We start from the raw sequence: 72,089 nt of genomic DNA on the forward strand, positions 1-72,089 counted from the left end.
TCAAGAGGCAGGTCAGGTGGTCTGGTATTCCCAACTCTTTCAGAATTTTCGACAGTTTATTGTGATCCACACAGTCAACGGCTTTGGAATAGTCAATAAAGCAGAAAGAGATTTTTTTTTTTTTTTTTCTGGAACTCTCTTGCAGTTTTGATGATCTAGTGGGTGTTTGCAATTTGGTCTCTTGTTCCTCTGCCTTTTCTAACACCAACTTGAACATCTGTAAGTTCATAGTTCATGTATTGCTGAAGCCTGGCTTGGAGAATTTTGAGCATTACTTTACAAGCATGTGAGATGAGTGCAATTGTGCGGTAGTTCTTTGGCATTGCCTTTCTTAGGGATGGGAGTGAAAACTGACCTTTTCCAGTCCTTTGGCCACTGCTGAGTTTCCCAAATTGCTGGCATATTTAGTGCAGCAATTCCACAACAGCATCATTCAGGATTTGAAATAGCTCAACTGGAATTCGATCACCTCCACTAGTTTTGTTTTTAGTGATGCTTCCTAAGGCCTGCTTGACTTCCCATTCCAGGATGTCTGGTTCTAGTTGGGTGATCACAGCATTATGATTATCTGGGTCGTGAAGATATTTTTTTGTATAGTTCTGTGTATCTTGCCACCTCTTCTATTTAGGTATTTTCAATACCAGCCACTTGGTTATTTGGCTCCTTAGCAGTCTTCCTGCTCATATGTAGTGGTAGAAAGATCAGAGGTAGCCTCTATTTCAGGTGTATAATAAGTGCAAAGACCAATTGTAAAAGAGAGATGAATTGTGGCAAGCTGGGAAGACTACCAGACTATCCCTCTTTTAGAGTGCACCACCCCGATGCCTTTCATTAGGCACTCTACTTCTAATAGTCTTAGCCGTTAATCTGTTTAAAATGCTGCCTACTCTGAAAATAATCCCCTTTGGTCCATGAAAGCCCCCTCATGTAAGAGGTGAAAAATCCCATTTCCATCAGTAAAATTTTGACAGTGAGTGACTTGGAAGCAAATGACTTAATTCAAAGTGAGATAAACTTTGAAAAGTTTATCTTCAAAGTGGTACAATTTGCTCTCCACTTGAGATTAGATTTTGTCTTTCCTCTGATATATCTTGCTTCCCTTATTCCATTCCTCCTTGAAATCCTCACCAGTAAGTCACTTGAAGAGCAATCATGGACCCTGATTTAAGGGATCCTTATGAAAACATTCCCATTACAGGATAGCAACTACCATTTACCAAGAAAATTAAAGTGAAACATATTTTTATTCTAGCCACAATTTCTCTAAAGGAGAAATGCCTCTGTCTGCTGCTATTTACTATTCCTGATGCAGACTTCTTGTTTTATTTTATTTTATTTGCTTTTTTATGTTCTTAGCCTTAATAGTCATTGAAAAATATGCTTTTTAAAGAAGGCTATTATACATTTATCTGTTCTTGGGATGGCCATACAAAGTTGGTGGTTTTAAGTTGCAAATAATATACTTTTTTGGGTTTTTTTGGAGGGAATTGTCTTTTCAAGTCTATAATTTATTAAGGTGTAAATGTGGTTTTTTTCTTATTTTTTTCATTTTTTAAGGTTGTAATTTTCAAAAACATATCTCTAATCCTGAAGCAGGGTTGAGTAAAATAACAAGCAAAATAGACATGCGATATGATAGTTTATTCCAAGTGGTGAACATATTTTATCAAAGAACATCAAGTAGGTCAATCTAGAATAATAATCACATGACAATGAATAAATCAAAGAAAAAAGACTTACTTAGAAATTTAAAATAAGATCTCATATTACTTAACAGCAAATAAAAATCAAGGGAATCAGAAGAATGGCATGTGCACACACAATGAGACTGAGATGAACAGCAGTGTGTTCATCTTCAGTGTGACTGAAGAAAGGAGAGTTAAAAGAACAATTTAAAGGAAGATTGTAAATAAAGTGGAATTGAGAGTCCTCATAATCTATTCTCAAGATCTTGCTTTTTATCACACAACTTAGGTGTGAGTGACAATTTTATCTGGCTGTAGGAAGGCAGAAACTGAGGAAAATATATGCTCAGATGCTGGTGAATTGTTAGGAGATCACTGAGTCATATGGATTTGAAAAGTCACAAACATTGGGCCAGGTTGGTGGCAATAAAGACAGCAAAATGTGGCTGAATCCCAATATCATAAGGAGTAGAAGTAACATAATTTAGAATCTAGATACAGTGAGATGAGATAGAAAATGAACATGTACACTGATGGAGTATTCAGGTCAATGTATGACAAAATCAATACAATATTGTAAAGTAAAATAAATAAATAAATAAGAAAATGAAGTAGTCAAATATAACTACTCCTGTAAATAACAGAAGGACAGCATTTGTTGTTATCCAGTCAGTAAGTCAGCTCTGGCTCTTTGCCACCCCATGGACTTTAGCCTGCCAGGATTCCTTTCACTATCTCCCAGAATTTGCTCAGATTCCCGTTCATAGAATTGGTAATGTTATCTAACCATCCCATCATCTGCTTCCCACTTCTCCTTATACCTTCAATCTTTCCCAGCATCAGGAAAGGACATTTTCTAATGAGTCAGTTCTTTGCATCATGTCGCCAAAAGAGGAAAATATCAAACAAACAGAAAGATACCTAAGTCTTCCAAAGAGTGGTGTTTAGGATAGAGATGCAGTAAAAGCTTTTGACAAAATTTAACACCCACTTGTGATCAAACATGTAGAAAAAGTGGGAACAGAGGGAATCTTTTAACTAAACATGGTTCTCAATGATAAAAATCTGAAACCATGGCCCCTAATTCATGAATAAGAGAAAGATGTCCCCTTCTCACCACTGTTACTAAACATATTCTTGGGACAGCTAGCTACTGAAATCAGAGAAGAAGAAGAAGAAGAAATAGTTGCAAATGAAAGGGAAAATAAGACGTAAAAATGTCACTTTGGCAGATGACATGATACTATGCACAGAGAATCCTAAGATGCAGCTAGAAAATTACTAGAGCTACTCAGTGACTTCAGGGAAGTGTCCAGCTATAAAATTAACACACAGAAATCTCTCACATTATACACTGACAACAACAACAGCAAAGAAATTAAGAAAGCAATCCCATTCACCAAGAAGAATAAAAGAAGAATACAATTCCTGGGAATAAATCTGTGAAAAGACTTGTGTGCTGAATTGAATAAGACATGAAGGAAATAAATCAAAGATGACAAAATAACTAGAGAGAGATATAGCATTCTCTTTGACTTGGAGAATCAATACTGTGAAAATGGCTACGCTACAGTTTAAATTTAAAAGTTTAAAGCAATTGCTTTGAAATTGCCAGTGACATTTTTTACAGAACTAGACAATTTTTTTTTTTTTTTTTTACAAATTTTTGGGAAACATGAAAGACTTTGCATATCTATGCTATCTTGAGAAAGAAAAGACAGACCTGGAGGAATCAGGTTTCCTGATTTCAGTCTGTAATACAAAGCTGTAGTAATCCACACAGCATGAAACTGGCAAAAAATGGGAATACAGGCCAGTGGAACAGATAGAAAACCCTGAAATAACCTCTTGTCCAAATGGCTACCTAACCTATGACAAAGGAGGCAACAATATACATTGGAGAGAAGATATCTTTTGTAGGCGCTGCTGGAAAATCTTGAGAACTAAAGATAAAAGAATGAAATTAGGACACTCCCTTTTATTGTTTAGTGGCCAAGTCATACCTGACTCCTCGTGATGTCATGGACTGCAGCAGGCAAGCTTTCCTATGCAGCACCACCTCCTGGAGTTTACCCAAGCTCATATTCATTGCATTGGCAGTGATGCCATCTAACACACTCATCCTTGTCACACCCGTCTCTTCTACCTTCAGTATTTCCCATCATCAGGGTCTTTTTCCAATGAGTTGGCTCTTTGCATCAGATGGACTGAGTATTAGAGCTTCAGCTCCCAGTAGCAGTTCTTCCAATGAGTATTTTGGGCTGATTTGCTTGAAGATTGACTGGTTTGATCTCCTTGCTGTCCAAGGAACTCTCAAGAGTCTTCTCAAGCACTACAATTGAAAAGCATCAATTCTTCAGCATTCCGCCACCTTTATGGTCCTGCTAAAACAACTGTATGTGAATACTGAAAATACCATAGCTTTGACTATATGGACATTTGTTGGTGAAGTGGCGTCCTTGCTTTTTCACACATGTTTAGATTTTCAGCTTTTCTGCAAGAAATATTTGTTTTCTAACTTAATGGTTGAAGTCACCATCTAGAGTGATTCTAGAGCCAACAAGAGAAAATGTGTCATTGCTTTCCATTTTCCCCCTTCTATTTGTCATGGAGAGATGGGTCAAGATGTTGCTATCTGAGTTTTCATAATATTGAGTTTTCCGCCTCCATTTGCACTCTTCTCTTTCACCCTCATCAAGAGGCTCTTTAGTTCCTCTTCCTTTTCTATCAGTTAGAACGATATGCACACACATATCTTAGGTTGTTGACATTTCTGCCAGTAATCTTGATTCCAGCATATAACTTATCCAGCCTGGCATATATCATGATGTGCAATGCATAGAAATTAAACAAACAAGGTGTCAATAAACAGCCTCACCATACTCCTTTCTCTATCCTGAAAGAGTCAGTTGTTCTATGCATGGTTGTAACTGTTGCTTCTTGACATGCAAACAGGTTTCTCAGGAGATGGGTAAGATGGTCCTGCATTCCCATCTCTTTAAGAGTCTTCCACAATTTGTTAGAATCCACAGAATAAATGAATTGAAAATGGTCAACAAAATTTGCTATTTCTATGACTTATAAGATCCAAGAAACAGTGACAATTTCAACTCTGGTTCCTCCTATGTATCTGAACCCAGCTTGAACATCTGGAGGTCCTCAGTTCACGTAATGATGAAGAGAGGCTTAAAGGATTTTGAGAATAATTTTACTCGCCGGGAAGATGAGTGAAGTGCAGTGGTTTGAACATTTTTAGTACTGCCTTTCTTGAAAACTGCAATAAGGATTGACCTTTTCCAGTCCTGTGACCACTGCTAGTTTTTCCACATTTGCTGACATACTGAGTGTAGCATTTTCATAGCATCATCTTATGGAATTTTAAGCAGCACTGATGGAATTCCATCACCTGCATTAGCTTTGTTGACAAAAGCACTTTGTAGGGCCCAGTTGACTTCACAATCCAGAATGGCTGATTCTGGGTGAATGATCACCGCGTCCTGGCTATCTGGGTCATTAAGATCTTTTTTCCTACAGTTATTTGCATTCTTTCCATCTTATCTTGATCTTTTCTGCTTCTTTTAGGTCTTTCATGTTTCTGTCATTTATTGAGCCCGTCTTTGGAAGAAATGCTGTATTGATATTACCAATTTTCTTAAAGAGATCTCTAGTCTTTCCCCTTCTCTTGTTTTCTTCTATATCTTTGCATTGTGTACTCAGCTCAGTTCAGTCGCTTAGTTGTGGCTAATTCTTTGTGACCCCATGAACCACAGCATGCCAAGTGTTCCTGTCCATCATGAACTCCCAGAGTCCACCCAAACCTATGTCCATTGAATCGGTGATGCCATCCAACCATGTCATCCTTTGTTGTTCGCTTCTCCTCCTGCCTCAATCTTTCCAAGCATCAGGGTCTTTTCAAATGAGTCAGCATTTTACATCAGGTGGCCAAAGTATTGGAGTTTCAGCCTCAAAATCAGTCCTACCAATGAACACCCAAGGAAGGATTTCCTTTAGGATGGACTGGTTGGATCTCCTCTCAATCCAATGTCTCTCTAGAGTCTTCTCCAATACCACAGTTCAAAAGCATCAAGTCTTTGGCACTCAGCTTTCCTTATAGTCCAACTCTCACATCCATACATGACTACTGCAAAAGCCATGGCCTTGACTAGACAGACAATTATTGACAAAGTAATGTATTTGCTTTTTAATATGCTGTCCAGGTTGTTCATAACTTTCCTTCCAAGGAGTAAGCATCTTTTAATTTCATCATCTGCGATTGTGATTTTAGAGCCCAGTAAAATAAAGTCAGCCACTGTTTCCACTGTTTTCCCATCTATTTGCCATGAAGTGATGGGACCAGATGCCATGATATTAGTTTTCTGAATGTTGAGCTTTAAGCCAACTTATTCACCCTCCTCTTTCATCAAGAGGCTCTTTAGTTCCTCACTTTCTGCCATGGGGTGGTGTCATCTGCATATCTGAGGTTACTGATATTGCTCCCAGCAATCTTGATTCAAGCTTGTGCTTCCTCCAGACCAGCATTTCTCATGATGTACTCTGAATGTAAATTAAATACGCAGGGTGACAATATTCAGCCTTGACGTACTCCTTTTCCTATTTGGAACCAGTCTGTTCCATGTCCAGTTATACCTGTTGCTTCCTGACCTGCATACAGTTTCTCAAGAGGCAGGTCAGGTGGTCTGGTATTTCCATTTTTTTCAGAATTTTCCACAGTTTATTGGGATCCACACAGTCAAAGGCTTTGGCATAGTCAATAAACTGGAAATAGTTGCTTTTCTGGAACCCTCTTGATTTTTCGATGACCCATCAGGTGTTTGCAATTTGACCTCTGGTTCCTCTCCCCTTTAAACTCTCCCTTTTCTCCTCCTGGGCACCTCTATCTCCCTCCTCCCTTTTCTCTGCTCTATGTAGCTCTGTGAAACTTTTTTATTCTTTCTGGATGAGGAGAGTTGTGTCACCATTAACCTAGAGGTTTTATTTTCTTCATTGTGTAGATGTGGAATTTTGATACTACTCTAACTTGGGGACAGAATCTCAGAGGCCAGGACATCAATTCCTGAAATTAGATCAACATCAAACTCCTTTCCTCAAGGAACATTAAATGATCAGCACACACCCCAGAATGTCCATGCCTACACTCCATGCTCCACACTCGAGCCAGAAGCTTAGTACAAGATTACCCACAGGTATTCTCCAGCAAAACAGAAACACAGCAGTGATATTATAAAAGGGGCCTTGCAAAGCCATACCAAACCCAGAAACACCCCAAAGTTCAATCCTGGACTGCATACCGTGCAAATTCATTGCACTCCAGAGATAAGAGGTCCAGATCTGCCTGCCAGTGCACAGAAACAAATTCCCCAAAGCATTTAACCTTGAAATGTCACTGATTCAACCCCACCTATAGGGGGCAGGTGCCACAAGAGAGTAGAGTCATAACCCTCCATTCTTCAGAAAGGGGACCCAAAGCACAGCAATCTAAACAAAGTGAAAACGGAGAGAACTATGCAGCTGGTGAAGGTACATGATAAAACCCACCATAACAAACAAAAGAAGAGGAAATAGGAAGTTTTCCTAAAAAAGGATTCAGAATAAAGATAACCAAAATCTTAAAAGCTAAGTGGAGTTTCCAGTAAATACACTGGAGGCCCAGACTGAGAAGAAATGAAGATATTTACCATGGATCTAGAAGAACTAAAGAAGAGTCAAGCAGTAGTAATCAATGCAATAACTGAGATTAACAACACCTTGGAAGGAACCAGCAGTCGAAAAACTGAGACAAAGAAAGAACTAATTAGGTGGAGGTAGAAATGAAGAAATGAATGAAACACAATGAGGTGAGCAAAATTAAAAAACAAGAAAAAAAAAAGGAAAATAGGACAAGCTCTGACTGGGGCATTGGTAAAAGTCCCATGATGAAAAACATAGGTGTCCAGATGGAGGAAGAAAAAAAAAGAAAAAAGGTGTGTGGGGGGGGTATTCTTGAGAAGGTAAAAGTTGAAACCACCATTAAATGAGTCAAGATGCAAGAATTAGGGCCACACAGGGAACAACTGACCAGCTCAAAACTGGGAAAGGAGAGTGACAAAGCTCTATGCTGTCACCCTGCCTATGTGAATCATATGCAGCGTATACTATCAAAATACCAGGTGAGTGGATCAGAAGCTGGCATCAAGATTGTTGGGAGAAACATCAACAACCTCAGACATCTAGATGGTATCACAGGAAAAAAACTGGACAATGAAGAGGAAATAAAGAGCCTCTTGATGAGGGTGTGAAAAACCTTGCTGAAAAGTCAACATTCATAAGAACTTAGATTAGGTTATCTGTTCCCATCACTACTGGGCAAATAGAAGGGGTGAACATGTGGAAACAGTGACAAGATTAATTTTCTTTGACTCCAAAATCACTAAGAATGGTGACTGCAGTCATCAAATTATATGATGTAAAAGCTATGACAAACCTAGACATTGCATTAAAAAAAGACACACCACCTTACTAAATTCTCAGTAAATAAGGAAGGTCAATTATGGTAATAGTGGAGGCTATGGGATGTTGTTGAGTAACGTACATAGCATTTGATTGTTAATTTATTTAGCATATTTTTATTGCTAACTTAGTAAATACTTAAAACACATCATTTGGCAGGCACTAAGTCTTAAGCCCAGCATTTCTCATGATGTACTCTGCATATAAGTTAAATAAGCAGGGTGACAATATTCAGTCTGGACGTACTCCTTTTCCTGTTTGGAACCAGTCTGCTGTTCCATGTCCAGTTCTAACTGTTGCTTCCTGACCTGCATACAGACTTCTCAAGAGGTAGATCAGGTGGTGTGGTATTCCCATCTCTTTCAGAATGTTCCACAGTTTATTGGGATCCCCAGAATCAAAGGCGTTGGCATAGTCAATAAAGCAGAAATAGGTGTTTTTCTGGAACTCTCTTGCTTTTTTGATGATCCAGGGGATGTTGGCAATTTGATCTCTCATTCCTCTGCCTTTTCTAAAACCAGCTTGGACATCTGGAAGTTCACGGTTCATGTATTGCTGACGCCTGTCTTGGCGAATTTTGATCATTTCTTTACTAACGTGTGAGACGAGTGCAATTGTGCGGGAGTTTGCACATTCTTTGGGATTGCCCTTCTTAGAGATTGGAATGAAAACTGACCTTTTCCTGTCCTGTGGCCAGTGTTGTGTTTTCCAAATTTGCTGGTATATTGAGTACAGCACTTTCACAGCATCATCTCTCAGGATTTGAAATAGCTCAATTGGAATTCCATCACCTCCACTAGTTTTGTTCATAGTGATGCTTTCCAAGGCTCACTTGACTTCACCTTCCAGGATGTCTGGTTCTAGGTGAGCGATCACACCATTGTGATTATCTGGGTCATGAAGATCTCTTTTGTACAGTTCTGTGTATTCTTGACACCTGTTCTTAATGTCTTCTGCTTCTGTTAGGTCCATACTATTTCTGTCCTTTATCGAAACTATCTTTGCATGAAATGTTCCCTTGGTAACTCTAATTTTCTTGAAGAGATCTCTAGTCTTCCCCAATCTGTTGTTTCCCTCTATTTCTTTGCATTGATCACTGAGGAAGACTTTCTTATCTCTCTTGGCCATTCTTTGGAATTCTGCATTCAATTGGGAGCATGTTTCCTTTTCTCCTTTGCCTTTCACTTCTCTTCTTTTCACAGCTATTTGTAAGGCCTCATATGCAGAGTAGATCATGAGAAACGCTGGGCTGAAAGAAGTACAAGCTGGCATAAGGATTGCAAGGAGAAATATCAATAACCTCAGATATGCAGATAACACCACCCTTATGGCAAAAAGTGAAGAGGAACTACAAAGCCTCTTGATGAAAGTGAAAGGGGAGAGTTGAAAAAGTTGGCTTAAACTTAACATTCAGAAAACTAAGATCATAGCATCTGATCCCATCACTTCATGGGAAATAGATGGGGAAACAATGGGAACAGTGTCAGACTTTATTTGTATGGGCTCCAAAATCACTGTAGATTGTGATTGCAGCCATGAAATTAAAAGAGGCTTACTCCTTGGAAGGAAAGTTATGACCAACCTATTAAAAAACAGAGACATTACTTTGGCAACAAAGGTCCATCTGGTCAAGGCTATGGTTTTTCCAGTGGTCATGTATGGATGTGAGTGTTGGACTGTGAAGAAAGCTGAGTGCCAAAAAAAATGATGCTTTTTAACTGTGGTGTTGGAGAAGACTCTTGAGAGTCCCTTGGACTGCAAGGAGATCCCATCAGTCCATCCTAAAGAGATCAGTCTTGGGCATTCATTGGAAGGACTGATGCTGAAGCTGAAACTCCAATACTTTGGCCATCTCATGTGAAGAGTTGACTCATTGGAAAAGACCCTCATGCTTGGAGGGGTTGGGAGCAGGAGAAGAAGGGGACAACAGAGGATGAGACGGTTGATGGCATCACCAACTCGATGGACCTGGGTTTGAGTAAACTCCGGATCTGGTGATGGACAGGGAGGCCTGGAGTGCTGTGATTCATGGGGTCACAAAGAGTCAGACACAACTGAATGACTGAACTGAGCTGAAATCTTAAGCTGATGTTCAAGATACATAAAGAAACTTGGATAGACACAAATACATAGAAGAATTTGATATATTTAGTTAACATGGTAGGAAGGCAAACAAGCTCTTTCCAATCCCAAGAAAGAGTTTAGAAAAATTGTGAAATGTGGCTTCTCATGACTGAAGATATTTTGTCTGATTGTAGCTCTAGAAATTCAGTGAAACAGATAGATAATGAAGCTACTAAGGGAAACAGATGTCTTATCTTCCAAAAACTGGTTAACCATGTTGAGATGCTGCATTCACCACAAGGATTTAAAACTGTCTTTGCAGGAACAGGAAAGCAACATCAACACATACACTAGGAAATAAAGGGTGCTTCTCGGTGGGAGGAAATAAAGGCATGGCATAAGGATAGCAGAGCAAGAATGACCCTTTATATTGCCTCTTGTAAAATACCTATTTTTGCTGACTATGGTGCAATCTTTTTTTTTTTTTTTTCCCATTTATTTTTATTAGTTGGAGGCTAATTACTTTAGAATACTGTAGTGGTTTTTGCCATACACTGACATGAATCAGCCATGGATTTACATGTATTCCCCATCCCGATCCCCCCCCCCCACCTCCCTTTCCACCCCATCCCTCTGGGTCTTCCCAGTGCACCAGCCCCAAGCATTTGTCTCATACATCCAACCTGGGCTGATGATCTGTTTCACCCTAGATAATATACATGTTTTGATGCTGTTCTCTCAAAACATCCCACACTCGCCTTCTCCCACAGAGCCTAAAACTCTGTTCTGTACATCTGTGTCTCTTTTTGTTTTGCATATAGGGTTATCATTACCATCTTTCTAAATTCCATATATGTGCATTAGTATACTGTATTGGTCTTTATCTTTCTGGCTTACTTCACTCTGTATAATGGGCTCCAGTTTCATCCATGTCATGATATCATCGGTATCCTAGTGATGGTATGATCATGATTATGATCATGATTACTGAGTAAGCTGCAGCTATATTTTCAAGTAGGAAATATTTCTTTTTTCTTTTAATGAAGCCAACCTACTGTCTAACCTCTTAGCTTTCTTTCTGGTAACTGACACAAAATAGTAAAATTGAGAAAGCACAAAATATATACTGTTCATTTGCTTTCTCTAAATTTGGTTTGTATCTATTCCTTCTCCCATACCAACCTAACTTAGACACCCAGTCAGTTCAGCCTGGATGATTTCAGAAGACACTTTATTTACATTTTGTCTTTTCACTTTGTTTGCATTTTCTATTTTTTCAAACAATTCATTAGGTGTAATTTACCTAGGATGCATAGTGAATGCTCCTTTAAACAGAAGAGTTTAGGCTAAAGGAGAGTAAAATATCCAGCAACTGAAATAAAGACTCATTTTACTTTTAATTATTTCAAAATGGAAATCGGCACAATGAAGATGAACATGTAACTTTATTCTTCAAATACGATAATTATAGGAATTTGTTGACATCTCCCAACATTAATTTTAATCTTCAGTCTCCTTCATAATCTGACACCTATTTGGTAGATCAGTTGTATTAGGGTGGTTTCCAAATTATGTAGATGGTTGACGAGTTGACCTTGAAAGAGAGGCAGATGTATCAGGGATCTTTGGCACGGGGAAGCATGAACTGTCTGCCTGAAAAGGACTGTCATGGGCTGACATATTATTGTACAAACCTGGAAAGATAGAATGCTCCACCTTCAGTCCAAAAATAACTGTTCTGTAATGGAGATATGATGTGGCACCGAGAAACAGAAATAGACATAGCTGGAAAATTTTCATTGGAGCCATTTGATTTAGTGCAGCTGCTAGGTGAAATCCCATGAAAAATGCTCAACCTTGATTGTGGGATGGGGAGGGAGATGGGAGGGTGTTCCAAAATGGAGGGAATATATGTATATCTATGGCTGATTTATTTTGAATTGTGACAGAACACAGCAAAATTGTGAAATGCAATTACCCTCTGATTTAGAAAACAGCAACAACAACAGCAGGTGTGTCCCTGTGGTCTAACTGACATTGATGATGGAGAAGGGACATAATCTCAAGGTGGGGCACGTGTATCAGCAACTCTCTGGATGGTAGAAGGCTTTTATATGAAAAGCACACTTAAACTTGTGTAAGCTGAAAATACCCTCTCTCCTCTAGTTTCAGGATGAAAGTCAGAGTGATGATCACCCACATTACCTCTTGCTTTAACATGCTTCTTCTTATAATCTCAGACTGACGAAGGCACTGTAGAGACATTTTTATTCCCAACTATTCTTTTCAGTCTTACTAAATTTGGGGATAATTTCATTCAAAAATTGGATTATGATAGAACTGCAACTAAAACTAAAGGGAAAAAAAAATTGATAACATTTTAAACCCAGGTAACTCAGAACAACAAAGAAAAATTGATTCCTTTAATCAAAGAAAGTTAGTACTATCAAATAATCCCTCTCCATAAGTAGTTTTTAAAACTGACATAGTAGTAGAAATTATGAGTAGGAATTATGCTCCTCGAGTAAAATGTGTTATGAATCTAAACTAAATACCACTTTAAATGTTCAAGTTCTTTTTTTGTTGTTGTTGTTGGTTTGCTCACTTGCTTTTTTTTTTTTTTTTTGGTCAAAATATAATTTAAGGCATATTTATTAGCTGGCCAAACAACTGGCACTCCCAAGAGAGTAAATGCACTATTTGGGCAACACAGGATTTGTTAATAACTTTCTGACTTAACAATTTAGGTTCACTTCTGAAAGGTTATGCCATAATCTGGCTCAAATTCTGCTATTCTTTCTGTGACAAGAGATGGGTTTCATATATCTGATCTTGAGCCCATACAATTGCAGTTGTCAGGTGCTTAAAGATATTCTAAGAAAGCAGCTGCTATCCTTACATTGGATAAAATTTTTAAGTGCATGTTCCAGTAACGAAGGAACATATCTGAACAATATTTCTAGTGTTCAACTTGTTGAATTGGAATAAGAGCTACCCCACTTTTCTAAAATATATTTCCCTTTAATGGGTAAAACAGATGCAAAGTGCACAGTGCATAGGTCATAATCAGGCTATTCTGGATAGCCTAATGTTGACATTAAATGTTGTATGAATCAGAATCTCTTCTCCATATCTCAGTAGGTAAAATTTCCTTTCATCACTGACTTTTTACCCCAAATATTGCAATAGAAAGTGTTGATGAACCACACTTCTATCCCTTCATGCCATGGTGGTTCAGCTGCCTGCCCTCTCTCCACATCATATCTTCTTGGTATTGTCATCCTTTGTATTTGCCTCATTTCCATATTAGGGAAAAACTATGTAGATATCTTGAACAGGCTGAAGACATTATGTTAAAGTGAAAATATTTCACAGGTTGGGGATTTTATAAACATTTCACCCAGTTGTCACAGAATCAGAGCACACAGGATTCCAGCAGGAAAATTGAAACCATCATTATTACATAAAACGAGTAGCTACAGTCTTAGAAAACACTTAGAGAAAAATTTCTTATCCTAAACACTGAGGGAAAACAAAGTTACAAGAAAACAGCAGTTGTCACTGTTTTAGCAAATGTTTCCATTTGTTACAAATGGAAATTGGTTTAGCAAATGTTTCCAAATGTTACATTTCAGTTCAGTTCAGTTCAGTCACTCAGTCTTGTCCAACTCTTTGCGACCCCATGAATCGCAGCACACCAGGCCTCCCTGTCCATCACCAACTCCCGGACTTTACTCAAACTCATGCCCATCGAGTCGGTGATGCCATCCAGTCATCTCATCCTTTGTCGTCCCCTTCTCCTGCCCCCAATCCTTCCCAGCATCAGGGTCTTTTCCAATGAGTCAACTCTTCGCAGGAGGTGGCCAAAGTACTGGAGTTTCAGCTTCAGCATCAGTCTTTCCAATGAAAACCCAGCACTGATCTCCTTTAGGATGGACTGGTTTGAACTCCTTGCAGTCCAAGGGACTCTCAAGAGTCTTCTCCAACACCACAGTTCAAAAGCATCAGTTCTTCAGTGCTCAGCTCTCTTCACAGTCCAACACTCACATCCATACATGACCACTGGAAAAACCATAACCTTGACAAGACAGAATTTTGTTGCCAAAGTAATGTCTCTGCTTTTTAATATACTATCTAGGTTGGTCATCACTTTCCTTCCAAGGAGTAAACGTCTTTTAATTTCATGTCTGCAGTCACCATCTGTAGTGATTTTGGAGCCCCCCAAAAATGAAGTCTGACACTGTTTCCACGGTTTCCCCTTCTATTTCCCATGAAGTAATGGGACCAGATGCCATGATCTTAGTTTTCTGAATGTTGAGCTTTAGGCCAACTTTTTCATTCTCCTCTTTCACTTTCATCAAGAGTCTTTTTAGTTCCTCTTCACTTTCTGCCATAAGGGTGGTGTCATCTGTATATCTGAGGTTATTAATATTTCTCCCAGGAATCTTGATCAGTTCAGTTCAATTCAGTCGCTCAATTGTGTCTGAGTCTTTGTGATCCCCTGAACCTCAGCATGTCAGGCCTCCCTGTCCATCACCAAGGATACTCAGTATTATAAAAAAATAATATCATGATATCTGTTTCCACCAGTTCAAGGCAAATAAGAGGGGAAATGAAGAAGGAGTGAAAGATTTCATTTTTTGTGGCTCTAAATTCATTGCAAATGATGACAGCAGATTTAAAATTGCAAGATGATTCCTTCTTGGCAGAAAAGCTATGACAAATTTAGAAAGTGTTTTAGAAAACTAAGGCATGATTTGGACAATAGAGGCCCGAAGAGCCACATTTATTCTTTCCAAAGACATGTACAGATATCAAAGCACCAAAGAATTGATGATTTTGAACTGCTCTGCTGGGGAGGACTTGTGAGAGTCACCTAGACTGCAGGGACATCAAACCTGTGACTCCTAAAAGAAACCAATACTGAAGACTCATTGAAAGGACTGATGCTGAAAATAAAGCACCAAACCTTTGTCCATCCGAGGCAAAGAGCTGACTCATTAGAAAAGACCCTGATCTTTAGAAAATGTTGAAAGCAGGAGGAGCAGTAGGTGAGAGAGGATGAGATGTTTGGATAGCATCAGCGATTCAAAGGACACGATCTCTGGGAGGCTATGGGAGATGGTGAGGGACAGAGAGGCCTAATGTGCTGCAGTCCAAGAGGTCACAAAGAGTTAACCGGCTTAGTGGCTGAAGAACAACAGTATCTCAGGTAATAAAATGGGTCTTGCAGGTTGGCGGTTGGTCCCAAGATATCAGAGGAATAGGAAGCAAAGACCATTCTCTCCCAAACAAATTCATCTAAGCATCGACAGCACATGGAAGAACTTCTACAAAACAAGTTGTGAACACTGTTGAATGGCCTTAGATAGCCAGAAAGTCAAACATGTCTTTTCAAAAGTAGGTAAGACAAAATAAAAGAGACATAAAGAGAGATAAATTATGTAGAGGTTGAGACCGCTCTTGGAGAGGAAGTTGCAAATGAGTAGAAGCTTGCACAATAGTAAACCCTCTCAGATCAGTGACAGTGGAGAACTCTGTGATCACATAGAGCACCATAACCAAGGAAAAGAAAAACAAAAACATGTGTCCCTAACTGCAATTAGGGACAGCAGAGAGAAGCTCAGATGTTCCTGTCCACCATCATTGAGGTGGACCTGTGAGGGATGCCTGGGCTGTATCATTTGCCCTATGGTAAGGACCTAGCTTTAACGCTCTGAGGACAACCTGACAGAGCTAAAATGATGCAGCAACTTAAGCCATGGGAACACAAGAGACAATATGCAAGAAAGGATCTTTCTTGAGAGAAGTCCCTAAGGCCACATAGTGAAAACTGACAAACTCACAGATCTGAAGATTCAGTTTATTTCAGTTGCTCAGTCGTGTCTGACTCTTTGCAACCCCATGAATTGCAGCACACCAGGCCTCCCTGTTCATCACCAACTCCCAGGGTTTACTCAAACTCATGTCCATTGAGATGGTGATGCCATCCAATCATATCATCCTCTGTCATCCCCTTCTGCGCCTGCCCTCAATCTTTCCCAAGCATCAAGGTCTTTTCCAATGAGTCAACTCTTCACATGAGGTGGGCAAAGTACTGGAGTTTCAACTTCAGCATCAGTCCTTCCAATGAACACCCAGGATTGATCTCCTTTAGGATGGACTCCTTTAGGATCTCCTTGCAGTCCAAGGGACTCTCAAGAGTCTTCTCCAACCCCCAAATTCAAAAGCATGAAATCTATAGCACTCAGCCTTCTTTATAGTCCAACTCTCAGATCCATACATAACCACTGGAAAAACCATAACCTTGACTAGATGGGACTTTGTTGACAAAATAATGTCTCTGCTTTTTAATATGCTATCTAGGTTGGTCATAACCTTCCTTCCAAGGAGTAAGCGTCTTTAATTTCATTGCTGAAATCACCATCTGCAGTGATTTGGGGCATTACAAACTATCAAAGGTGTGCAAGCAGCTGCCTTTATTAGCCATTTTCTCCACGGAAACTGAGAGGAATGTTTGCACCAGCCAGAGGCAGAAGGCAAGTGGCTGCTGTTATATCAGCCCCAGAGATGACATTTCCCACCAAGCTCTGAGCAGACTGCCAGTTTCTAACCATGTCTCCCTGGGTTCATGCACAGTTCTCATAGGCCAGGAGGGCAAAAGCCCGTGTTCAGCACCCTTCCGGAGACACACAGGGCTCTTGCAAATTGCCCTTCTGGCAAAGCCAACAATGAAGGAAAGTTACAAGGCTCGAAATATCCTGGAGTTAAAACTCCCCTCCAGGTCCTCCCCACCATTCTATGCAAAACAAAGAACTGTCTCACCTGAAGAAAAAAAAAGACATTAAAGCTGATTATGCCCAGCTCCCAGCAGGTCTAGTCTCTGGTCAATCTCCAAAATGTCTTTCCCCAGCCATTTATGAGATAATTACTCCAAAGAACAGGCCCCCTTAAGACAGTAGCTTTCCGTATATATGCCTATATACGCTTACTCTTTCATTGGCTTAATGCAGCAGCTCACTAATCTGACTGCTGCCCCTTCTCACCTCATTAAAGGTGTTCTGTTTCTGTAAAGTGCTGATCTCAAACTTTTACTGAACCTTGACTTCTCTAACTCCCTTATAAACAAACCGAGTTGTAGGGACCTAATGGGTGCATAACATGCATGGCCTACTTTGGACAGTGCCTTGCTTTCCACCCAGTTGCCTTAGCAGCTTGGACCTGGGAAGGAAACAAAGCACATAGCCGATTGTGGTCAGCACTCGAGAGCCTGATTGACTTAGACTTGGAAAGTGCATGAAACACAGGGCCCACTTTGGTCAGTGCCCTCATGGATCACTCGGGAACCTGAGCATGGTGGACAGATAAAGTACATGTCACCTATCTCAGTGGCAAGGCCACTGTGGTCCATCCACCTTAAGCACCCCCACATATCCCCCACAAATACCCCCACAGTGGTATTTGTTTTCAGGGTTCCCCTGCTCACCAATTCAGCACTGTGCAAGTGAGGTCAAAAAAGGGCCTGCTGTACCCTCATGTCATGGTGCGAACTAGTCAGGTGTAAACTAGTCACAGAAGAGAATTGCATACTGAGGAAGTAAAAATAAGCAAAGAAGGGCAAACAGCCCCAGAAGTGACAGGCACAACAAATTGAAACTCTGAAGTTAATGCAGAAACTGGAATTCAGGGACCAAAATAGCCTTTGACAACAATTAGAAGCAAGAAAAAGAGACTATCTGATATTGATCTGACACCACTAAGCTCACTCCAACTCTAGGGAAATTGTTAGATTATTCTTTATTATTTTGGGGGGTTTTCTTTTTTTTTAATTTTATTTTTAATTAATAAATTTATTTATTTAATTGATTTTTACTTTACAATATTGTATTGGTTATGCCATACATTGACATGAATACACCATTTGTATACATGTGTTCCCCATCCTGAACACCCCTCCAACCTCCCTCCCCATCCCATCCCTCTGGGTCATCCTAGTGCACCAGCTCCAAGTTCCTTGTATCTTGCATCAAACCTGTACTGACGATTCATTTCACATATGATAATTTACATGTTTCAATGCCATTCTCCCATATCATCCCCCCCCCACCCTCTCCTACAGAGTCCAAAAGACTGTTCTATACATCTGTGTCTCTTTTGCTGTCTTGCATACAGGGTATCATTACCATCTTTCTAAATTCCATATATATGCGTTAGTATACTGTAATGGTGTTTTTCTTTCTGGCTTACTTCACTCTGTACAATAGGCTCCAGTTTTATCCACCTCATTAGAACTGATTCAAATGTATTCTTTTTAATGGCTGAGTAATACTCCATTGTGTATATGTCCCACAGCTTTCTTATCCATTCATCTGCTGATGGACATCTAGGTTGTTTCCATCGCCTGCCTTTCATAAGCAGTGCTGTGATGAACATTTGGGTACATGTGTCTCTTTCAGATCTGGTTTCCTCATTGTGTATGCCCAGTAGTGGGATTGCTGGATCATATGGCCTTTCTATTTCCACTTTTTAAAGACTCTCCACACTGTTCTCCACAGTTGCTGTGCTAGTAACATTTTTGCTCCTTATCATTCCCTCTACTTTAATTTATATATACGACATTATAAGTTCAAAAATGATTTTGGTGTCTATCTTTTCCCCAGTATTTATAGTAGTTTAAATTTGCTTTTTGTAACTTTTCTGTTGTTACTGTTTATACCTTTAGGAATTCTATCTTTAGAATCTCTTTTCACTTATGGATTTAATTCCTGAGTTGATTGCACTCTCCCCTTTTTGCGCTCCTTTTTCTCCTACTAGAAACTTCTATTTCCCTCCTCACTTTGCTCTGCTCCATAACTCTGTGAACCCCTTTGAGTGTTTTTGGCTATAGAGAATTGCTTCACCATCAGTCTTGTGTTTTATTTTCTGTTCTGTGGATGCAGTATTCTTGATGCTACTGTAACTCAGGGACCAAAACCCAGAGGCCATGAGGTCAATTCCAGATCTTTAGATCATTGTGGAACTCCTGACACCAGTGAACATTAAAAGAGACGCACATCCAAAAGTCTCCATGCCTACGTTGCAAGCTGAAACCAGCAATTTCAGTGCAAGGCAACCCACACCTATTCTCCAGCAAAGCAGAAACACAAAAATGAATATTATAAAAGGTGCTGCCTGAAGTCATACCAAACCCACATACACCACAAAGCACATTACAGGACAACTCATTGCACTTCATAGAGAAATGGTCCAGCTCCACCTGACAGACCACAGGCACAAGAGCACCCAAGCAATAAACCTTGATAACTTATGGGTCCAATCCCACCCACAAAGATCAGGTTCCACAGCAAAGTTGAGCCATAACCCTCCAGCCTGCAGAAAGGGTACCCAAACCACAGCAATCTAAACAAAACAAAAAGAGAGGAAAATGTGTAGATAGTGAAGGTACATGATAAAAAGCCACCAAAACAAGCAAAAGAAGAGGAGATAGGAACCCTTCCCAAAAAGTAATTCAGGATAATGATAACCATGATGATCAAAATCTTGAAAGCTAAGTGAAGTCGCCAGTAAATAAACTGGAGACCTGGACTGAGAAGAAATAAACCTGTTTACCATGGATCTAGAAGAAATAAAGAAGAGTCAAGTAATAATAATCCATGCCTTAACTGAGATTAACAACACCTTGGAAGAAAGCAACATTAGAATAACTGAGACAGAGAAAGAACTAATTAGGTGGAGGTAGAAAGAAGGAAATAAATGAAACACTGTGGGTGTACAAAAAAATAAATAAATAAAAAGGAAAGCAGGAAAAGCTTTGAGAATTCTGGGACAATATAAAATGCCCTACCATGGAAATCATAGGTGTCCAAATGGAGAAGACCAAAAAAAAAATAAAAAAAAGGCGGCGGGGGGTGGGGGAGGGGCATGAGAAAATTCTTGAAGAGATAAATGTTGAGAACCTCTATTAAATGGGGAAGGAAATAGCTTCCTGGGCACCAACACACTAGAGAGTCCCAAACAGGATGAACCCAAAATGAAACACTGCACAACAAATATTTTAATCAAACACTGAAAATTTAAACACAAAAAGCAAATTTGAGTGCAGCAAAAGGAAAGACATAAATATCATATAGCTGGATCCCCTTAAGGATAGCAGCTGATCTTTCAGTAGAGACTCTTCAGGCCGGTAGAGGATGATAGCACAATCTCAAAATGATTAATGAGCCAAACCTAAAACCAACAAGGATCTCATTCAGATATGAAGGAGAAATCAAATTGTTTAAGCAAAATTTGCAAACATTCATTAACATGAAAATGCTAAACTGTTCATGATGCTGTTAAACTGGGGCACTGAGATCATATGTCATCAGATTTGGAAAACTCTTCAGTGGCCATGAGATGTGAAAAGGTCAGTTTTCATTCCAACACCAAAGGAGGGTAATGCCAAAGAATGTTCAAACAAGTGTGCACTTTTGCTCCTTTCACATGCTAGCTAGGTAATACTAAAAATTATTCAGCAGTACATAAACCAAGAACTTACAGATGCAGAATCTAGATTTGGAAACAATAGAGGAACTCAAGAACAGTTTGGAAACATTGATCCAATCATAGAGGAAACAAGAGAATTTCAGAAAAGCATTACTTCTGTTTCAGTGATTTCACTAAAGACATTGGCTGTGTGCATCACAGTTAACTGTGGACAGTTTGAAAGAGACAGTAGTAACAGGACTTCTTACCTGTCACCTGAGAAACATGTATGCATGTCAAGATGCAAGAATTGGAACAAGACATGGAACAATTGATCAGCTTAAAACTGGGAAAGGAGAGTGACAAGACTGCACTGTATCACTCTGCTATGTGAAATATATGCATACTATTCAAAAAGCCAGGCTGGATGAATAGTAAACTGGAATCAAGATTTCTGAGATAAACTTCAACTACCTTAGATATGCAGATGGGAACACTGTAAAAAGAGAAAGTGAAGAGAAACTTGATGAGGATGAATGAGAAGAGTGAAAAACCTTGCTGAGAATTCAACATTCCTAAAAATCAAGAACTACTGGTCCCATCACTACTTGGCAAATAGAAGGGGAAAAACTGGGATTCAGTGACAGACTTAATTTTCTTGGGCTCCAAAATCACTGTGAAACATAACTGCAGCCATCAAAATAACACACACTTGCATCTTGGAGGAAAAGCTATAACAGACCTAGACCTTGTATTAGAAAGCAGAGGCATCAGTTTATTAACAAAAGTCCCCTCAGTCACAAACATCTATGATTTATCCAGTAGTCATGTATAGATGTGAGACTTGGAATATAAACAAGGCTGAGAGCTGAAGAACTAATGCCTTCAAACTGTGATGCTGGAGAAAACTCAGGGGTCCTTTGGACTGCAAGGAGATCAAACCAATCAATATTCAAGGAAACAAATCTTGAATATACTTTTGAAGCACTAATGCTGAAGCTGAAACTCGAGGATTTTGCCAACCTCATACAAAGAGCCCACTCTGGAAACACCATGATGTTGGGAAAGATTGAGGCCAGGAGAAGAGGGTGACAGAAGATGAGATGGCTGGATGGCATCACCAATTCAATGGACATGTGTTTGAGCAAACTATGGGAGACAGTCAAAGAGAGGGAAGCCTGTTGTGTGGCAGTTCAGGGAGTCACAGAAGAGTTGGACAAGACTGAATGAGTGAATAACAGCAATCAAAATATCTAGAGCTACTTCTTAAAATCACTCTAAAATCTATTTCATAAAAAAATAGCAACAACACAAAACACATTAAGGTGGTATACTAGAAGATGGGGTAATAGATTTTTTTTTTTTAATATGGCAACTATAGACTGTCGAAGAGACAAATATTGCAGTTGAATAGATTTTCAACATTACATGGTAAGGAAAATTTTATGCAAGCAATAAGCAATGCAGGGCCATAATTACTATGCTAATAATAGACAAAACAATTTTTAAATAAAAAATGATATGAAATAAATGGCATTAAATGTATTCAGTTCAGTCACACAGTCATATCTGATTCTTTGCCACTCCATGGACTGCAGCATGACAGGCCTCCCTGTCCATCTCCAACTCCTGTAGTCTTCTCAAACTCCTGTCCGTTGAGTTGGTGATGTCATCAAACCATTCATCCTCTGTTGTCCCCTTCTCCTGTTGCCGTCAATCTTTCCCAGCAACAGAGTCTTCCCAAAGGAGTCAGTTCTTCACATCAGGTGGCCAAAGTACTGGATTTTCACCATCAGTTATTCCAATGATTATATTAGTTATATATTTTTCATATTATTTTTACATAAATGATATATGGATATCACACACACACACACACACACACATGCAAGTTCACATCATCAAAGAGTTAAAATTACCTAATATTTGAATTGTTTCTCTGCCTTTAAGCTAACATGAAGTGTAAAATCTGCAAAACAAGAGCAAGAAATATAGTCTAAGAATAAATATCCAAATAATTCAAGAGGAAGATAAGAACACTGAGGGAAGAGAAAACCTAAATGACAATAAAACCATTGGACCAAACACAGATGTGCAGAACATTCCACCCAAAAAGAACAGAATACCCATCTCTCAATTGCACTTATAGAGAATAGTCTCTAGAATATTCCTGAGAATTGGGTTTATATTAAGCTATGAAATAACCATTAATACTTTAACTCATACCAAATATGGTCCCTGGCACCCAAAGCATGTAAATTGAAATCAACAATAGGAGGAAAATTTGAAAAATGTAATATATGGAAAAACACAACGCATTCTGAAGGGCTTGATGAGGCAAAGAATAACTCACAGGACAAATGATAACATATTCTGAGGTGAATCAAAATGTAAACACAATGTAACAGGTCATGAGATACCACAGAAGAAGAACCCATATATATTTAAGCTTATATAAATAGAAAGCTCTCCAGTCCTGGGGATTGGAAACTAATGTCTTCTTCAGAAGCTGAAAAATAAATCTAAATCCACACCAAGGAGAAAGAGGAAATCAATAAATATCAGTATGGGTATAAGATAATATAAATAGTAAGAGAATAGAGAAAATTGAACAAAAAACAAAATTAGTAAAAATAATATTAGGTAAAATAAACAAACAAAAAGAGAAGATTTAGTTACTAAAATGAGAATGAATAAGATGCCATTTGCTATTAAATATACTAAATAAAGAGGAATATTTTGTATTTAGGACAGGTATTTTTGTCGATAAAAGTCTCAAGCTAAGTGAAGCCATCAAATTGCTAGGATAGCAGAGTGAATAGAACAATTTTTAAAACTAGAAAAAAATGAGTAGATTAATAACAAAAGAGGTTGAATTGGTTATCACATTGTATATAAATAAACCCATAGAACCAGATATATTTTTATGCTGTACCATACTGATTTTTTGCTGAGCATGTCATTGGCAATATATGAAAGGAACAGGTGTACTATGTATATTAGCAACCCATTAAAGTGATATTTCATGTGTTAAGTCACTACACTCTTGTCTGACACTCTGCATCACACAGACTGTCACCTACCATGTATTCTCAATCCATGGGATTCTCAAGGTGAAGAAATAGGAATGGGTTGCCATGCCTAATTCCAGGAGATCTTCCGACCCATGGATTGAACAGGCATCTCTTATGACTTCTGCATTAGAAGGCATGTTCCTTACTACTAGCGCTACCTGGGAAACTTTTAGTCACACACACACACACACACACAACATATATGTAAACACACACCTACACATATACAGTCTATGTATATGTCAAAAGTTTAGGTATATAATTTTGCTGTCTACAGGGAGCAGCATATATTTTACAGGAGGTATATGACTGCAGGTATATATTTTGCAGGTCTGATGATTTGCTAAAAGTGCTTTCACTTACATTGACCTCAGAATATTATCTAATTTCCCTTGAGACTTACACTTTGACACATTGGTTCTTTAGTAATGTCTTGTGTAATTTTCCACACATTGACAACTTTGGAAACATGTATCCCATTGAACTTTTACCTCCACTACCTGGTTTTCAGAGAACATGCTTCAGTTCAGTTCAGTCGCTCAGTCATGTCCTACACTTTGCAACCCCATGAATCACAGCACGCCAGGCCTCCCTGTCCATCACCAACTCCCAGAGTTTACTCAAACTCATGTCCATCTAGTCGGTGATGCCATCCAGTCATCTCACCTTCTGTTGTCCCCTTCTCCTCCTGCCCCTAATCCCTCCCAGTGTCAGGGATTTTTTCCAATGAGTCAGCTCTTCGCAGGAGGTGGCCAAAATATTGGAGTTTCAGCTTCAGCATCAGTCCTTCAATGAACACCCAGGACTGATCTCCTTTAGGATGGACTGTTTGGAGCTCTTTGCAGTTCAAGGGGCTCTCAAGTGTCTTCTCCAAATCCACAGTTCAAAAGCATCAATTCTTTGGCGCTCAGCTTTGTTCACAGTTCAACTCTCACATCCATACATGACCACTGGAAAAACCATAGCCTTGACTAGATGGACCTTTGTTGGCAAAGTAATGTCTCTCCTTTTTAATATGCTGTCTAGGTTGGTCATAACTTTCCTTCCAAGGAGTAAGCGTCTTTTAATGTCATGGCTGCAATCACCATCTGCAGTGATTTTGGAGCCAAAAAGTAAAAATAAATAAAGTCTGACACTGTTTCCACTGTTTCCCTTTCTATATCCCATGAAGTGATGGAACCAAATGCCATGATCTTAGTTTGCTGAATGTTGAGCTTTAAGCCAACTTTTTCACTCTCTTCTTTCACTCTCATCAAGAGGCTTTTTAGTTACTCTTCACTTTCTGCCATAAGGGTGGTATCATCTGCATATCTGAGGTTATTGATATTTCTCCCAGAAATCTTGATTCCAGCTTGTGCTTCTTCCAGTCCAGCATTTCTCATGATGTCCTCTGCATGTAAATTAAATACCCAGGGTGACAATATACAGCCTTGATGCACTTCTTTTCCTGTATGGAAACAGTCTGTTGTTCCATGTCCAGTTCTAACTGTGGCTTCATGACCTGCATATAGGTTTCTCAAGAGGCAGGTCAGGTGGTCTGGTATTCCCATCTCTTCAAGAATTTTCCAAAGTTTATTGTGATCCGCACAGTCAAAGGCTTTGGCATAGTCAATAAAGCAGGAATAGATGTGGTTTGTTTGTTTGTTTGTTTGTTTGTTTTTCTGGAACTCTCTTGCTTTTTCGATGATCCAGCAGATGTTGGCTATTTGATCTCTGGTTCCTCTGCCTTTTCTAAAACCACCTTGAACATCTGGAAGTTCACGGTTCATGTATTGCTGAAGCCTTGCTTGGAGAATTTTGAGCATTACTTTACTAGCAAGTGAGATGACTGCAATTGTGTTGTCATTTGAGCATTCTTTTGGATTGCCTTTCTTTGGGACTGTAATGAAAATTGATATTTTCCAGTCCTTGGTATGATTTAAAATGCTGACTTGTTTAATGCCTTAATGTAAAGCCTATTTTTGAAAACATTCCAGAGAATGTTCAGATACATAGGATATATATATGTATATATATATATATATATATATATATATACAGATAGGTAGATAGATAGATAGGTAGATAGATAGATAGATAGATAGATAGATAGATAGATAGATAGATAGATAGATGAGTAGAGGTAAATATATACACAGTATATGTGTATATGCTTATTTGAACATATGTAAATATAAATACATAAATGTATGTATATGTGATACAAACATATATATGACTTGAAAACTCACTACCCCTCTCATGTTTACCCTTCCTTGATCTGGAAGTGTTCTGGGATGTGTTCTTCAAATATATGTTTTTCTTTCAGTCTCCTGTCTCTTTGGTACTTGTAAACCTGTATTGGGTATTTTCACATTACTTTAGGTCCTTTTTATGTCCTGTTGATGTAGAAGCCCACAGTCTCCTTCTGTTAGAGTGAAAAAATCTCTCTACAGACAGTAACTTCTTCTGAGGTTGTAGAGAATAGAGCACTCTGTCAACCAAGAATGTAGCCAGCCATATCAGTAAACAAAGGATGTTGCAGTCATCAAGTCAAAAACCATTGCATCCATCCTTAAATGTGAAACCTGAGGGGACTCTTGATGAAATCGGATTGCCCACTATCAAGTCCTTAGTTACTGCAGCTGCCGCCAGTGTTGCCCAAAGAACTGACTTGAGACAGAAAGAATAGATACTAGCCCTAGTTAAGGTGCTTATCAAAGCAATTATTTCAAGAATCCCAGATTCTTGCATCTTCCCATAGGTAAAAAATAGCTCAATCCATTCACTTGAGGTGTCAAGTTTTTCTTCCATTAACCATAATATCCGGACATTCTCCATACCTGGTCATTGTACCTAAACTTCTGTAAAACCTGACTCCCCCTATCCGTCTTCAAAGCAGTCTTTTTGCAGTACATGGCAAGTTGCTTCTCATGCTTCTCATACTAAGAATCCATCTTAGTATGAAACTCCTGATGAAGAAACAATAATTTTCCACTTTTAGGCTATGCATTTCTCCCAGTCAGTAGCACACATTCTAGATTACAAAACAAGGGATTCTTGCGCAGCATCTCAGTTTCAACCTATGTTTACTAATTCCTACTTAGCATAGTTCTGAAAGTCAAAGGTCTGGTACTACTTATTAAAACTTGAGGGAATTCATGTTTTCATAAATTGATGACATCAATTTATGAAAGTATATAGCTATGTTTACTTTCCTTTTATAGACCCCTTCTTTATTTTCAGAAACAATGAGAAATCAGTGAAGTGAAGGGACACTTAAATGTAGAATCTGAATTAATTCTGGCTAACTTAGCTCTGCACTTTAAGATTTTTGTTTGTTTGTTTGTTTTTGCTTTTTCTATACATACAAAGCAGTCCTGGGTACACATTTTACTTGGCATGCACTGTGACACTTTACTTGTTTCTTGCACAAGTTGGCCAAAGACTGATTTTCTTTCCTCACGTGAATCAAAATGATTAAAATTTGGGGTATAATTGACTTCAATGTTGTGTTAGTTTCTGCTGCACAGCAAAATAAATGAGTTATTAGTAAATATAGCTGAGCCTCCCTTTTGAGTGGTCGTCCCAACTCCCTCTTGGGCCTACTCTCCTACCCCACAACCCACTCGACTAGAGCACTCCATAGCACTAGCTATCTACTACATACTTGGTATTTTACTTATGTCAGTACAATTTGTTCAATTCATTCCATCCTCTCCTTCCCACTCTGTGTCCGCAAGTCTGTTTTCTATGACTGCATCTCTTCCTACCCTCTAAATGGGTTCTTCAGTACCTGTTTTCCAGATTCCATGTATATGCATTAGTATGCATTGTTGGTCTTTGTTTTTGAATTACTTCACTGTATAATAGGCTCTAGATTCATCTGTAACTCTACAGATAATCCAGTTTTGTTCCTTTTTTATGGGTGAGTAATTTTTCATCCTGTATATGTACCATAGTTTCTTTATCCATTCTTCGTTTGATGAACACTGAGGTTGCTTCCCTTTATTGATTACTCTAAATGTTGCTGCAGTGGTTACTGGGGTACATATGCGTTTTTCCATTATGGTTTCATTTGGGTATATGCCAAATAGTGGGATTGTTGGGTTATATGACAGTTTTATTCCTAGTTAACTTCCATTCTGTTCTGCACCGTGGCAGTATTCATCTACATTCCCAACAATAGTGCATGAGGGCAGGCGGATTCCCTTTTCTCCACACCATCTCCTTCATATACTGTTATAAAATTATATATATGTATAATATATATGTTATATATAATATAATATACACACACACACATATATATATATATATACACACACATATATATATTTCGTTGCCACAAACCTCAGCTGCTGCATCTGGAATCTAGTTGCATGACCAGGGATCAAATCTGGGACCCCTGCATTGGAATCATGGTGTCTTAGCCACGGGACCAGCACGGAAGTCCCTGCGGTGGACATTTTTTAAAGGATGGCCATTGGAAAGGTGTGAGGTGATACTTCTATGTAGTTTTGATTTGTGTGCCTTTGTTAAGTTGAGGTATGTTTTGCTATGTTCAGTTTCTGGAGAGTTTCAATCTCAAACGCTTGTTGAATTATATCAAAGTTTTTTCAGCATCTATTGAGGTGGTAATATGGTTAAAAGCCTTCAATATACGTACAATATACATACAATATACAGCATACATTGCTATGCAGATACTAAAGAAAGTTTGCATATCTGGCATAAACCCCACTTAGTAATGGGTGATGTTCAATCCTTTAAGGTATTGGCTCGTATTTTGTTCAGGTTGTTTGCTTCTGTTCATCCATGTGATATTGGTCTCTAACTTTCCTTTTCTGTGTTATCTTGGTGTTGGTATTAGGGTGATGGTGACCTTGTAGGATGAATTTATACATTTTCCTTCCACTCTAGAATTTTGGAAGAGTTTCAGAAGTGCATGTGTTAACAGTTCTCTGAATGGTTCATAAAATTTCCCTGTGAAGTCATTTGGCTTTAATTTTGTTAACTGGGAATTTTTCATCACAGTTTCAATATTAGTGCTTGTACTTGCTGTGTTCAGATTTTCTGTTTCTTCTTGGTTGAATTTCTGAGCATTTGTTCATGGATTTCAGATTCTAAAATTTATTGGCTTATAGCTGCTTGCTGTAGTCTTTTATGATCCTTTGTTATTTCTAGGGTATCAGTTATATTGTCTTTGTCATATCAAATTTTATTGATTTAAATATTTCCCCCACCCCCCTTTTTTTTTTCCTTGATAAGTCTGGCGCATGATTTATCTCGTTTGCTTATGCTCTCCCAGAGCCCCCTTTCAGTGATATTGATTTTGGCTAATTTTTTCATCATCTCTTTCTTTAGTGTCTGCACTGACTTTATATCAGTTTTTTTTCCCTTCTATTCACTCTGGGTAATTTTGTCTGATTTTTCTTCTTTCTCTAAATGCTTCCAATTTAAGGTTAGGATGATTACCTGAGATGTGTAGTACTTATCAACTTCACTGTTTTACTGCTTTAGCATACTCCATAAATTTCAGATAATCAATATTTTAATATTATTTGACTCCAAACTTTTTTTTTTTTCTGTTATTTTCTCTCTGATTTCATCAGTGATCTCTTGGCCACGTAGAGGTGTATTTATTAGCCTACATGTATTCATGTTTTTCACAGTTCCCACCCCCAAAGTCTGGTATGTAAATCATAGCATTGTGGTTAAAAAAAAAAAAATTTCTTGATATTATATCGATCATCTTAAATTTACCAAGGCTTGATTTGAGATCCAGGCTTGATGTATCAAGGCTTGATTTGTAATTTAACCAGAAGTAGAAGCTGAAACTCCAATTCTTTGGCCACTTGATGCAAACAGCTGACTCATTTGAAAAGACCCTGATGCTGAGAAAGATTGAGGTCAGGAGAAGAAGGGGACGACAGACGATGAGATGGTTGGATGGTATCACCGACACAATGGACATGGGTTTGGGTTGACTCTGGGAGCTGGTGATGGACAGGGAGGCCTGGCATGCTGAAGTTCATGTGGTCACAAAGAGTCGGATAAGACTGAGCGACTGAACTGAACTGGAGATGTTTCATTTTCACGTTAGGAAAATGTATAGTCAGCTGTGTTTGGGTGAAATGTCCTATCCTGTTCCTCTGTTCACTCAGTCGTGTCCGACTTTTTGAGACCCTATGAATCGCAGCACGCCAGGCCTCCCTGTCCATCACCAACTCCCAGAATTTATTCAAACTCATGTCCATTGAATTGGTGATGCCATCCAGCCATTTCATCCTCTGTCGTCCCTTCTCCTCCTGCCCCCAACCCCTCACAGCATCAGGGTCTTTTCCAATGAGGCAACTCTTTGTATGAGCTGGCCAAAGTATTGAAGAAGAGGTGGCAAGAATACACAGAAGAACTGTATAAAAAAACTCTTCATGACCCAGATAATCACCATGGTGTGATCACTCATCTAGAGCCAAACATCCTCGAATGTGAAGTCCAGTGGGTCTTAGAAATGTCCTATAAGTATCAATTAAGTTTGTCAGGTCCGTTGTGCCATTGAACGCTTGTGTTTCTTTTTAAACTTCATTTTTAAATTGGAGGATACTTGCTTTCCAATGTTGTGTTGTCTTCAGCAGTACAACAATGAGTTTTAGCCTGTAGTATACCAATGACAGATTTTGTGTTGTTAATTATTTGTTGTTGCTTATTCATTTTTCCCGGCCCTTCAAAAATGTTTCTCATCTTTCCTCCATTCTATATCCAAAATGTTTGGTCATCTTTACTATCATTACTCCCAAGTCTTTTTCATTTCCTCTTTAATTAAGTTTTGAATTTTTACCATGTTCCTTTGCCCACAACATATTTCTCTCTCTTCACATTCCCCTACTTACTGTGTTAACAAACATTTCTTCCCAGGCTGCTGGGGTATAGTTACTGCCCCTATCTCTTCTCCGAGTTGATTAGGTTGGTCGAGTGGCTAGTGTGGGCTTTGGAGTGGGAGAGACTGGGGACTATGTTCTTGAGCCTGCAACTGAGTCTTCCCTCTCTTATGGTGGGACCATGTCTGTTCGTGTCATTTGCACGTGTCTATGGGATTTGTCTGATGTTAGGGAGTCTATCTGCCAATGATTTCATTTGTGTTTCTGTCTTGCATGTTTTGTCGCATGAGGCATCAGCTTTGGGTTGTGCAAGTAGTTGGATAGGGTGTATCTTAGATTAAGAAGAAGGTCTTCATGGAGACTGTCACCAGTTAATATTCACTGTACAGAGGAATTCTCTGGTGCCCCATGATCCTGGTCTCAGGGTTGACACCCTAGAAGAACAGGCCAAATTTCTGCTCAGAGAACCATGATACTACATATTGAAGAGATTTTAAAAAGTAACAAAGATAAATGGCAAGAAAACAAAATCAAACAAAACCAAAAGTAGCACAAGCAATAAACACAACAGATTCATAAAGAGAACTAATCAAATAAATCTCAAGGAAAAACAGAGCAGAGTGTCAATGGAAAAATAAAGAAAAGCAAATCTGGCAAGAAGATCAGATATATCTCCCACAGAATAATAGAAGATCACAGTTAAAACAGAAGTACTTACCTATTTAAAAAAATGAAGAGATGCAATGTCAATGAAAGGTACAGAAAATAGGAAACCAAAGTAAAAGTAGAAATCTATATATACAAAAAATAAAAATATGGTTGAAATGATCTTAAAAGACCAAATCAATGTGCCATTACCAAGAAGCCTACAACTGAGAAAAGTAGTGCATCAACAACACAACAATTCAAAACATCAGAAGAATAATACCTATTTCCTAGTGTTTCATCTGTCAGTGTCCTAGTCCCCAACATGAGTCACAGGACAACTACACCTCTTTGGGAAGCTCTCCAAAGATGAAGAGAACTGACTCTGGATCTCTCTAGGGACAGCTCAAACTCATAATTGCTATAACTCCTGGTCATTCTTACAGCTGCCTGAGCCTGGGCATTTTCTTTTGCTTGAACTCTTATTGTTTTTTGATGTATTCCACAGACACAGGTTTTGTGTCATTAATCATGTGTATTTAATTAGCAGCATGCTAAACTTGTTGGAGGATTTCCAATCCTCTTCTTTAATGGCTCTGTCCCTGGGTCTCAGATATAATTTTCATCCTTCCTCTACATGTGATCACCAAAGAAGTCTGCTCTGAAACACTTGTGGAGCACTGGGGTCTGCCTTATTGAGCACAGGAGGTAGTACAGCTGCTTGGACTGCTGGAACCCTGGTGGTGCCAGTTATGAATAGGAGCCAGCAGCCATGGACATGGGATAATGAACTCGTTCAAAATCAGAAAAGGAATATGTCAAAGCTATATACTGTTGCCCTGTTTATTTAACTTTTGTGCAGAAAACATCATGAAAAATAAAATCATATATGAAGCTCAAGCTAGAAACAAAATTTATGTGGGAGTTATTCATCTCTCCCAGGTATCCAGATGACACCATCCAAATAACAGAATGACAGTAGGAACTAAGGGGCCTCTTGGTGAATGTGAAAGAAGAGTGGAAAGACTAGATTGAAACTCAACATTCAAAAACCTAAGATCATGGCATTTGGCCCCATAATTTCAAAGCATAACAATGAAGAGAAAATGGAACCAGTGAGAAATTTTATTTTCTTGACCTATGACACCACTGTGGGCATGGACTGTAGCCATGAGACTAAAGACCCTGTCCCTTGGACAAAAAGCTTTGACTAATCTATTCAAAACATTAAAATGTGAAGACATTACTGGCAAAGATCTGAATACACACACTCTTGTTTATCCAGTAGTCATGTATAGAGGTGAGTGAGGGACCACAAAAACTCACTGTCAAAGCATCAGTGCTTTGCAACTGTGGGGCTGGAGAAGAATCTTGAGAGTCCTATAAAGAGTAGAGAGGTCAAACAAATCAACCATGAAGGTCATCAACCCTAACTAATCACAGAAAGACTGATGCTGAACCTGATGGGCCAATATTTGGTCACCCGAGACCAACTGCCGATTCACTGGAAAGAATCTGCTGCTGGGAAAGATTGAGGGCAGGAGGAGAAGGGAAACACAGAGGACAGGATGGTTGCAAGACACCAATGAATCAATGGACATGAATTTGAGCAACCTTTGGATGATTTGAAGGACAGGGAGCCCAGTGTGATACAGCAAATGGTCTCAGAGTGTCAGATACAACCAAACATCAAAAATTAGTTGTAGGCACAGCTTAGGAGGTGGTTCATAAAGCATATTAATCTCTCATTGTACATGGGGTGATAAGTGAGTTTGAGGACAACGAGAAAGCACACCACTCTTGTCAGTTTCATTCCTATCCTCCCTCAAAGTGGGCTTTACATAAAGTCTTTGGAGAGCTTTCTGGGGATGGCGAATTTCTGTAGAGTCATGTGGAATGCTGATATGGAACCCTTAGCCCACATGCTACTTTAATGTACAACCTTGGTCTTATGCAGCAGCAGGCATTGTCTCTAAATACGTCCTAGACCTCTCCATTTTTGGAGGTGTTAACATGCCTGGTATGTGACCTAAGGAAAGAGATGAGAGATAAAATGAAACTAAAGCATCTCAATCAAGCTCTGTAATCCTAGAAGCAACATCATTGACCTGTGCATCCTAGTAGCCCTTAGAAATATTTACATAGGGTTACTTTGCTGAGGATATAGGGAGGTAGGCTACCTGCTCCATTTTGACTTTCCCACTTGCCTTCTCTGTGAATAAGCCATCTCCCTCTTCTTAATGTTGCAGTTTTTGTCTACTCATGAAGGGTGGGAGAGTAAGTGAATGCATGTGGAAGCCCCATAAAATTGAAGGCTGAGAGTACAATTTTTCCACTTTGATTCTGCTCTCAAGAATTGTGGCCTTTTTTAGACATGCACTATCAATGCATATCAAAATAAATTATCTTCATAAACTTCCTTTTGGCTGGTTGCCACAGACAGTTGAAGCCAGAAGTCCTGTATGGTCGGCAGCTTAGCAGTGGGGCAAGGCTTTGAAAGATATACCGTTGTTCTAGATCTCAAGGTATTTTAGAATATTTTGTATGTAAGACTACTCTGTGATCTGGTTACATAAAATTATGCTGTTGCGAAACAGTATTGAAGTCACACTGACTTTTGTGTCCTGCATTTACCCATTTGCTTGATACACTTTAATCATCAGATTCCATCCTCTGATCTTACCCGTCATGTTATCTTTCTTTTTACCCAAACTTCTGCATTTTCCTCCCTGAAATTTTCTTTTTCACTTTTACTATTTTAGGCACCAGACATAAGAAAAAGAAAAAAGAAAAAGAAAAAAAATTTGAACTCATGTAAAATGTTTAACTAATATACTGAGTTATATTTTCTTAACCTTTTCAGAATTGTCAACACTGATACAATAAAAACATAAGGGAATAGATTAACATTGCAATGTGTCATGAAATGTGAGAATGTAACCAGGTTTCCCTAGGTAGGATAAAATGAGGAACAATTTGATAATATCTATTCAGGAGAGGATAGAACAGAGGCTTGTTAACCTGCGATATCTTGATGCCCATATCCATGTCTTTTATTAGCTATCTCAAAGGACTATGGGCATTAGTCTTGTTCTCTTTGGGAAGGAACTCCACTGAGGGCAGAATATGAAAAGAATCTGAAAGGGAGTCAGAAGGAATATTCTGTACAAGATAATGAAATAGAAGGTGCAATCGTGTTTATGTCGATACTGCTCAAACAATGTATATTTGCCTACATAGCAAGATGCCTGAAATCTAAACTGAGGCCATTGAACTTAGTGCTTGAAATTATTAATTAAAGACACCAATTTCAGTAACCTCAGATTTGCTGCAAAACGCTTACATCTCTAATGCATAGTATTCTGACCTGCATTTTAAAGAACACTTTCAGTGAAAGAAGAATGTGCTGCTGTGAACAACTCCCTCCTCTACACAAAGATTCCACAGATCTCATTGTCCATTAGCTGCAAGAATGAGAATGATGTCTTTAACTTGCTGTTACCCTATGTTAAGTACCTCACAAACACATGGACATGACTCGATGTTGCCACCACTGTCTACGGGAATGGCTGCAAGTTGAGATTGACCAAAGTTCTAAATAGAGTTCATAAGAGTCTGGATAGCAGAGGCCAGCAAGCAGATACTCTGCCTAGAGTATTTCATTGCACAATATATTAAGGAGCAGCCATTTTGCACCATGCTTTCTCCATGACTTTGTTAGGTGATTAGATTGAATGTTTACTATTGTTTTTTTTTTTTATATTTCTCTATAATTACTACTGAATTTTAGGTAAGCACAGACTGAAACAACATGCTTAGAATGGGTTCTAATATACTGTAAACTTCTTGAGAGCATACAATCATTTTATAATTTGAATTACCTCATTTGCATTTCACATAAATATAATAAATATTTGTTGACAAGGCAAAAAATTATCAATCAATAATAGAGGTCAATTACAACAACACTGGAAGATATGGGATGCTGTTGAATAGTGAATATAGCTTTTGCTTGGTTATTACATTTCTTTATTGCTAACTCAAGAAGTATTTAAAATACATCATTTGGCAGCCACTGTTTGTTTGCTGATGTGCAAGATAGATAAGGAAAAGGCCTGATATCTGTGCTTACCTTGGTAGGTAGGCTAACAGAGTTTCCTTCCAACCACAAAAAAAGGTTGAAGCAAAGTTGTGAGATGGGGCTTAGCATGACTGAAAGTAGTTTGCCTTCTGTAGCTACAGAAAGACAGTGAAAGAGGAACTTAATGAAGTTACTAAGGCAAACAGATATACTGTCTTCCAAGAATATCTTAAACAAGTTGAGGTGTTACATTCCACAGAAGGACATAAATCTGTCTTTGCAGGAACAGCCAAGCAACATCAAAATATGTATTTGGAAATATAGGGTGGAATACTGTTGGTAGGCAATAAAGATGTGCATTAAAGACAGAAGAGCAAAAGTGACCCTTTATAATACCAATCGTAAAATACCCATTTTGTGCTGTTACAATTTTTCATTCTGTCTTGTTCTCTCTGATATGCCACTGATATTATGATCCTGATCATGATTACTGAGCAGCCTGCACCATGTATGTTTTCAAGTGTTAAACATAGTTTTTAATGGAGACAACCTCCAGCTGTTTTTCTTTTAGGTCATAGAATAGGATGCAGCTGAGACAGCAGTAAGGTACATACTATGCATTTGCTTTGTATCAATAAGATTTGTTATCTGTTCTTTCTCCCATACCATCCTAATTTCGATATCCATTCAGTAGCCTGTATTTCGAAAGTCACTTTATCCATTCCATCTTTTCTCTTTGTTTTCATTTTCTTTTTTTTTTCCCAAACAATTAATTAGTTGAAATTTACATAGGATACCTATCAAAAGTTCTCTTGAACTGAAGTGTTTATATTATAGCCAGGCATTGTCCAATAGCCAGGCATTAAAGAAAAGTCCCATTTTACTCTAATCTCAAAATAAAAAATGAAACTATGAAGAAGATGAGCATATACCTTATTGTTCAAATAAGAGAAATGTAGGAATTTGATGACGTATACCAACATTGATTTTACTCTTCATTATCCTGCACAGTCTGACACCTAATTGTTAGATGGGTTGTAATTAGGGTAATTTTCATATAAGGAAGGTGGCTGATGAATTAAATTGAAAGAGAAGTAGCAGCTGTATCAGCACTAATTGGCACTGGGAACCATGAATTGGCCGCATGTTGCAGCTTAGAAAAAGGACCGTTATGGACTGACATATCACCATACCTAACTGGAAAGGTAGACGTCTCCACTGTTAGTCCAAATTATCTGCTCTGTCATGGAGATACGATGCGATAGTGTGGAGTGGAGGTAGTCATAGTAGCCAAAAAAAAAAAAAAAAAAAATTCTCCTTGTGGTCCTTTGCTTGATGTAGCTATGCAAGTGTTGATGAAAAAATGCTCAAGTGATTGAAAACCATACATTGATCTATCACAATTTGCTCTGTTGGTCTCACTAACATTTTGATGGAGAAGAGAAGTCATTTCAAGTTGGGTCACTTGTATTACCAACTATCTAGCTAGTAGAAGGTTTTAGTATGAAAGGCACACTTAAACTTATGGAGGCTGAAAATACACTCTCTAGTTTCAGAAAGAAAACCAGAGTTATGACAATCCACATTACCCATTGCTTTAACATGCTTCTTGTGGTAATCACGAATTAATGAAGATAATGGAGAGACATTTTTAATGCCAGGTTTTTCTTTTCACTCTTACAAGAAGCTGGGGATATCCTCGTTTAAAATTCAGACTATGATAGACCTGCATCTGAATGAATCCAAAAAGAAAATTAGTGACATTTTAAAACAGGATAAAACAGAAAATCATAGCTCAACTATAAAAATGATTGATTTAAGCAGTCCAAGTTATTAGCATCTAATACACCTCCATTAGTAGTTTTAAATACTTACGTATTAGAAGTTATTGTGCTCCACAAGTAAAAATATGTTGTATATCTACAGTAAATACAACTTTCAGTGGCTTAAGTATTAGTAGCTAGTTCAAAGTGACTAGTACATTTTTGAAATCTCAAATGTTTTAACATCCAGCTGTTCTTAACTTAAAAAAGAAAAAGAAAAGAAAAAAGAAGCAAAAGTCGGTAGCATGTTATCTCAGTTTTAAATTCAGTTTTAAGTACCTATGCGAACATACTCACTGAGTCACACAGATGAATCTCATATATTCCTGAACTAAGTGAAAAAAATTGGAATAACATGCTCAAAACAGAAGCTTTTTTTTTTTTTTTGCCTGAAAATCAGCTAGCTAAGTAGATCTTTGAAAAGTTTTTCACATTTTACTAAATCCATAAAGGTTAAGCTGTTGAACTAAAATTTTCATATTATCAGTTTTAGATATTTTGTAAGGGGACTTTCTTTCCAAGAATTCTTTCCAGAAGTGTTTTCATTGATCACTATAGAAAGGTCACTCCCATCCCACCAAATACATTAAAATGGATCACTTTCAACTATATTCCATTTTTGAGGAAAAGTGAGTGAAAGAAAGTCATTCAGTTCATCTGGCTCAGAGACAGAAAATGAGTAACATGGTCTTTTATCACAGATTATTCAGACAAAACCTGAAAAGGATCTTCTTCAATAGACCTCCAGACCAAGTCACCATGACTCAATGGAAGGAAAGATGCTGAAGGTGAAGTAAATGCTTTGACCACCTGAAGTGAAGAGCTGACTCATTAGAAAAGACACTGATTCTTAGGAAATGTTGACAGCAGAAGGAGCAGTGATGAGAGGAGATGAGAAGTTTGGATAGCATCTCTGATTCAAAGGATTCAATCTCAGGAAGACTCTGGGAGAAGGTGAAATACAGAGAGTCTTGGTGTGCTGCAGTCCAAGAGGTCATGAAGAGTCAGACACGGCTTAGTGACTGAACAACAACAGCATCTCAGTTCAAAAAATGGGCCTTCCAAGGGCGCTGGTTGGGTACCAATATTTCAGAGGAATAAGAGTCAGAAACCAATTTCTCCCACACAAATTCATCTAAGGATCATTGGCACAAGGAACAACTTCCATAAAACAACTTGTGTACTCTGTTGCCTGCCCCTAGATATTCAGAAAGGTAAACCAGTCTCTTCAAGAGGTGTGAGGACAAAATATAAGAGACATAAACAGAAATAAATTGTTTAGGGACGGGGTCCCGTCTTGTAGAGGGAGTCATAAAGGAGCAGAAACTTGCACAAAATAGGAAACCCTCTCACTTCCATGCCAGTGGGGAGCTTGGGATCACAGAGGGCAGCATAACTGTGGAGAACAAAATAAAAACACAGACTATACCCCTAAATGCAATTACCAACATAGAAGTGACTCAGAATCTCCTCTGCATGATAATTTAATGGGTCCTGAGAAGGAGGCCCAGGCTGTATCATCTGCCCAATGGTAAGGACCAGGTTTTAATGTCCTGGGGACAATTTGACAGAGCAAAGCTGACATAGCAACCTAAGTCGTGGAGAAACTAGAGACAAATATATATATATGTAAAGCACTTTCTTCTGTGAAGGCTATAAGGCCACATAGTAAACCCTTCCATGCTCACAGAACAAAATTTTACATACTGGAAAATACAAAGAAGACCAAATTAGCCACCTTTTGTGACCCTTTTGTCAGGGAGGCAGAGTTCAATGTGGGTGACAGCAAGAGATAGAAACCAAGGGGCTGCTGGTATCATGGCCACAGAGACAACATCACCCACAAAGCTCTGAAAAGGCTGCCAGTTGTTCACCACATCTTCCTCGGTTCATGGACTATTCACATAGTCCAGCAGGCTCGTAGCCTGAGACCAGCTCCCTTCTGGAGACACACGGCATACCCGCAACCATGCCCTTTTGACACAGCCAACAAAGAGAGAGTCTGGGGCCAAACAGGTGTGTAAGATACATGGCCCATCTGGGACAGCCCTTGCTCGCCAGCCAGTCACCTAAGCCTCGTGGACCTTGGCAGGGGCAAAGCACATAGACAAGCAAGGTCAGTTCCCTTGCAGAGAACCTGAGAATCTGAGTTGCTTAGACCTGGAAAGTGCATGAAATGCAGGGCTCACTTGGGGTAGTGGCCTTGCAGAACCACGAGGTACCTGAGCAGGGTGGACCAAGAAACCACATGTCACCTTTGGAAATGGCAAGCCCACTGTGGTCCATCCACTTCAAACATCCACAGATATCTCAGTGACATTTGTTTTCAATGTTCCCATTCTCACCACGCACCACTGAGCAAGTGAGCCCAAATAACTGGCAGCCGCCCCCTCATCTCAGGGTAGAAACTCAACACAGAAAGGACTTGCAAACAGAGAAAGTAAAATTAAGTAAAGAAGGGCAAAATGCCCAGAAGTGACAGGTGAAACAGATTAAAACTCAGCAGCTGACACAGAGATTGTTCAATTGAGGGACAATCATAGCCACTCATGACAAGCAGAAGCTGGAACAAAAGAGTATCTGACACTGAACTGACACAACAAAGCAAATAACTCAAATATCTAGACCTCTGTTTATAATTATGCCTATTATAGTTTTTAAAACATTTTGTTGATTATTATTCCCTTAACATTCATTTCTTTATTTTGGCCATGTGATGCAAAGAGCTGACTCATGTGAAAAGACCCTGATGCTGGGAAAGATTGAAGACAAGAGGACAAGGGGACGACAGATAATGAGATGGTTGGATGGCATCACCAACTCAATGGACATGAGTTTGAGTAAGTTCCAAGAGTGGGTAACGGACAGGGAGGCCTGGCTTACTGCGGTCCATAGGGTCATAATGAGTTGGACATGACTGAATGACAGAATTGAAATGAACTGAGCTATTACCTTTCTACAAAAAAATTATGCAAACTTATTATTAAACTATATATATATAGAAGGTAGAGAAAATCTGTGGTTTCCATTTTTTAAAGTGTTTAAGGGAGTCCATCCTCTGTTTTAGGTTCATAATCTTTGTTTTTAAAATTTGTTATCAATAATATAACCTTAGGAATATAACCTTTAGGGTCTGTTTTCACTTATGGCTTTTATTCCTGAGTTGATTGGTGTATCCCACATTTATTCTCCCTTTTCTCCTCTCAGACACCACTGTCTCCTCCCTTATCTCTGCTCTACTAATTTCGGTGAATACTTTTGGTTCTTTCTGGCTATGGAGATTTGTCTCACCATTAATCTTGGGTTTCATTTTGTTCTGTATGCATGCAGAATTCTTGATGATACTGTAATAGACGAACTGAAAGTCAGAGGCCAGCAAGTCAATTCCAGAATCTTGAATAATTGTCAACCTCCTGACACCAGGGAACTTTGAAGGAGAAGTGCACACCCCAAAGTATCCATGCCTACACAGAAATCAAGCTCCACACTAAAGCCAGCAAGTTCAGTGAAAGACAATCCTCACCTATTTTCCAGCAAAAGAGGAAAACAGCAACGAATACCACAAAATGAGCTGCCCAAGACCATATCAATCCCACAGACACTCAGAAATGCATTGCTAGATACATCATTGCACTCCAGAGAAAAGAGATACAGATTCACCCTCCAGAGCACAGACACAAGTTGAGCAAAGCATTAAATATTGACAAGTCATTGCTCCAACCCCATTCACAAAGGGCAGGTTCCACAGAAAAATGCAGCTATAACCCCCCAGCCTGTAGAATGGGGACCCTAAACCCAGCAATCTAAGGAAAATGAAAAAGGTAGAGACATTCACAGTAGGTGAAGTTACATGATAGAAAATCACCAGACGAAACAAATGAAGAGGTGATAGGGAGTCTTCCTGAAAAAGAATTCAGAATACGGACAGTAAGACAGTTCAGTTCAGTTCAGTCACTCAGTCTTGTCTGACTCTTTGTGACCCCATGAATCGCAGCATGCCAGCCCTTCCTGTCCATCAACAACTCCTGGAATTTACTCAAACTCATGCCCATCGAGTCGGTGATGCCATCCAGCCATCTCATCCTCTGCCACCACCTTCTCCTCCTGCCCCCAACCCCTCCCAGCATCAGGGTCTTTTCCAATGAGTCACCTTTTTGCAGGGGGTGGCCAAAGTATTGGAGTTTCAGCTTCAGCATCAGTCCTTCCAATGAACACCCAGGACTGATCTCCTTTAGGATGGACTAGTTGGATCTCCGTGCAGTGCAAGGGACTCTCAAGAGTCTTCTCCAACACAACAGTTCAAAAGCAGCAATTTTTCGGTGCCCAGCTTTCTTCACAGTCCAACTCTCACATCCATTCATGACCACTGGAAAAACCATAGCCTTGACTAGACAGAGCTTTGTGGGCCAAGTAATGTCACTGCTTTTTAATATGCTATCTAGGTTGGTCATAAATTTCCTTCCAAGGAGTAAGCATCTTTTAACTTCATGGCTGCACTCACCATCCTCAGTGATTTTGGACCCCCCCCCAAAAAAAAAATGAAGTCTGACACTGTTTCCACTGTCTCCCCATCTATTTCCCATGAGGAGATGCCATAATCTTAGTTTTCTGAATGTTGAGCTTTAAGCCAACATTTTCACTCTCCTCTTTCACTTTCATCAAGAGGCCTTTTAATTCCTCTTCACTCTCTGCCATAATGGTGGTGTCATCTGCATATCCGAGGTTATTGATATCTTTCCAAACAATCTTGATTCCAGCTTGTGCTTCTTCCAGCCAAGCGTTTCTCATGATGTATTCTGCATATAATTTAAATAAGCAAGGTGACCATATACAGACTTGACATACTCCTTTTCCTATTTGGAACTGGTCTGTTGTTGCATGTCCAGTTCTAACTGTTGCTTCCTGACCTGCATACAGGTTTCTCAAGAGACAGGTCAGGTGGTCTGGTATTCCCATCTCTTTCAGAATTTTCCATAGTTTATTGTGATCCACACAGTTGAAGGCTTTGGCGTAGTCAATAAAGCAGAAATAGATGTGTTTCTGGAACTCTCTTGCTTTTTCAATGAACTCTCTTGCTTTTTCAATGATCCAGCGGATATTGGCAATTTGATCTCTGGTTCCTTGGCCTTTTCTAAAACCAGCTTGAACATCTGGAAGTTCTCAGTCATGTACTCTGAAGCCTTGCTTGGAGAATTTTGAGCATTACTTTACTAGCGTGTGAGATGAGTGCAATTGTGTGGTAGTTTGATCATTCTTTGGCATTGCCTTTCTTAGGGATTGGAATGGAAACTGAGCTTTTCCAGTCCTTTGGCCACTGCTGCATTTTCCAAATTTGCTGGCATATTGAGTGCAGCACTTTCACAGCAGCATCTTTCAGGATTTGGAATGGCTCAACTGGAATTCGATCACATCCACAAAAGGTGACCCGTAATCTTAAAAATAAGGTGATCAGTTGAGTTCAGTCGCTCAGTCATGTCCGACTCTTTGTGACCCCATGGACCACAGCAAGCCAGGCCTCCCTGTTCATAACCAACTACCAGAGTCCACTCAAATCCATGTCCATCGAGTCAGTGAAGCCATCCATCCATCTCATCCTCTGCCGTCCCCTTCTCGTCCTGCCCTCAATCTTTCCCAGCATCAGGGTCTTTTCAAATGAGTCAGCTCTTCACATCAGGTGGCCAAAGTATTGGAGTTTCAGCTTCAACATCAGTCCTTCTAATGAACACCCAGGGCCAGTCTCCCTTAGGATGGATTGGTTGGATCTCCTTGCAGTCCAAGGGACTCAAAAGAGTCTTCTCCAACACCACAGTTCAGAAGCATCAATTCTTCAGCACTCAGCTTCCTTTATAGTCCAACTCTCACATCCATACATGATCAACGGAAAAGCTATAGCTTGACTAGACATACCTTTTTTGACAAAGTAATGCCTCTGCTTTTTTATATGTTTTCTATTTTGGCCAAGAGTGTCCTTCCAAGGAGTAAACATCTCTTAATTTCATGGCTGCAATCACCATCTGCAGTGCTTTTAGAGCCCACAAAAATAGTCAGCCACTGTTTCCACTATTTGTTTCCACCATTCCAACTTTTTACCATGAAATGATGGGACCTGAAGCCATGATATTAGTTTTCTGAATGTCAAGCTTTTTGCCAACCTTTTAACTCTCCTCGTTCACTTTCATCAAGAAACTCTTTATTTCTTCTTCACTTTCTGCCGTAAAGATGGTGTCATATGCATATCTAAGGTTATTGATATTTCTCCCAGCAATCTTGATTCCAGATTGAGCTTCATCCAGTCCAACATTTCTCATGATGTACTCTGCATATAAGTTAAATAAGCAGGGTGACAATATACAGCCTCAATGTTCTCCTTTTCTTATTTGGAACCAGCCTGTAAGTCCATGTCCGGTTCTAACTGTTGATTCCCGACCTGCATACAGTTTCTCAAGAAACAGGTCAGGTGGTCTGGTATTCCCTTCTCTTTCAGAATTTTCAACAGTTTATTGTGATCCAAACACTCAAAGGCTTTGGCATAGCTCATTATTAAAGACGCACTGATCAAAACTACAAAGAAACTTCACCTCACTTAGATCAGAATGAACCTCATCTAGAAGCATATAAACACTAAATGCTGGAAAGTGAGTGTAGAAAAGGGAACACACTTACACTGTTAGTGAGATTGCAAATTGACACAGCCCTTATGGACGATAGTAAGGAACTTTCTTTAAAACTAGGAATAAAACCACCATATGACCAGCAATCCCACTCCTGGACATATCCCTGAGGAAATCAAATTTGAAACAGACACACATTTCCCATTGTTCATTGCAGCACTGTGTACAACAGCTAGAACAGGGAAGAAGCCGAGATGTCCATCAACAAATGAATGGATAAAGAAAAGATGCTGTGATATATATACACAATGGAATATTACTAAGCTATAAAAAGGAACAGATTTGAGTCAGTTTTAATGAGGTGGGTGAACCTAGAACCTATCATACTCAGTGAGGTTTGTCAGAAAGGGAAATATAAATACCATATTCTAACACATGTATACGGCATCTAGAAAAATGGTACCAAAGTAATCATTTGCAGTGAAACAGTAGAGAAACAGAAACAATAGATTCATGGACTTGGGTAGACGGAAGGAGAAGGTGAGATGTACGGAAAGAGTAATATGGAAACTTATTATCTGACTATGTCAGATAGATAGCCAATGGGAATTTGCTTTATGCTTCATGAAACTGAAACTGGTATGCTGTATGAACCAAGAGGGGTGGGATGGGGAGGGAGATGAGGGGCATTTCAAAAGGGATGTCCTATCACTTCATGATAAATAGATGGAGAAAGAGTGGAAACAGTGTCTGACTTTTTTTTTGGGGGGGGGCGCTCAAAAATCACTGCAGATAGTGATTGCAGCAATGAAATTAAAAGACACTTACTGTTTGGAAGGAAAGTTATGACCAACCTAGACAGTATATTAAAAAGCAGAGAAATTACTTTGTCAACAAAAGCCCATCTAGTCAAGGCAATGGTTTTTCCAGTAGTCATGTATGGATGTGAGAGCCGGGCTATAAAGAAACCTGAGTGCTGAAGAATTGATGTTTTTGAACTGTGGCATTGAAGAAGACTCTTGAGAGTCCCCTGGACTGCAAGAAACCCAACCAGTCCATCCTAAGGGAAATCAGTCCCAGATGTTCACTGGAAGGACTGATGTTGAAGCTGAAACTCCAATACTTTGCCCTCTGATGCGACGAGCTTACTCATTTGGACATGAGTTTGGACAAGTTCAATGGACATGAGTTTGGGTAAGCTCTGGGAGTTGGTGATGGACAGGGAGGCCTGGTGTGGTGCATTTCTTGGGGTCGCAAAGAGTTGGACAAGATTGAGAGACTGAACTGAACTGGTATATACCTATGACTGACTCATGTTGAGGTTCCACAGAAAACAGCAAAATTCTATCAAGCAAGTTTCCTTCAATATAAACAAATACATTTAAAAACACGTATCTGGGAGTATGTGTTTATTTGTGGACTTTCTTTTTTTTTTTTTTTTTTACTAATTCAACCATTTTATGACTTTGGTTCTATGTTTTTATTCATGGACAACATGATTACTAACTCAACCTCTTAGGTATGAGTGTACTCAGATTTTCCAGTTTTTAAAATATTTTAGTCCCTCCGTTATTCTAACAATTTGAATGTTTCACATAGTTTAAGACTTATGTAGGCATAAATACCTGTAGAAAGTGGTTAACAATCCTCTTTGCTTACTGGAATTTCAGGGGCAAAAACAAAGGCATCTTACATTTTCACTTCAGTAACTAAATATACCTTATTTTGCTTGTTCTGATTACCTCATATTTTCAATTTTTATTAATTTATTAATGAATTTATTAAATTTTATTAATATAATTCACTTATCATTTTATTAAATAATTGTTATAATTAATTAACACTAAATTAAGTGTTCTATTAATTTATAAATTAATTATAATTTAATTGATTTATTAAATAGAAATTAATTAATTTCTATTTGCTGATGTTTATCTATCGTGTTAATATTTATATTAATTTGTTTCCATATTAAGCTTATTGTTTTCCTCTTTCTCCTTGCTATGAGGTTAGATTTTTTTCCCCAGTTTTTATAGATGTCGTTAGCTTATTCTCATTATGGAAAGCTTAGTTTTATGAATGCTTAAATATATATGGGTTCTGCATTTGCTGTATTTGATGACCTGGGTGCACTACATTTTCATCTTCATTCACCACAGAGTATATTTTAAATTCCCCTGAGACTTTTTTTTTGAATTATTGGTCCTTTAGGAATGTATTGTTTAATTTTCTACACATTACAACTTCCAAATTCTCCTACCATTATTGATTTTGCATTACATATCTTGGATGTCACAAAACATATTTTACATGATTTAAAGTAATTAGACTTCCTTTATGCTTTAACATAAACCCTATCCTTGAGAATGTTCTAGAGACACTACCAAGTGAACTTGGGAGGGATGTGCAATCTTTGGTTCTTTTCAGGTGGAATTTTCTGTCTATGTGTGTTAAATCCACTTGGTTTATATTGTAATTTATGTTTTTGCTTCACTCAGTGGTCTTCTTATGTTCTTATAGCAATACTTGGATATTTAATGTTGGGCCATACTTCTTGCAAGAGTTTTGTAGTTTTTATACTTCATGTTTGTCAAAAGGCTGAGAAACAATTTGATCTTATTGGACTTGGAACTCTTCACTGAGTTTATCATTTATTAAAAAAATCATATGACAAAATATGTAACTAACATCACTTTGAACAAAGCTAGTAGAGGTGATGAAATTGCAGTTGAGCTATTTCAAATCCTAAAGGATGATGCTGTGGAAGTGCTGCATTCAATATGTCAGCAAATTTGTAATATTCAGCAGTGGCCACAGGACTGGAACATGTCAGTTTTCATTCCAATCCCAAAGAAAGGCAATGCGAAAGGATGTTCAAACTACCACACAATTGCCCTCACTCACATGCAAGTAAAATAATGCTCAAAATTCTCCAAGCCAGGCTTCAGCAACATGCAAAGTGTGAACTTCCAGATGTTCAAGCTGGTTTTAGAAAAGTCCAAGGAACCAGAGACCCAATTGACAACATTTGCTGGATCATTGAAAAAGCAAGAGAGTTGAGAAAAACATATTTTTCTGCTTTATTGATTATGTCAAAGCCTTTGAGAGTGTAGATCACAATTAACTTCAGAAAATTCTGAAAGAGATGGGAACGCCAGCCCACCTGACCTGCTTCTTAAGAAACCTGCATGCAAGTCAGGAAGCAACAGTTAGAAGTGGACATGGATCAACAGACTGGTTCCAGATAGGAAAAGGTGTATGTCAAGGCTGTATGCTCCAGTACTCTTGCCTGGAAAATCCCTAGTTGAAGGAGCCTGGTAGGCTGTAGTCCACGGGTTCATGAAGAGCTGGGCAGGACTATGCACTTTAACTTTCAGGTTTCACTTTCACGAACTGGAGAAGGAAATGGCAACCCACTCCAGTGTTCTTGCCTGGAGAATCCTAGGGATGGGGAGCCTGGTGGGCTGCTGTCTATGGGGTCTCACAGAGTTGGACAGGACCAAAGCGAATTACAACAGCAGCAGCAAGGTTTCATATTTTCACCCTGCCTATTTAAATTATATGCAGAGTATACGATGAGAAATACTGGACTGGAAGAAGCACAACTGGAATTAAGATTGACTGGAGAAGTATCAATAACCTCAGATATGCAGATGACACCACTCTTATGGAAAAATGAAGAAGAACTAAAGAGGCTCTTGATAAAAGTGAAAGAGAAGAGTGAAAAAGTTGGCTTAAAGCTTGACATTCGGAAAACTAAGATCACGGCATCTGTTCCCATCACTTCATGGCAGATAGATGAGGAAACGGTGGGAACAGTGGCTGCCTTTATATTTTTGGGCTCCAAAATCACTGCAGATGGTGATTGCAGCCATGAAATTAAAAGACAATTACTTCTTGGGAGGAAAGTTATGACCAAGCTAGACAGCATATTAAAAAGCAGGGACATTACTTTCTTGGCGACGGTCTTCGAGTCAAGGCTATGGTTTTTCCGGTGGCCATGTATGGATGTGAGAGTTGGACTGTGAAGAAAGCTGAGTGCCAACAAATTGATGCTTTTGAACTGTGGTGTTGGAGAAGACTCTTGAGAGTTCCTTGAACTGCAAGGAGATCCAACCAGTCCATCCTAAAGAAGAGTCCTGAGTGTTCATTGGAAGGATTGATGCTGAAGCTGAAACTCCAATACTTTGGCCACCTGATGCGAAGAGCTGACTCGTTTGAAAAGACCCTGACACTGGGAAAGATTGAGGGCAGGAGGAGAACGGGACGACAGAGGATGAGATGATTTGATGGCTTCACCGACTCAATGGACATGAGTTTGGGTAAACTCTGGGAGTTCGTGATGGACAGGGAGGCTTGGCGTTCTGCGGTTCATGGGGTCGCAAATAGTCGGACACGACTGAGCGGCTGAACTGAACGGAACTGAATTGGGAGATGGTGCAATGGATTTTTTAAATAGCGCAAGTGTTGACTTTCCAGGGGAGAAAAAAATCTTCGAATTGTATGAACTTGAATCAGGTTGTAAGGAAAATTGTATGCAAGCAATAAACAATAACAAGCCATAGTGACTATACTAATGGTAGACAAAAACTTTATGTAAAAATAACATGAAACAAATGAAATCAAATATCATTATATGTAGTAATTATATATTTCATCATAGTTTCATATTAATGATATATTTCATCATAGTTTCATATTAACGATAAAAGGACATATTCAGTTTTATAAGAATTATAGAGATATGCTCACCTCACTAAAGAGTTCCAGGTACCTGAATCAAATACTAAAAATGTTTGAATTTTTTCTCAGCCTTTGGCTAACATAAGACCACTGATGGTAGGGATAAACTAACTGAAAATGTAATCCATTTGGATTTATCACAGATGAATAGAAGATTCCATCCAAAAACAGAAAAACCCACATCCCTCTCAATTGCACACATAATAATATCCAGAATATTTTCAATAACAGGGTTTAAATGGTCATAAAGCAAAACTAAATAATTCATATCATACCAAATATGTTATCTGATATCTATGAAAGATAAATTGAAATAAAAAATGGGAGGAAAATACAGCAACTATAATGTGTGGAAAATTTTAAACAAATTACTAAGGGACCAATGAGTCAAGGAATAAGTCACAGGGGAGGGAAAATAATAAAATACTCTGAGGTGAATGAAAAAAACAAAAAAAACCCAACAATATACCCAGATCATCATTCACAACAAAAGCAGAGCCCATATATAAAATTTGCATAAAAAGAAAGCTCTGTAATCTTGAGAAGAAACTAAAGTCTTCTTCAGAAACTGGGATATAAAAAGAAAGAAAGAAAGAAAATCCATACTCACAGTAAGGAGAAACAGAAAAACAATGAATCTTCATATGACAATAAAATAGTGTAAAGAGTGAAAGACTAGAGAAAAATCAACAATAAAGAAAATTAATAAAAATGGAACATATTATGTAAACTGAACAAGCAAAATGAGGGCAGACTTATTTACTGAAATGAGAATGAATAAGATGCCATTGCTATAAAATCATACTAAATAAAATGGACTGTTAGCTAATTTGGACAAGTATTTATGCCAACAGAAGTCTTAAGCCATGTAAAACAGTCAAATTTCTAGAAGATCATAGTGATTAAAACAAGTTCAAAAACTGGAAAATCTGATTACAATAATAATAAGAGGTTAAATTCACAATCATATTGCTTATAAATAAACATATAGAACCAGATTTTTTAATGCTGTGTTATACCAATTCTTTTCCTGAGAATGTCAATGCTGTGTATGAAAGAAAAGGTGTGCTAAATATATTAGCATTCAGTTAAAGTGGTATTTCGTGTATTCAGTCACTACATTCCTGTCTGACCCTTTGCACCCCCACAGACTGTTGCCCACCAGGATTGTGTGTCCATGGTATTCTAAAGGCCAGGAAACAGGAGTGTTTTGCCATGTCTTCCTCCAGGAGATGGTCCCAATCTATAGAATGAACCTGTTGACCTTATGACTTCTGTATGAGAAGGCAGGTTCTTTACCATTAATGCCACCTGAGAAAGCAGTACACACACACATACATCAGTTCAATTCAGCTCAGTTGCTCAGTCATGTCCGACTCTTTGCAACCCCATGAATTGCAGCACTCCAAGCCTCCCTGTCCATACCAACTCCTAGAGTCTACACAAACCCATGCCCATCAAGTCCATGATGCCATCCAGCCATCTCATCCTCTGTCATCCCCGAGAAGGGGACTCCTGCCCCCAGTCCCTCCCAGCATCAGGGTCTTTTCCAATGAATCAACTCTTCTCATGAGGTGACCAAAGTATTTAACACATGTATATACACATAAAAGTTATATATATATATATATATATATGTATGTATGTATGTATATGTGTATGTATATGTATATGTATATATACGCCTATATGTTTATGTATATATATGAGTACCGGGACATCATATCCTGGAAGCAGGATGGCTTCACCCACATCCTGCTGTCCACCAAGTCGTCCGAGAACAACTCGCTGAACCCGGAGGTCATGAAGGAGCTGCAGAGCACACTGAGCATGACCGGGGCCAAAGGCAGCAAACTGGTGCTTCTCAGCGCCATGGGCAGCGTCTTCTGCTGCGGCCTGGACTTCATTCACTTCATCAGGTGCATGACAGACGACCGCAAGAGGGAGAGTGCCAGGATGGCAGTGGCCATCAGAAGCTTCGTGAACACCTTCATCCACTTCAGGAAGCCTATTATCTTAGCCGTGAATGGCCCGGCCGTTGGGCTAGGAGCATCCATCCTGCCTCTTTGTGAACTGGTCTGGGCCAACGAAAAGGCATGGTTCCAGACGCCCTATACCACCTTCGGACAGAGTCCAGATGGCTGTTCCACCGTCCATGTTCCCCAGGATTATGGGAGGAGCATCTGCCAACGAAATGCTGCTCTGCAGGCGCAAGCTAATGGCACAGGAGGCGTGCGGCAAAGGGCTGGTCTCCCGGGTGTTCTGGCCTGGGACCTTCACCCAGGAAGTCATGGTTCGCATCAAGGAGCTCGCCTCTTGCAACAGCGTCGTGCTGGAGGAATCCAAGGTCCTTGTGCGCTGTAACATGAGGTTGGAACTGGAGCAGGCCAACGAGTGGGAGTGCGAGGTGCTGAAGATCTGGGGCTCGGCGCAGGGCATGGACTCCATGCTCAAGTACCTGCAGAGGATGATCGACGAGTTCTGATGGCCAGGCTGCCCAACCTCACTGGGCTACACCCGGCCAGACCTCACAGCTTGGGCCAGCCTCGCCCGGAGCTCCCGCTGGGAAGCAAGACTTGAGACAGCAAAGCTATTTGTTGCTACGGAGTTTTTAAGTCCTGTAACTTTAAAATAAATAACGGCAAGATTCCTTTGTCCAAATGTCATTATTTTACGCTTAATACACACAAGTGTAAAGTATGATGGTGAGCTCTGGGCTGCTCTTTGAGGCTCTAATTTTTGTATCTTCAGCTAGTAATGTCGAGGAAAAAAAAAGTGTGTTTTCTTGGTTCGAGTGCCAGCAAAGTCTGAAAGAATGTTTGTTTTCCCTTGTTTCTTCCTTCTGAAGCAAAGAAAGAGGTGTTAGCGAGCCTCAATATCCCCACCCCAAATCGAAATATGGAAACATCTGAGATGTTCCCTTATCTCTAAGACGTCCAAAGCCTCGGTGATCAAAAGTTCTAAATCAAATGGAAGACTTATCTTTTAGGATGAGTACTTCTGGTTAAACACCCACTGATGGACATAGCCCCGAAGGAAAATATGCCTGGGATCCATGCTGAGATATCAGTTGATTGTTCCCTCTTTTTAAATGTTTGATTCTTGCACAGTTAACAGGAAGAAACCACTCTCTCTAGGGGAAAGCTTGTTTTGCAGAATTAGTGAATCACTGACTAGCTTCAGTATGCTATCTTAAGTTATAAGTTAAATTTAGCAGGTTTATAATTAACTTTTCTGACCCTTTTGAAAAATAACTACATGAGTGTTTTTTGATGTTGGGTGAGAACTACTACTTTATATAGAGTTTTGGGTTTCTATTTGCAGATATGATTGATGTATTACACCAAAAATAAAACGTATTTTTATGCTTCTAAAGTGTACTTTTTAGGTTCACTTAGAACATATTTAATAACTTAAAATTCTTTGGGCACACTACTAAATGCAGAAACTCCTTTTTAAGAAAACTACCATATTATATTGACATTTCATGTTCTAGGTCTCTGCCTTCATGTCTACACAATATACCAAGTATAGGATGCTGTCTGAGAGTGCCCTGTCTCATTAGACGTCCGCATTACTGCCAGGGGTGGGGATGATTCCAGAAGCCTGTCCCCTGGTAGGCTTCTGACCTTGCAATCATATGGAATGTATGGAGAGTGAAATAAAATCAAAGCCTTACTGTTGGACAGTTTTTAAGGTTCTAAGAACTGACCACCTCGCAGCTTCTCAGAGTGTTTACAGAGTGTAAATCTGCCTTTACTTGCATTGGTTGGTGCAGTATTTTTCCATCTGTGGGACCTACTTTTTTGTTCCATAGTTTGAACTATATATAAACTGTACAATCTGTAAAGTTTTTATATAATACATATTCAGCTATGAAAACTGGTTAAATAATACATACTTCTTAACACACACACACACACACACACAGACTAAATGACTAAGGTGACTGGGAAGTCAAAAGTCTCTAGCACAATTAGGAAACAGCCAACTCCTTATCCAGGACAAAAAGATGAAGAACTCCTATCAACTGAGGTCCAAAGAAGTGTCAAGGTGAGTGAACCCACCCATGCTCAACTTGCCCAATGACACTGCCCATAAACACTCTCCCCTTTCCTTGTCTTTCACATTCCCCCTCTTGGTCACATTCCTTCTGCTGAAGCCATCAGTTCCAACCATATCTACCCTCTTCCCCAAATTAATGTCATTCTTTGCTCCTTCTCTTGTTTTCTCCAGGTCACCAGGGTAAGTGTGAGGGTAAATAAGCACATTTGATCAAAGCTGACCGAGAAAGCTTCTCAAAAAGCTCCCACCTCAGAGAATTTTAAGAAAATCAGAGGCTCAAAGCTCTGTAGCCAGCATTCCATGGTGAATGAAGAGCTGAATCAGAACAAACTGGAAGAGGCCCCAGAGATCCTGGAGACCCCTGCCATTCCTGCTGGACAAATGCATAGCCAGTGACTTCAGAACATGGTTAGAGACCTCAGAATTCTTTGGGGTCTCACTGCTGAAAAGTGGCCAACAGGAAAGACATTGAATCTTCTACCAACAGCATACATTAATAATGACACTTCAATAAAGTCAACCTGATGTGAAATTGTCTCTGTCTCTTAGCTTTCTGCTTCGGGCAGAAAAGACAGATAAAGGATAAGTTTGTGAAGAGAGAGGGCGATGGTTCCTGTGCAGTTGGAGAGGGGACTAGTAGGTCCAGTGAGCTAGAAAGCGTGGGGCAGAACAGTGTCCAGACTGAGCCCCTAAGATACACTTCCCATGGGAGAAGAGGAAGAGGATGTTGTTTTTTCTGTATGTGAGTGCAGTGCTGGGAAGTTAGCTGAGGAGCTGTGTCATGGGGTGAGGGCAGCAATGCTGTTTGCTAAAAAGCATCAAAGTAGTTGCCCCTAGGGCATCTACCTCATAGTAGTGTTTACTACACCTCAAGATATGATGTCAGCAACTGACAGCATTAAAAACTCAAACTTGCTTACTGAAATATTGTCCATAGTAATGAAACAATGGTGATTTTTAGTATAGCGATTTCTCAAAAAGCTAAGACGGAACAACATATGACCTAAGATTTTCATTATTGGATATATATATAGATATATATTATTGGATTATAATATATTGTGTGTGTGTATATATATAATAAAAAAAGCACATGTGTCTCAAAATTCCCTGAAGCACACCATTCACCAGTGTGGAATCAAACTAAATGTCCATTAGATGAGAGACAGATAATTGGATAAAGATGTGGTGTATGTGTAAAAATGAACACTGGTTTTTGTTCAGTCACTAAGTCATTTCCCACTCTTGGGGACCCTATGGACTCTACCCCCTCCAGCCTCCACTGTCCATGGAATTTTCCAGGCATGAACACCCCAGTGGGTTGCCATTTTCTTTTCCAAGGGATCTTCATTACCTAGGTTTTGAGCTCTCATATCCTCCTTGAGAGGCAGATTCTTTCCCACGGAGCCACCAAGGAAGACCTATGGAATGTTACTCAGCCACACAAAGAACGAAATCAATACCATTTGCAGCAACATGAAAGGTATAATACTAAGTAAAATAAGAAAGACAAATACTGTATGGTATCACTTGCAGAATATTAAAACCCCACAAAGTGGAGAATATAACGAAAATAGAGGCTCACAGATATATAGAACATCGACTATTTACCAGCGAACGGGCGGAGGGGAAGGGGAAATACAGTGGTGGTGAAGGGTAAGGCACAAACTTAGGTGTAAGCTGAGTTCAAGAATGTATTTTACAACATGGGGAATATTGCCAGTATTTTGTAATACCTCTAATTGGAAAGCAAATTTTATCAATTGTATAATAAGAAAGAACAGGAAAGAAAAAGGGAGGTAGCAGGGAAGTAAGGAAGGAAAATAATGGCGGTTTTTGGAAGCCACAAAGGCATTATTGCTTAGGCCCTTTTAAGCTAAGGACTTTAGAATGGAGCAGTGGCCGTCCACAGATGGATCAGGGCGACCGGGCCACATCCAGTGCAGGAAATGCTGGGGCGCGGGGTGGGGGCATTGCCCACAAGGAGGTTTCTTACAAGAATAAAACCAAGTAAAACCTGGTTCTGTTTGTATTAACATCTCCATACTCGAGTATTCTAAAATAATGTCAGTAATTATGTTTCCTCTGCAAATTCAAATTTCGTTGGCTTAAGTTTTAAAGGTGTGTTGTCATTTATGCCAGATTTTAATATTTTATTTATTATTCACAAGGAAAAAAAATTTAGAATATATATACATGTAAATAAATACACATACACACATATGTTGTATATGTGTGTGTGTATGTGTGTGTGTGTGTGTGTGTGTGTGTGTGTGTGACAACAGTTTTAGTACTTATCTTTCAAACGTCTTTGTCTTCTATGAGGGAGTTAATTAAGAGAAGACCCTGTTAAACAGTTGTTGCCATCACAAGCTGCCATGGTTACCACTGCTCCATTCTACAGATCATGATTAATAGGTTGGAAGGCCTTGAGACCATTTCCTGCATAGTCTGCAGCCCCTGAGGGAATGTACTATTGCACACTCCTCATTCAAGGCATTTATTCGATATACACAGTGATACCACAAAGATTGTCAAGGTAAACACACATGATGCGCTTTTATTTAATGCTGATTCAGTGAAAAAATGTATTAACTGATGGGTACGAATATTTTACGCTTGAAAATTACAAAATCTTATATTGGAACATTAAGTATTCTGTTGAATTGGAAAAATATATTTTAAAATGAAATTCATGCTTAATTGTCAGTTACTTTCAGACTATGGAAAAAGTAAAGCAAAACAAAAAACAAAATAAAGTTATGTTAATTGGGGCTGCTTAAATTGTATTTTTGCAGATTTTTAAAAATTCCCTGTTAATTGTACAGTCTTAATTAGATATAGAATGATCAATAGGTTTTATACTATTTTCATTTTCTGGACATTTTATTTCGTTAGTTTATTAATGTGACTAGAAAGATTTTCTATTGAGTGAGTATTAAAACTTATTCCTCTTCCTTGTGTGGTACACACTGTTTGCAACACTGTTGGGAGACATTTTATTGCCTAAAATATTTTATAATTCAGCTCTAGTGTCTACTTTTTTAAATAATTCAGCTCTACTGTCTAGGCATTTTCTTTCACTTTGTCTAGGCTGAGAATTTTCTCATGTATTTCTGGTATCTTCAGAATTTCTGTCAGGAATGTGTCTCTGTTGCTGATCAGTTGCTCAGTTGTTTCCAACTTGTTGCCACCCGATGAACTGTAAGCCCACCAGTCTCCTCTGGCCTTGGGGATTCCCCAGGCAAGAATACTGAAGTAGGTTGCTATGTTCTCCTACGAGGGATCTTTCTGACCCAAAGATGGAATTCGTGTCTGGTCTGCTATGGCTCCTGTATTGCAGGCAGATTCTTTACCATAGAGCCAAAAGTTATCTTGGATACATGACACAAACTATAAATTTGAAGATTCTTAATCAGTGAAAAGGAAAGATGGTGCAGAAAAAACGTTTATATTTACCAACTAATAATACGAAGAATCCTTCATTTCAATTTGCCTTTGTTTATTTTGTAATTTATTATTTTAATTGAAGGATAATTGCTGTCTGGAATTTTCTTATATTGTGGCAAATTTCAATATGGCAGTCTTTCTTAACTCACAGTTTCTCTTCAGTATCATCTTACTCTATGTAAACAATTCCTTGCAACATTTCTGACAAACCAGATATCTGCTCAAAATAAATTCCCAAATTTTGTGTTCCTATGAGAATACCTATTTCTCTATTTTCGAAGGATAATATTCCTGGACATAGAGGTCAGATCAGTAAATTAAGAATATATATATATAACATGTCATTCCTGTACCATGCATTTTTCCAGTTGAACTGTATAATGAATTGATTTGTAATTTCTTCATAGTTTGCATAACCATAACCACTGCTGCATTCTGGAATATTTTCATCATTCCAGTGGAAAACACTGCCCAGTTGGCAGACATTTACCACTTCATCTGTACCTTGGCATCTGCTCCTCTCATGTCTGTCTTTAGAGAACTACCTAGTCTGGGACATGTTCATTCACATGTACTGATTAATGCAGTGTGCAGGATTTTGCTCCTGGCTTCTTTTAATTATCATAATCATTTCAGAACTGTAGCATGTTATAGCGTGTATAAGAACAATTGGCATTTGATGGCCAAATAATATTTCATTGCATGATTTATTTATTGCATCACCTGTTGATGGACAATTCAGTCATTTCAGCTTTTTTCTCCCATTTTTTTTTTTTGTTTAGTTCCTTTTAAGCTTTCATTTTACTATAGTATTTTACATTTTTAATTGTAATTTTTTTTTTCTGCCTCTATTACAGTTATCACTCTTTTTACCTTTCATTTGGTAAATATGGACTATCATATTGATTGATTTGCATATATTGAAGAATACTAGCATCCCTGCAATAAACCCAACATGATCATTGTGTATATGTTTTTGATGTGTTGTTGAGTTCCGTTTGCTAAAATTTTGTTGAGGGTTTTGTCCTGTATGTTCATCAGAGGTATTAGTTGCTGTTGTCTTTGTCTGATTTTGGCATCAGGGTAAGGTTGGCCTTGGAGAATTAGTTTAGAATTGTTCTTTCCTCTGCAATGTCTTGAAAGAGTTTCCAATGGATTAGCACTGTATCATCTCTAAATGTTTGATAGAACTCACCTGTGAAGTTATCTACATCTAGGCTTTTGACTTTTGGGAAATTTCTCATCACAGCTCTGATTCAGAGCTCCTAACTGGCTTCTTTGTAATTTCTATTTCTTCCTGGTTCACTCAGAAGATTGAGCTTTTCTAACATCTCTTGTTATGGGGGGCTCCAAAATCACTGCTGATGGTGATCGCAGCCACGAAATTAAAAGACGCTTGCTCCTTGGAAGGAAAGTTATGACCAACCTAGATAGCATATTAAAAAGCAGATACTTTACTTTGTCAAGAATGGTCCGTCTAGTCAAGGCTATGGCTCTCCCCAGGTGGTCATGTATGGATGTGAGTGTTGGACTGTGAAGAAAGCTGAGCACCGCAAAATCGATGCTTTTGAACTGTGCTGTTCCAGAAGACTCTTGAGAGAACCTTGGACTGCAGAGAGATCCAACCAGTCTATCCTAAAGGAAATCAGTTTTCATTGGAAGGACTCAGGCTGAAGCTGAAACTCCAATACTTTGGCCCCCTCATGAGAAGAGTTGACTCACTGGAAAAGCCCCTGAGACTGGGAGTGATTGGGGACAGGAGGAGAAGAGGATGACAGAGGATGAGATGGCTGGATCGCATCGCTGACTCGATGGGCATGAGTCTGAGTAAATTCAGGAGTTGGTGATGGACGGGGAGGCCTGGCGTGCTGCGATTCATGGGATCGCAAAGAGTCGGACATGACTTGAGAGAGTGAACTGAGCTGAACTGAACTGAGCTGAGCATCTCTCTATTCCCTCGAGGATATCCATTTTATTGCCATAGAGTTGTTTATATCTGTCTCCGCTAATTCTTTGTATTTCTGCACTGTCTGTTGTAACTTCTCCTTTTTCATTTCTAATTTGCTGATTTTATTCTTCTCTGTTTTCATCTTGGTGATTCTAGCTAAAGGTTTGTGAAGTGTGCTTATCTTTTCAAAACACATATTTCTGATTTTATTAATCTTTACAATTGTTTCTTTTATATCTTTTACTTTTATTCTGCCCACATGTTTATGATTTATTTCCTTTTGCTAAGCTAGTTTTTTTTTTTTTTACTATTATTATTATTTTTCTCTTCTGGGATGTTTTATTTTCATTGTCATTTGTTTCAAGGACATTTTTACTTCCCTTTTGATGTCTTCAGTAACCTGTTGCTTATTTAGACATGTGTTTTTTAATCTCCATATGTTTGTATTCCTTACAATATTTTTCTTATAATTGATATCTAGTTTCATAGTATTGTGGTCTGAGAAGATGCTTGATAGGATTTCAGTTTTCTGAAATTTACTGAGGTTTGATTTATGGCCAAGGTGTGGTCTAACCTGGAGAATGCTCAATGTGCACTTGAGAAGAGGGTGCATTCTTCTGCATTTGGATGAAACGTCCTGAAGGTATCAATGAGATACATCTCATCTAATGCATCATTTAAGACACATGTTCCCTTCTTAAATTTTCAGTGTTGATGATCTGCCCATTCATCTGAGTGGGGTTTTATAGTCTGCTACTATGATTGCGTTAGTACCAGTTCCTCTTTTTATGTCTGTTAGTGTTTGTCTCATGTATTGAGGTGCTACTATGTTGGGTGCATAATTATTTACAATCGTTATGTCTTCATCTATGATTGATCCCTTGATCATGATGTAGTGTCCTCCTTTATCTCTTGCAATCTTCTTTAGTTCCAGGTCTATTTTGCCTGATATAAGGATTACTACTCCAGCTTTCTTTGGCTTCCCATTTGAATGGAATATCTTTCTCCATCCTCTCACTTTTAGACTGAATGTGTCTTTATGTCTGAAGTGTGTTTCTTGTAGACAGTACTTATATGGATCTTGTTTTGTATCCATACAGCCAGTCTGTGTCTTTTGGTCAGAACATTTAATCACTTTGTGTTTAAGGTAATTATATGTATATATATTCATATATATGAATACATATGTATTCTAACTGTCATTTTCTTAACTGTTTGGAGTTGATTTTCCTTCTTTTGTATGTCTTGACTATATCAGTCCCTTTAACATTTGTTGTAAAGCTGCTTTAGTGGCACTGACTTTTCTTAACTCTTGCTTGTCTGAACAGCTTTCGATTTCTTCATCAGTTATGAATGAGATGCTTGCTGTGTACAGTAATCTTGGTGGTAGATTTTTTCCCTTTTGGTACTTTAAATATATTCTGCCAATCCCCTCAGGCCTGCAGAGTTTCTGCTGAAAGAATAGCTGTTAAGCATATGGGGTTTCCCTTGTAAGTTACTTGTTGCTTCTCCCTGGCTGTTTTTGAAATATTCTTTTTTGGTGTTTCAGTTCAGTTCAATTCAATCACTCAGTCATGTCCAACTCTTTGTGACCCCATGAATTGTAGCACCTCAGGGCTCCCTATCCATCACCACCTCCCAGAGTTTACTCAAACTCATGTCCATCGAGTCAGTGATGCCATCCAGTCATGTCATCTTCTGTCATCCCCCTCTCCTCCTGCTCCTGGCCCCTCCCGGCATCAGGGTCTTTTCCAATGAATCAACACTTCACATGATGTGGCCACAGTGTTGGGGTTTCAGCTTCAGCATCAGTCCTTCAGTGAAAGCCCAGGACTGATCTCCTTTAGGATGGACTTCTTGGATCTCCTTGCAGTCCAAGGGACTCTCAAAAGTCTTCTCCAACACCGCAGTCCAAAAGGCTCAATTCTTCGGTGCTCAGCTTTCTTCACAGTTCAACTCTCACATCCATACATGACTATTGGAAAAAAACCATAGTCTTGACCATATTGACCTTTGTTGGCAAAGTAATGTCTCTGCTTTTTAATATGCTCTCTTGGTTGGTCATAACGTTCCTTCCAAGGATTAATTGTCTTTAATTTCAGGGCTGCAATCAACATCTGCAGAGATTTCGGAGATTCCAAAAATAAAGTCAGCCACTGTTTCCCCGTCTATTTCCCATGGAGTGATGGGACCAGATGCCATGATCTTAGTGTTCTGAATGTTGAGCTTTAAACCAACTTTTTCGCTCTCCTCTTACAATTTCATCATGAGACCTGTTAGTTCCTCTTCACTTTCTGCCACATTGGTGGTGTCATCTGCATATCTGAGGTTATTGTTATTTCTCCCAGCAATCTTGATTCCAGCTTGTGCGTCTTCCAGGCCAGCGTTTCTCATAATGCACTCTGCATATATGTCAAACAAACAGGGTGACAATACATAGCCTTGACGTACTGCTTTTCTTATTTGGAACCAGTCTGTTGTTCCATGTCCACTTCTAACTTTTGCTTCCTCACCTGCACACAAGTTTCTAAAGGTGTTTAGTCTTTGTTAACTTGGTCAGTATGTGACTTGCCATATGTCTCCTGAAGTTATTCTGTAAGGTGCTCTTTGTGCCTCTTGGACCTGATTGATTATTTCCTTTTCCTTTTAAGTGAGATGTTGAAAAATTCTTCAAAACTCTTCAAAAACTCTTCAAAAAAAAAAAATTTCAAAAATTTCTCATATAATATTTTCTTCTCTTCTTCTTCTGGGACCCCTATACTTTCATTCTTAGTGCATTTGATTTTGTTCCTGAAATCTCTGAGATTATCCTCCAATCTTTTCCTACCTTTTATGTTATATTCCTCTTGAGCAATTATATCCAACGATTTTTCTTCCAGCTCAACAATTTGTTCTTCTGCTTCCACTATTCTGTTATGGATCCCTTTTAGAGTATTTTTAATTTCAGTAATTGTGTTGTTTGTCCCTTTATTTTTATTTTTTCATGTGTCTAGTATTGTTCATTGATTCCTGCATTTTTCAATTTTCTTTTCAACGTTTTTGGTCATGCTTACTATTGTTATTCTTAATTCTTCTGCAGGTGATTTTCATATTTCCTCTTCATTTCTGTGAACTTCTGTGTTTCTAGTTTCTTACTCAATTTGTGTAGTATTTCTCTGCATTTTCATTATTTTTATTATTATTTACATACTGTATTTGAGATCTCCTTTTTTCAAACTTAAAGTTTGATTTTTTTTTTTTTTTCCTTTTGGGTTCTACCCTCCTAAGGTTGGTCCAGTCATTGTTGTATGGTTTGTATAGGGTGAGATTTGTAGTGAGCTTTTGTTTATTTGTTTTTCTTCTGAAGTCCATGGCTGAGTGCGGTGGTAATCCTATATGCTGATGATTGGATTTTTGTTTTTCTTTTGTTTTGTCGATGAGATGTCCAACACAGGATGCTTCTGAGGGCTGGGTGATGCTAGGTATATTCAAAGATTTCCTTTGTGTGAATTATCAGTATTTGATACTCCCTTGGCTTAGTTCTCTGGTAGTCTAGGATCTTGGAGTCAGTGACCTCATTCCAAAGGCTCAGGGCTGAACCTCTGGTGAGGAACGAAGATTTCACGACTGGTTTATTATGGCATTAATTAAGATGATAGGAAATATGCAAACATCAGAAACCAAAGATAAATTCCAGACAAATGGCAGTTAAAATCAGGCTAATAATAATGAAAATAATGGAATATATCCATATCCATAGACATAGACACCCATACCAAAGTGAAAACAGTTCAACAAAAGCAAATAATGTTGATTGAGCCAGTGAAGAATGTAAATTAAATATTGCATTTACCAGTAAAATGCAAAATTAACTATAGCACAAAATGGAAACAAAAGTAAAGTAATGTACTAATTAGGAAATAAAACAATGAAAACAAAATGACAAATACATGGAGAGGAACCCAAGGAAAGAAAAGAAAAGAGAGAATAGACAGAGGTCGATGAAGAAGATTTATACACATCAAAGATAAGCTGCAAGGGGAAAAGAAGAGTAGGAGAGGCAAACCAAGGGATTAACGTAGAAAAATATAATAGCTTCCTACCCACTCGCTCCCTCTGGGCTGTCTCATAGTACCACCTAGGGTGTCCTGAGGCCTGGACCAAAATCGCACTGGTCATTTAGTTTATATATGCATGATAATGGATACATTTCAGTGTTCTTCTCTCAAATCATCCTATTCTTGCCTTATCCCACTCAGTCCAGATGTCTGTTTTTTACATCTGTGTCTTTTTTGATACCCTGAGTGTAGGATTTTCAGTACTGTCTTTTTAAAAGCCATATACATGAGTTAGTTTAAAACTTGTCTTTCTCTTTCTGAGTTAACACAGTAGAAGAGGCTCCATGGTCATCCACCTCCTGTGAGTTGAGTCACATGCATACTCTTTTGGAGCTCAGTGATACATCTAGATTGTGTATAGACACCACAGATTCCATTTCCATTTATCTGCATCTCTGTGCAGGTAATATTATGTGAAGATGTGGAATCCTGTGGAAACTCATGGCACCCGTTTTCCTTCATTAAACTGGAAATTCTCATTCCTTTCAAGATCTAGCACTGTGCCCAGACACTCTCACATATGAGATGCCATTATTTTAATTTCCCTTTTTACAGTCCCTGCACAGATTCTTCCCACATGAAATATGGAACCTCTGTAATTCATTCAGGAAATGGTGCAGATCATCTTCCCTCAATTTGGCCAACGTCATCATTTCACATGAAATGTCAAGGCACACATTTCTCTTGCATGAAATATGGTATGTTTGGTGTGCCATATTTCTCATCTAGATGTGCATGCTTCCAATGGAGATATGAACTCCTCTGTATCTCACATGCTTATATCTGTAATTGACTTTCCTACATGCAATGTGGAATTCTCAGTATTGCACATATACTCTTTCATTCACCTGATAAGGAATTTGTGATCAGGGAAATGGGTACTTTTGCTCATTTCTCACATGGAAACCAGGTGACAGAATATGTAAGAGGACATATGGCCTATACATATTTCAGATATAAACGTTTGAGTGCAACGTTGATGCATGAAATATGCAATTGTCTATATTTCAAATGGGGACATCTTACCACAGATAGTTTTCTATGAAATACAGAATCCTTACATTACATATAGGCAATCTAGACACTGGGTTTCCTCCATATGACAAGCCAGGTGCTACATATCCCATATGAATAGCTGGGGGTAGATCTTCCTACATGAAATGTGGAATTCTCTGTATTCCACTTACGAAAATGTGAGTCTGGGTTTAATTTCTGAGATATGCAATGCTTTATAGTCTACACTTGAAAATATGGGTTCCGTCATTTCTACATTACATGCATAATGAGACAGAATACCCTAAAAATGTCATTGGAAAACCTAGGCATAGCTTTTCCTGCATGCAATATGGTATTCAACATATACGGGAAACAAATCGTGAATTCTTTCTGTTACCTTTATGAATTTCTGTGTACACACTCTCTCTCATGATATATGGAACCCCTGTATGTCAGCGTTGAATATATGGGCATTTGTTTGTTCTCCATTCAATATGAGGTTATCTATCAGTGCAGTGCAGTTCCATCACTCAGTCCTGTCCAATTCTTTGAGAACCCATGGACTGCCACATGCCAGGCCTCCCTGTCCATCATCAACTTCCAGAGTTCACTCATGTCCACTGAGTCAGAGATTCTGTCCAACCATCTCATCCTCTGCCACCCCCTTTTCCTCCTGCCTTCCATGTTTCCCAGCATCAGGTACTTTTCCCATGAGTCAGTTTTTCACTGCAAGTGGCCAAATTAGTGGACTTTCAGCTTCAGCCTGAGTCCTTCCAAATGATCGTTAAGACCGATTTCCTTTAGTATGGACCACTTGGATCTCCTCACTGTGCCAGGGACTCTCAATGGTCTTCTCCAACAGGACAGTTCAAAATCATCAACTTCCTTCCATGCTCACCTTCCTTTCAAGTCAACTGTCACATTCTGCACATGACTCCCGGGGACACAATAGCTTTGGCGAGACGGACATTTCGTGGAAATGTATTGCCCCTGCTCTTTCACCCTCTGTCTAGGTTGCTCATAACTTCTCTGCCAAGGAGCCAGCATCTTTTAATATCCTGGCGGCAGCCACCAACTACACTGAATTTTGCAGTCCCTCAAAGGATAGTCTGCCACTGTTACCACTGCTTCCCCATCCATTTGCCATGAAGTCATGGGGAAAGCTCAAATTCTCAATGTGTCCCCTATGAAAGCATTAGCAAGGGTTTTCTAGGCAGAGATTTTCCAATGTGAAGTATGGAATTCTCTGTGTTTCATATTTGGAAGTCATAGAAGCGATTGTCCTAAGAAATATGGAGTGATGTGTATCTTACAGTTGAGAATATGAGGGTACATTTTTTCTGGATGCGATTTGAAATTCTGGATATTTCATATGAGAAAATCCGTATGATGGTTTTCTGAAGAAAATATGTAATATGCAAGAATAGCCATAGAGACCAGTGGAAACAGATTTTCCTATATGTTATTTTCATGTTTCATGTATAGAAAAATCGACCCAGATAATCCTATGGAAAGTATTGAATTCCTTTTTACTCTGGATTCCATGTATGATGCCGGCGCCAATTTTCTCATGCCACATAGGTATCGTCTACATTTCACATTTGAACTCTGGCCACTCATTTTCTACATGAACAGAAAATACTCTAGAGGTCACATATAAACATCTCTGCTCACATTTTCAGACATGAAGCATTGGATCTTCCGTACAACACATAAGAAATTCCATCCCCACTGAGATCTCAATTCCATATCATTCAGATACGAAAGGCTGTGCAATGAATTTATCCATAGACATCTGAAAACTATGTAGCTCACTCAGGAAAATAGGGTGCCGAGTTCACTCAATGAAGTAGCGAATTCTTAGCACTTTACCTATGAACAATTTGGTGCTGACTTGACGTCAAGGTACACTGAGTTGTATTTTGTGCTACAGAAATCTAGAGGCTGATTTACTTCCAGGTCATGTGAAATTCCCTATACATCCAATGTGAAAATTTGGGCGGGGATTCCCTTACCTGAAACTCGGAATTTGCGACATTTCATATACGACCAATTGCTATTGGTTGCCCTAAGGCACAGAGAAACAATATGGAACAGGAATTATCTCTATTATATGAGGGAAAATCTGGGCACCATTGCTTCTTCAAGAAATATGGAAGTATATGCCATTCTCTTACATATATCAAGACAGATATTTTTCCACCTGAAAGTATGGAATTCTCTGTATCTCCTGTATCTGGGTGAAAATATTCTCTCAGGCAAGGTGTAACCTCTATATTTCATGGATAAAAGGCCAATGGGGATATATCTGGAAGAAGCATGGTAATCTCTGCATTGCATAAGAACCAGTGGTCCTTCAGCTACTGAAACAGTTGTGTTCCCTGTTTGCTTTTTGTTGTTGTTGTTTTTGTCTGTATGATTGAACGAGTGTGTCTGTATATGAGTGTTCTAGTGAGGCCTGTGTTTGTGTGTGTTTCTGTATGGGAGGGTGGTGGTCTCTGGCGCACCATAGACAAGGAAATGAAGGCAAGAGGAAATGAGACATGCAGCAAACAGAGAAGGAATCAGGAGGTGTGCAGAGAAGGGGGAGTCTAACTGAGACTTTGGCACAGTGCCCCTGTCCAGGAAAAAAGGAGGAAAGGAAGGCTACTAACAACTCAGGATAGTGGGTCCACTAATCTGGAATGACACTGAGAGAATGAACATGGTCAAAATTGGAGCTGTGCTGTTGCCTGTGTTTTTTCCTGGAAGCAGGGATAGGTGCTTGAGGCATTGTCAGCTGTAAATCAGGAGTTGTGGGGCTTTGAGATTAGTTTAGCTTCACTCTGCTGTATGTGGGTTTCTTCATTCCATTTCTTCTGAAAACCCTCACAAATAACTCACTTTAACAGCAAGTTCACTTCAGTTCAGCTCGACTGCTCAGGGGTGTTAACCTCTTTGTGATCCCATGTACCGCATCATGGCAGGGCTCCCTGTCCATCAGCAACTGCCAGAGTCCACCCAAACCATGTTCATTGAGTCAGTGATGCCATCCAACCACCTCATCCTCTGCCGTCTCCTTCTCCTCCTGCCGTAAATCTTTCCCAGCATCAAGGTCTTATCAAATGAGTCAGCTCTTCTCTCAGATGGCCAAAGTATTGGACTTTCAGCATCAACATCAGTCCTTCCAATGAACACCCAGGACTGATCTCCTTTAGGATGGACTGACTGGACCTCCTTGCAGTCCAACGCACTCTCAAGAGTCTTCTCTGACACCACAGTTCAAAAGCATGAATTCTCCTGCATCAGCTTCCTTTATACTCCAAATCTCATATCCATACCCAACTACTGAAAAAACAATAGCCTTGAGTACATAGACCTTTGTTAACAAAGTAATGTCTCTGCTTTTTAATATGCTGTCTAGGTTGGTCATAAATTTCCTTTCAAAGAGGAAGAGTTTTGTTTTGTTTTTTTTTTTCCTTTCTTTCTTTCTTGTTTTAAAACTCCATGGCTGCAATCACCACCTGTAGTGATTTTAGAGCCCAGAAAAATAAAGTCAGCCACTGTTTCCACTGTTTCCCTATCTATTTGCCATGAAGTGATGGGACTGGATGCCATGATCCTAGTATTGTGAATGTTGAGCTTTCAGCCAACTTTTTCACTCTCTTCTTTCACTTTTATCAAGAAGCTCTTTAGTTCTTTTTCACTTTCTCCCTTATGACAGGTGGCTTCTTCATTCCTGAGGTTATTGGTATTTCCCCCAGCAATCTTCAGTCCAGCTTGTGCATCTGACAGCCCAGCATTCCTCATGATGTACTTTGCATATAAGTGTGATAAGCAGTGTGACAATACACAGGCTTGATGTACTCCTTTCCCTACTTGGAACCAGTCTGTTGTTCCATGTCCAGTTCTAACTGTTGCTTCCTGACCTGCATACACATTTGTCAAGAGGCAGGTCAGGTGGCCTGGTATTCCCATCTCCTTTAGAATTTCCCACAATTTATTTGATCCACACAGTGAAATGTTTCGGCATAGTCAATAAAGCAGAAATATATGTTCTGTTTGTTCTTTTTTTTCTCATTTGTTTGGTTCCAAAACAGTCTTGCGTTTTCAATGATCCATTGGATGTTGGCAATTTGATCTCTGGTTCCTCTGCTTTTTCTAAAACCAACTTGAACTTTTGGAAGTTCACATATTGCTGACTGGCTTGGACAATTTTGAGCATTACTTTACTAGTGTGTAAGATGAGTGCAATTGTGTGGTAGTTTGAGCATTCCATAGCATTGTCTTTCTTTAGGATTGGAATGAAAACTGATCTTTTCCAGTCCTGTGGACACTGCTGAGTTTTCCAAATTTGCTAACATATTGAGTGCAGCACTTTCACAGCATCATCTTTTAGGATTTATAATGGCTCAACTAGGAGTAAACTAAGAAGCCTCTTGGCCTGAGGGTGAGTGGCTAGAAGAGCCCCATTGGCAGACCCCTTAAGGAAACTGATTAAAAGGTAGAGATCAGCTGTCTCAGACTGAGCCGCGAGGCAGTGAGGCAACGCATCAGGACTCAATCTCCTGCTTTCCTTTGTGGAAGTCCTCCTTTACTTTGGAATTCCTTGAATCTCTCAGAATTTTCTTTTAAAACTGGCTCCAAAGAGGGCAGAGGAATAGGAAGAGGAGACCACTTTCACCCCCGCAAATTCATTGAAAGAGCATTTGAACACTGAGCAAACTCCACAAAACAACTTCTGATCACTAGCAGAGGACATCAGACACCCAGAAAAGCAGCCCATTATCTTCAAAAGGAGGTAGGACAAAATACAAAAGATAAAAAGAGAAACAATAGATTTAGGGACAGAGATCCGTCCCAGGAAGGGAGTTTTAATAGAGGAAGCTTCCAAACACCAGGAAACCCTTTCACTGGCGGGTCTGGGGGAAGTTTTTGAATCTCAGAGGGCAACCTAACTGGGAAGGAAAATAAATAAAACCCACAGATTACACGCCTAAAATCAACTCCCAGCAGAAAAGTACTCCAGACGCTCCCATCTGCCACCACCAAGTGGGGGCTAAACGGAGAGCCACCAGCATTGCTTAGGGTAAGGACGGGGCCTGAATGCCCTGAGGGCAATCAGAGGGAGCTAACGCGAGATAGCAACTTAAACTGTGGGATAGAAAGGGAGTGATAATTAAATTGGGAAAAGCCTTAAATTTACGCACTACTCCCCATTCCAAGAACAAAGGACTGTGCAAATACCAGACAAGAGCTAGCTGGCTACTGACCAGCCCATCCCCCGCTGGAGGCAGGAGGCAGGTGGGAGGGGAAGGGGCAAACTCGGCCCCAGAGACAGCACCCCCTACCAAACGGCAAACAGGCCTCCACCTTCTAACCAAAGACTTCCTGAGATTCTGGATGGTTAACATCTGCCGGGAGGGTCACAGCCAGAAATCAGCTTCCCAGAAGGGGCACAAGGCTCACCCAACCATCGTGTGCAGAAACTGAGGCTGGGGCCACGGAGGGGATAAGGTGCACTACACCAGGGGAGAGTGTGCTAGTCAAGCTCCTGGCTGCCTGGGCTGCTCCGACCAGGGAAGGCACAAAACGCAGGCCCAACTGAGTCTGCGTCTTTGTGGACTACCCGAAAACCAGAATCTGAGCGGCTTAGGCCTGGGGAGTGCACACAGCTCAGGGCCCGCTCCCTGCAAAGCAGCCTGGAGCCTGAGCACTGTACGTGGGGAAAGCACACACGCTGTGAGCAGGGGCAAACCCAGTATGGCTGGAACACTGTGAGTGCTCCCCACACATGCCAGTGATATTTGCCTGCAGTGCCCCTCCCTCCCCACAGCACGACTGAACAAGCGAGCCTAAACAAGAGACCACCTCCACCCGCTTGTGTCAGGGTGGAAATTAGACACTGAAGAGACCTGCAAACAGAAGCCAAATAAACAAACTGCTTTAGAAGTGACAGGTGCAACAGGTGCACAAAATCCCTGTAGTTAACACCGACTACACTGGAAGGGGTCTATAGATATTGAGAAGTGTAAGCTGGAACAAGGAGCTATCTGAAACTGAACCAAACCCACACGGCCCGCAACAGCTCCAGAGAAATTCCTAGATATATTTTTTACTATTATTTTTATTTTTATAATTAATTTTTTTTCTCTTTCTCTTTTTAAAAACTCCTCTATTACTTGTTAATTTTCATTTTTATAACCCACTATAACCTGGCAAAAAAAAAAAATAATAAAGGATCCTATTTTTAAAGAGAACTTCATATATATGTCTTAAAGTTTTTGTGTTTTTGTGATATATTTCATATTGTATTTTTAAGAGTCCAACCTCTACTCTAGATTTTTAATCTTTGTTTTTCTGTATTTGATATCAATTTTGGACATTTAGGAATCCAACCTTCAGTACCCATTTTTACTCAGGAGTGTGATTACTGGTTTGATCACTCTCTCCCCCTTTTGACTCTCCTTTTTCTCCCCCAGATCACTTCTATTTCCTCCCTCCATCTTATCCTCTCAATCCAATTCTGTGAATCTCTGTGGGTGTTCTGGGCTGCAGAGAACACTTGGTGAGCAGAGTACAACCTAGATCTGTCTCTCCTCTATTGAATCCCCCCTTTTCTCCTCCTGCTCACCTCTATCTCCTTCCTCCCTCTCCTCTTCTTCATGTAACTCTGTGAACCTCTCTGGATGTCCCTCACTGTAGAGAATCCTTTCACCATTAATCTAGACATTTTATTATCAGTGCTGTATGGATGGAGAAGTCTTGAGGCTACTGGAAGAATAAGACTGAAATCCAGAGGCAAGAGGTTTAAGCCCCCAAACCGAGAACACTGGAGAACTCCTAACGACAGGGAACATTAAATAATAAGAGATCATCCAAAAGCCTCCATACCTACACTGAAACCAACCACCACCCAAGAGCCAACAAGTTCCAGAGCAAGACATACCATGCAAATTCTCCAGCAATGCAGGAACATAGCACTGAGCATCAATATACAGGCTGCCCAAAGACACAACAAACCCATAGACCCGTCTCAAAACTCACTACTGGACATTCCATTGCACTCCAGAGAGAAGAAATCCAGCTCCACCCAACAGAACACCGACACAGCTTCCCTAACCAGCAAACCTCGACAAGCCAAACATCCAGCCCCACCCACTCGGAGAAACCTCCACAATAAAAAGGAACCACAGACTACCAGAATACAAAAAGATCACCCCAAACACAGCAATCTAAATGAGATGAAAAGGCAGAGGAATACCCAGAAGGAAAAGGAACATGAAAAATGTCCACCAAGCCAAACAAAAGAGGAGGAGATAGGGAATATACCTGAAAAGGAATTTAGAATAATGATAATAAAAATGATCCAAAATCTTGAACACAAAATAGCATTACAGATAAATAACCTGGAGACAAGGATTGAGATGATGCAAATGATGTTTAACAAAGACCTAGAAGAAATGAAAAAAGAGTCAGTTAAAAATGAGTAATGCAGTAAATGAGATCAAAAACACTCTGGAGGGAACCAACAGTAGAATAATGGAGGCAGGAGATGGGATAAGTGAGGTAGAAGATAAAATGGTGGAAATAAATGAAGCAGAGAGGAAGAAAGAAAAAAGAATTAAAAGAAATGAGGACCCCAGAGGGACCTCTGGAACAATGTGAAATGCTCCAACATTAGAATCATAGGAGTCCCAGAAGAAGAAGACAAAAAGAAAGGCCATGAGAAGATACTCGAGGAGACAATAGTTGAAAACTTCCCCAAAATGGGGAAAGAAATAGTGACACAAGTCCAAGAAACCCAGAGAGTCCCAAACAGGATAAACCCAAGGCAAAACACCCCAAGACAAATATTAGTCAAATTAACAAACATCAAACACAAAGAACAAATATTAAAAGCAGCAAGGAAGAAACAACAAATAACACACAAGGGGATTCCCATAAGGATAACAGTTGATCTTTCAATAGAAACTCTTCAGGCCACAAGGGAATGGCAGGACATACTTAAAGTAATGAAAGAGAATAACCTACAACCCAGATTACTGTACCCATCAAGGATCTCGTTCAGATATGAAGGAGAATTCAAAAGCTTTACAAACAAGCAAAAGTTGAGAGAATTCAGCAACACCAAACCAGCTCTTCAACAAATGCTAAAGGATCTTCTCTAGACAGGAAACAGAGAAAGGCTGTATGAAAGTGAACCCAAAACAACAAAGCAAATGGCAATAGGCCCATTCTTATCAATAATTACCTTAAATCTAAATGTGTTGAATGCCCAAACAAAAAGACAAAGACTGACTGAATGGATACAAAACCAAGACCCCTATATATGCTGTCTGCAAGAGACCCACCTCAAAGCAAGGGACACATACGGACTGAAAGTGAAGGTCTGGAAAAAATATTTCACGCAAACAGAGACCAAAAGAAAGCAGGAGTCACAATATTTATATCAGATAAATTGACTTCAAAATAAAGGCTGTGAAAAGAGACAAAGAAGGACACTGCATAATGATCAAAGGATCAATCCAAGAAGAAGATATAACAATTATAAATATTGTGCTATTATATTATATATTTAATATAGAAATTATTATATATTATATATTTATATTATTTTTAAAAATTATCAAATTTTAAAATTAAATATATTAAAAATTCCAACAATTGGAGGCTAAATAACATGCTTCTGAATAACCAACAAATCATAGAAGAAATAAAAATATAAATCAAAACATGCGTAGAAACGAATGAAAATGAAAACACAACCCAAAACCTATGTGACACTGGAAAAGCAGTGCTAAGGGGAAGCTTCGTAACAATACAGGCTTACCTCAAGAAACAAGATGAAAGTCAAACAAATAAACTCACTTTACACCTAAAGCAACCAGACGAGGAAGAAATGAAGAACCCCAGGGTTAGTAGAAGGAAAAAAGTCTTTAAAATTAGATCAGAAAAAAAATGCAAAAGAAATAAAATTGACCATAGCAAAAATCA

At 39.1% G+C, this 72,089-nt stretch overlaps 2 pseudogenes; one reads left to right on the forward strand and one right to left on the reverse strand.

Annotated features, from left to right (window-relative positions):
• Positions 1 to 36,831: 36,831 nt before the first annotated feature.
• Positions 36,832 to 39,174, reverse strand: LOC122436380 (annotated as a pseudogene).
• Positions 39,175 to 40,849: 1,675 nt separating this feature from the next.
• LOC122436440 lies at positions 40,850 to 51,042 on the forward strand (annotated as a pseudogene).
• The last annotated feature ends 21,047 nt before the right edge of the window (positions 51,043 to 72,089 follow it).

This window comes from Cervus canadensis, chromosome Y, assembly GCF_019320065.1.
Source record: "Cervus canadensis isolate Bull #8, Minnesota chromosome Y, ASM1932006v1, whole genome shotgun sequence".
Lineage (NCBI taxonomy): Eukaryota > Metazoa > Chordata > Mammalia > Artiodactyla > Cervidae > Cervus > Cervus canadensis.